Below are 71,846 nucleotides of genomic sequence, written 5' to 3' on the forward strand. Positions count from 1 at the left end.
GGCAAATTTTTAATTTTTTAAAAAATTCAAAAATAAAAATAAAAATTCAAAATTCAAAAAGTCTAGGAATTGTCATGTGACACTCCTTTAACATTGTTATTGTACCACTAACGGAAAAGGCTTGATTGCATCAAATTATCCAAAATAAGAACCAAATTGAGATAAAAAAATAATAGAGGAACCAAATCAATATTTTTCTACGAAAATGGAGACCAAAGGCATAATTTAACATTATAATTACATGTGATAATGATGGAGAGTTGAATACCTTTTTTTTTCTTAAATTGTCTTGGTATTTGATAACTTTTGGACAAGTGTACCAAGTTGTACAAGTAATAAAAAAGTGAAAAGTTCAAATATTGTTTTTTCAAGGGATTTGTGATGGTTTACATAATTATGTATATTTATTAATTTAAACTATGAATATAAACATGGATTGATTCAAATTAAGCGAGATGAAATTAGATTAAAAGCATATAAAACTACTAAATTAAAGTTATATGAAGCGAACAATACAAAGATTCATTGGGGTTGGATTTCACAAACTAAACTCAAAACAAAAATCTACACAATATATTTCTAACATAATTCAAACTTTCACACCATGAATTCACAAGTCCTAATTCCTTATACACAAGTTCTAAACTTCTATGTGAAAATATTAGTTCTTGAGTCATTGTAACACAAGGTTTGCATTAAGAGAAGGTCTTTAGAATGACTAAGATGTTATAGTCTATGTTTAAAATCAAACCTCTAAGTTGTTCAATCTTGAACTAGGTTCTAAGTCACTTTTCAATGTTTATATACTACAAAAAGCATAAATAATGAATCATGCACATGAAGAACAAGGAAATAACACAAAAGTCATAAAACGCCCACACCCACCCACCCACCACCCACAAAACGCCCAAGAAAATCACACTTTTTTTACAATCGGGACGACAAATAGTGGTGGCGTGATAAAATAATGTAGCAGTGTGGTTGTTGTGGCACCAACATAGGGAGGAAAGTTCACACTTTTTCGATGACTAGGGCAATAAATGATGGTGGCGTGACCAAATAATGTAGCAACGATGGTTGTAACATGAACCTGGGAAGGAAAACTCATACTTTTCCAATGATCAGGGCAACGAACGACGTTGGTATAACCAAATAATCCAACAACGGTGGCACAGGTTTCCACAAAAGAAGAAAACTTTGTGAAGTAGAAGGAGAAACATAAGAGTGAGTGCGAAAAATGAAAGATGACTTAAATTATGATTTCCTTAACATTCTATTTTTGACAACAGTACTTTGAATCCGTCATGGTTTTGTTTTTTGAAAAAAGAAGACGATTTTATATCTAACCGTCGTTAAAAAATACGCAAAAATTACAAAATTGTCACCACATGTTTTATGTTTTATGATGACAATGACTTTTAAAAGTATTGTTATTGTGAAATCCTATTTTTGTATTGGTGAAATCTTCACCAAAAATAATAAAATCAATATAAGTATCTTCTTTTCATGAAATGAAATTGCGTATAGAATAATCTTGTTGTGATTTCTATTAACTAATAGGTGAATGTGTTTGTTCTTTATTTAAGTTTTAAATAATCAATAAATAGAAAACTTCTAAAACCATCATTGTACCAAGATACCTTAACCAATTTAACAGCATTCTCTCTCGTTCGTTTTTCGTAGTTACAAAAGTAATAGCACCATAGTTAATACATGTTTATGAATTATTAAATGAATTCATAATAAATTAATAAATGGGTGTAAGTTCCACTTTTAAACTAATAAATGCCTCTGATTATAAAAAAAAAAAACTGTATTAAAACATATTAAAGAATATATCATTAACATTCGTTTAGTGATTATCTCAAGGAATTTTAACCATTCTTAGACAAAGTATATAGACTCAACAAGATTTATAGCTTGTGACAATTTTACCCTCATCCATAAAACATACAAGCTCAATCGATTGCGTATAAAACAAAGTAAAGACAAGCAAAGCAAGAGAAAAATAGAAAATTTACAAGTATTTTCAAAACTTCCATGGACATATATATAGCTATGAGAATATTTCCTCAACCACGACAATGAAAGCTTTGGAATTTTGTTCTTCACCGTTTTCATCATACCACCGACAATTCCATTAACGAAATAGTAACATCAATAAAAGAATCGATCTATTGAAAACTTCATAATATACAACACTAATTTCACTTAAAAAAATAGAATTAACAGAACATTAAGTATATTCCAATTACTTATAGGCCAATGATATAAAAACTGAATTTACACTCTATTTTTTGTTAAGTATAACCTACACAAAGGCTATTCTATTCTAGATAAGACTATAAACTATGAAGTTTTCCTTGCTATTTATTCATATATACAAATGAAAAAAAAAAAAAAAAAAGCTTTTCAACTTCATGTTGATTCTGAGGATCAAGAAAGGAATAAAGTGAAAAAAGAAAGAACAAGATGATGACAATATATTCCTCTAACAGAATCGATTCTTCCTTCAATATAAAACCTTAACTATTCTAGGCATGATGTGAGGGTGTAATCTTGATAACGAGGCCAGGGAAGACATCATCAGGGTCATGGATGTGAGGGTTGTTCTCAACTATGAAAGGGTCACCACACTTGTCACTTATCGTGTGAAGTGTCTCACCTTCTCCAACAACATAGATTTCCTCGCATGGCCGTGACATGAGTTGGTTGTTGTTGTTGTTGTTGTTGTCTACATGGCTCGGAAGCGTGGAGCTGTCTCTGAACATGGTTAGGAGCAAAAGGGCCACAAGAACAAAGGCACAGTACCATGAAGCTGCATCAGCCATGGCCTTTGAGCTTAATACCAGTCTCTTTCTGGTGGGGTCTGAAGCCATCACTTAGAGAGAAAGAGAAGAAAGAAATGGGGTGTGTGTGAGAGAGATGAGAGTTTGAAAACTGTGAAGTAAAAAACGAGATAGGGTTATTAGCAGTTATTTAGAATAAGAACGAGGTTGAGGAAAATAAGGAAAGTGGTGTTACGTGATTCAATCACCTTTTTTTGGAGCCAAACTACCTTCCTAAGTCTGTTTTTTGTTTTTTTTATGACTTTCTTTTCGTGTGGTTTTTTGAACATTGGAGTTTGCAAAACCAACGGAATTGTCCTAGGTGTCGCCAAATTTGGTGATGATATAGGGCAATCTTGTATCTGAGGAAAAGTCTATAAAATGACCTAGGAATCATGCCCTGTGACCACACGAGATTCATGTACATTTATTACCATAAATTAGTTTAGTTATATATTTGACGAATGATAGGTTGTAGTACTTTATCGTTAAAACAATGGGTTGTATAATATTTAGATATTAATTAATATTTACACGTAGAAAGTAATATATTTGATGAAATTTTTTTCATATATAATTTTTGTTTAAGCGGAAGGTTTCGCATAACTGTAGTCGTTGTGAATAATGTTGGTTTATCATCCCGTAAACGGAGCGTGTTTGGATAAAAGTAATGCATCATTTGATAAATTAAGTTATATATATTATTAAAATATATTTAAAACAGGAAAATCGTGTTGGATGAGTGTACATGCTCGCTGATCGAGAGAAAGGAAAATCTTTGTGTAATGACAAAGAATTGTTTTTGTGAGATGAAAATTCATGAGATGTTTGGCTAATAGAGTCCAATGAGGTTTTGTCAAGTGTGCATGTGGTTCAATAGAGTCTGGAGTTTTGCCATAAATCTTTGGTCTAGGAGAGTTTGGGGTTATGCCAAAAATATAGTTAGGAATGTTATTTTATATGTAATTGATATGAATCTAGTTATTTTTAAAGAGGAAATATTATATTGAGTGATTTTTAGGATGTAATTGAATGAGAATTCTGAACTCTGGTAATATTGGACTCACATATAAAAAGATATTGGACAATAAGATTTAATGGAAGTTTCTGCGTTCTAGAGGGGTGATGAAAAAATGATTGTGTCTTACGGTATAAGATTTTATCTTGTCATATGAGGAAGACTTTGTTCTTGATATGTGACTCTACATAATGGGAGGACATATGGCATGTGTATAACTTCTGAGTTTAATTCAATACAAGAAATTTCTAAATTTCTAAATATAAAGTCAAATGTCTATTTTATTTAGATTGTTTATGGATCTTTATCATGAGAATGAATCGAGTGGGTTGATAGAGTTAAATGTTTGACTTTGATGATTAACATGTACGTTATTGGTATATATACACCGCAAGAAAATCCTCTATTAGAAACAAAAAAATAACTAGTCAAATCAATTTAGATATCAATTTACAAAATTAAAAATTATTGGTCACTAATTAATTAGAAACTAATTTATAAATTAATTCATTTTGATGTCTAAAACCTAAATAGCTATAGTGACCAATTTTCTTTGATAGCTAAAACCATCGTAGCTAATTTTAAACATTAATTTAATGACTAATTATAATTTTGTATTCATAATATTGACTATTTTAGTAATCAATAATATTTAGTTTTGTAAATTGGTATCTAAATTAATCACTATAGTTACTAATAATTAATAGTCATTAAAATTTATCATTATTTATAAGTTTTCTTGTGGTGATATATATATATATATATATATATATATATATATATATATATATATATATATATATATATATATATATATATATAAAAGATGTTTTATGAAAATCAATTGTTTATCCTATTTTGTGGTTTCCATCTATTATGATTGGGTGGTACAAGGAGCAGGGGATAGTACTGGTTGGAGTGCATAACGGTTAAATATGTTGAGAAAGAGTGTAATTCATGCAACTATTTGCTATATATTTATATTTGTATCATTGGAATGTACAAGAGTTAAATTAACAAAAATATTTGTATGTAATGAATTTGTTGGTGACATCGGTCAATAAATTAGAATTTCGACAATGTCGATAATGTATCTGTTAGTAATTTATAATTTTTATTATCGATAAATTTGTTTATTGGTAAATTTTATAAATAAAAGAGCACCAAATTTCTTATTTTGATTTTAAAATTTTTAATTTTAAAATTTATGATTTTATATTTGTATTATTTTAATTCAAAATTGTATAATTATAAAATTATGATTTTATTATTTCAATAAAAGTTGAAAATATATCATAATTTTATATTTTATAAAATCATAGGTGATGATAGAGTGACATGACAAAATAATAATCATATCAACTTCTTAACAGTCGCATCCTCCCATTAACAGAAAAGGTTAACAGTGCAAAAATTTAATTGAAAAAACAAGATTGATTGAATACTTAATAGATCATAAAGATTTATAAGGATTCAATTGAAAGTTTTTAAATTTATCAAGAACTTAAAATATAAATAAGCCTTATTTTACTTATTATTTCTAATAATTATAATTAAATTAATTTTTATTATTATTGTAATAATAGTAATAATTTCACATTGACATACTCATATATGAGAAAATCATAATATCGCAGAGGAATGCGAAACTATTATTATTATTATTCTCAATATTCAAAATATAATTTTAATATATTATTATTACATATGTAACATATAATATATAACTTTATATATACCCATCTTACAACGCATACTTATCATTTTACTGACATATACTCGGTTTGACATATTTAAATCTCACAAAAACAAAAATCTGTGATATACTTTTAAGAACTAAAAGAGAACAGCCATATTTCACCTTACAAGAATAAAGTTGAAGTCACTAAATCATATTCTTCTTCAATGATTTTAGAACAAACTATACATATATGGATAGACTTATATATTATGATTATTAAAAAATGTAACTTTTGTTCCAATAATTAGCAATGAGGCATATAATGACTTCATACAACTACACAAGCCCCTCACTGGCCATTCCTTGTTGAATTCTCGTACCTTATTATTGTAAAAACTGTTCAAATATATATAAAACATTCTAACTTATATATTTATGCACTGAAAGTGTTAGACAAATGGTCTTCTTTCTTCATCTTCTCCTGCATAATCTAACTGTGCCTGAAGTTCTTTGTGCTCAGAAGGTTTTGGAATATTGACAATGGGAGAAGAATTTGAGGTCTTTTTGTTAGATTTGTCATCAAGAAATATCTTCAAGCAAATCCCCATAGCTATCAGTAGAAGTCCAGTCGCATGTTGTTCTGTCATTGGTTTGGTAAAAATGAGGTATGACAGTAGCAATGTCACAGCCTTTCTTGCAGTTGTTATCTGTGACAAATTTCAAGGGAGAAACAAGCTCTGTTAGGACCACATAAAAGGGTGTAATATTTAGTTAAAACACTATGGTCCTTTCCTTATCTTGCTCTCCAAATCAAATTTCAGTGTTCCAATTCAGAATTTCTTGTTACAAGATGTTTTAAGCATTGATCATTTTACACTATGGTGCTTTTCTTATCTGTTTGATCAGGTTATGGTGACATAAAAGAGTAATTAATGTTAGAGTCATATAATGGTCCCAAGTTGAAACAAACAAGGAAAACTTGTGAGACTGATATATACCATGGCTGTAGTGGCAGCTCCAAAAAGAGCAATGAGTGACAACACAGAAACCTGGCCAATAAATGTTGCCATTGCTTCAAACACTAGCACTCCATACACATACAAATGCTGCAAGAAAAAGATAAGGTGTTTGAAGTGTTATTCCAATTTTGTGACAAAAAACAGCAAAAGTCAAGTATGGAAAAAGTAGAAAGTTATTCCAATTTTGAAATGCACCTGTGAACATGAAGTCCATGCTTGGAATAACTCTCCTGTAAAAAGCATGGGAGGGATTAACAAAGGCAAACCCACCAGAGTAGAGCAGAAAAGCATCTCCATCTGAGTGTTAACACAGAACAAGACAATCATCTATTATGCTAATGTTATGCAAAATGATCATCACAAATTTTACAAATGAATGGCATATAAATTAAATCACCTGTGTGGTTTGAGGATTCAATGTGAAGATAGCTTCTTGCAGATTTCCCAAGAAGGAGTCCATGATCAAAGCACCAGATATCATGAGAACTCCAATGAGACTGAAATTGGGTGATGTTTGTGCATCTGCTAGAGTGAACATGATCAAGCCAATGACCAGAAGAACAGCAGATACATATTCATGAACTGGATATTTTCTTCTTAGACCTGGTATGAAGGAACCCATCATCATCACTGGAAGAACCTAAAGCAACAAAGTTGATTGATTCTCATTAAACATTCTAAATTAACACAGTTTAAGGTACTAAACTAAACGATAAAACACAACTCTGAATTTATTTTTTATTTCCTTGTGCCTTTTTGTCACTTGCCTTTGTGGATTTGAACATGATTTGTGCAGGGTAGTTCAGAAAAGCCAAAGATCCCTTTGTTAGGCCATGGGATCCCATAAGCACAGCTGAAAGCTTCACATAAGTTTTCCATGGATTCACCATTTGCTTGCTTGTGAAACCGTAGAGATAAATCAGAAACAAGTAAACAAATCCTTGAATAAAAGTGAAGTACCAACCATAGCTGAAACAAACCAAGTCAACTATCAACTATTTCATCATGAAAAAATACTACTCAATTAAAAAAAACACTACAAAGGTAATGAAATTTACCTAAAATGAAGCCTGTTATACACATATTCCTGAATGTCAGACATAAGAGGGAGAATAATCAATAGCAAATACTAAGTTATTTCAAGGACAACTTGTACATACCAAAAATTGCAATTATTCAGAGGCATCAAACAGAAAAGGAAAAAAAACTGCATATTTATCTGGATGATTGACTGGTGTTACCAACAGAAAATACCCAAATTTCCAATGAAATTTCCAGAAGCAATTAAAACAAAAGACAGAAATTTTTTGGAGCAAAACCATAACTAATCTTCTAGTCAGTTTACCTTGTTATGAATAAACAAAGGAACAACAAGAAAATATGAAAAACCATTGCTTATTGTGGTTTTGCAGAAAACAGGAGCTAAGTGTTTCTATGCATATATATATATTGTACCTCACAGATGCCATTAACAAGGTACCCAAAGAAGAAACCAGAGGAGCAAATGAAAAATTGCTGCCATTTGGGTCTCTGAGAGAGAGAAATTCCAAATAAAGTTCGAGCTTTCTCTGCGTTTGACATCAATGCTTCTTCTGCTACGCTCAAACACAAAGCCAATGTTCAGGGAAAGAAAGTTTGCATGTGTGAACTTTGTTTTCAACATCAGACACAGACATAGATATATGGAAGGTTATGAATGTAACTATAATTCGAATGTTTTCTCTGAACAAATGACATAATACACAAAAATAAATATTTGTTTTTAAATTTTAAAGTTAAAAATAATATCTTAATTGTGTATTTTAAAATTATCATTACAAATTTACAACGTTTAAAGTTTGTCATTAAAAAAAATTAATTGGATGAAAAATTTCAATGAAAACGACTTCAGGATGAGATGGAACCCGCCTTATACATCACGTTTTATTAATTGTCGTGTCATATATTCTTCTGCATTTATTTATATAGTAAAGTATATATATATATATATATATTATAATATTTAATTGCGAATTTTAAATATTAACAATAATTGAATTATATATATATATATATATATATATATATATACTTAAGATTACCAGAAAGTTTTTTAGAAGATGACAAAATGAAGTAATACTCAATAGAGATTTTAAAAGATTGAAAAGATCTATCTCACATTAAAAATCATGCATATTTGAATGTTAGAATTTTTCATAAATTTGACTGATTTTGTATTTCATGAAACACTTTCCCTGATGTGGGACTTTTTCTATTTACATTAATTAAAATGATAAATGAAATAAGAAAATAGTTATGCCCCAGAATTCATGATTCATAAATGATTTGATTTATATATTATTATTTTATAATAACAAGTTCCTTACTAAAATGAGAAATTTACAACAAAATATAAATAACAAAATTGTTTATTATTTTCTGGCTTATTATCTAATGTTTTATTTATTTATTTATAACTTATAATCAACACTAATTGTTAATAAAACGCATTTTGATTTAAGTAATTTTGTAAAATTGGATAATAGATAAAAATGATGAAGTCATCAAAGGATTTATAAAAATGATCCACGAGACTCTCGAGATAATATGCGTCAAGATCAGTATAATAAAAGAATTTTGATCCAGTTTTTGTTTATTATAATATTTAGGGATGGCAAAGTGTACTCACAGATATTTATATGAAAATCTTTGACAGGAAAAATATATGACGAATGCTAATGAATATCTTAATAGATACATGTAATGAAAATTTAATTACTCGTAATAAATATGGATATTATGATATTTGACTCATATATATTTATTATCAGTTAATAATTATTATTGAATTTTATTTTGAAGTATATTTTGTTTTAAATTAAAGTAATCAAAATAAAATGATTAGAAAAAGAAATATTAATTATGAAATAATAATTTAAAATTTAACTTTATATATTTCTATTTTTAACCTAGATCTAGATCTATGAAATTGAAGTTATTTTATAGAAGATTGATGTTTTAAAATTCGTATTTTAGAGCAATTCATTTATATTTATTTTTTTAAAAACAAATTTAATTACATTAGTATTCTTTTTAGTAATTTGATTAGAATTGTATTTAATTTTTTTTTTGTTATTGAGTTTATATTTTAAAGATTAGTTTTTAAATAATTTTATTTAAAATTTTAAAAAAATATATCAAAATATTTGTAGATATCTATGGTACCTATGTTTTTTTTTTTATATCTACAGATTTTTCTGTTTTTATCATTCTTAATAATATTGTTAGTTATAACAATGTATTTGTGGAAAAAGGATGTACTTAAAAGCTCAAAAATGGTAGAATTTGAGTAAACAAATTGGGGGTTCAGGGAACACAATCTTATTAAATGAAGAAGAAAATAAAAAGTTAAAAAGAATGTTGAAAGTGTTGAAAAAGAGATATTTTTCACTCAAAAACACAGATCAAATAATACACATGAACTAAAAAATTATTTAAATAGCGTAATATATTATATATATATATATATATATATATATATATATATATATATATATAATTCTTTTCAAATAGTTTGTTTTTCAATTTTTTTCTCTTTTTTTAAATGAAAAACATAAAAATTAAGAATAAGTCTAACTTATTTAAAAATGAAATATGTAATAATTTTTTTTTTCTCCAAGAAGAAGAAAACAGATATTTTTACTTTCCATTCAAATTGAAACCTCTCTCGAACGTTTCTTTCCCTCATTAAAACTCCTCTCCATTATTTCTCTTTATTAAAGAATATTTAACAAACTAACTTTTAATTAAAATACTGAAAATGATTGAACGATTAAAATGTTTAATTTTTGTAATTTAACTATTAGATAGTTTTTCAATAATTCACTTAGCTAAAATATTTTATTCATTTATTTTAAAGTAAGTGTTTTGTATAAATTTTATCAAATAACGATAGGATCATCCACTTGCATTACCCAACAAATGGAAATCTTGTATATTTGGTAAACGTCATAATCACATTATTAAAGAAAATGTAGAATTTTCAAACACGGTTGCATTTTTTGTTTTGAATAATGGCTTCACCCAACAAATATAATTTTAAAAAAAAATCATATTAAATAAAATTAATTATGTCTTCAGTTTTAGGTAAAGAATTAGAGTAAGTCAATAAAAGTTGGAGCATTTGCTATAAAATAAAACGGCTTTTTGGCAACCCTATGTATCAATCACACTTTGTTTATTCTTCAATAGAAAGTTAAAACCATAGCTTTATGGCTTGATTTAATTCTTGATAGTAGATGGTAATAATTTTTTTTGGTAATAAGTGATTCTAAAAATATATAAACGATTATATTCAATATAAGCATTAAATCAAAAAGAAAAAATTGTTTGCATCCATCGAACTTTATTTATTATTCAACATAAAATAAAGAATCATTTTTTTTTTCTTGGCACATTCTTCTTCTTTTATATAAAAAAACATAGTTTGATTTTAAGGAATTGTTTTTTATAATTCATATATTTTCTTAACTAAGACTCTAAAAAGATATTTATTATTGAGTTAAATATATTTTTGATCCCTTAAGTTCTAGTGAAAATTAGAATTAATTTTCCTTCGAAACTTTAATCTAATTTAGTTATCAAACTTTAAAAATGCGTGTATTTAGTTCTTTTAACCAAATTTTGTTAAGTTTACTTTATGTTTCAAATTTCATGATAGCATTTTGATTGTTTACACCGTTTAACATGTTTTCACTTTAATGTTAGATAAGAAATGTTTGAAACATCAAATAAATTTAACAAAATTTAGTTAAAATGATTAAATCCACACATTTTTAAGGATGTGAAACTAAATGGGTCTAAAATTTTGAAGAGTGACTAACTCTAATTTTCACAAAAGTTAAGGAACAAAAAACATAGTTAACTGTTTATAATTTAATCTTATTAAATGTAAATACCTAAAAACAAATAAAAATATATTAATCACATACAAGAACCAATATTTACCAATTTAAAAGTAGCTTTATAATGACAGATGTTGCAATTATGAGTTGTGTAATGTAATTTTTATGTTAGCTTATAAAGGATCGTTTTCCTCTCATCTTTGAAAAGCAAATGTGATCGTTAATTAGTGAGTTAAAAAGGTAATTATTAGAAAATTAAAGTTAATTGAGACTTTTAGAAATACAAGTTTGAATGTAAGACTGATATTTTATCATATTAGTTACGGTATGTTTGGTTGTGATTAATGATTTTCTTAATATGATTTAAGAATATTAATTACACAATCTTAGTTAGACATAGAAAAGCTTGTTAAGTATTAATTTTATTGGGTTTGATGAGATCATTACTTTTAGAGTAAGAGTATGAGTATGGTAACGAAGGGTAGGAAATAATGACTTTTGATGAACATTACACAAATAAATTGAATCTTCATGTGTTCAAACAAATAAAAACTGAGTATTTTTTTTTTCTAACAAACTGAATTAAATTGCATTACAATATGAATTTAATTGAATTGTTATGAACTTAACTATTTCCAAATTACACTATTTTTGAACTGAATTACATTAATTTTAACTATAACTATAACTATGACTTGTACTCTCATAAGGATTTATTCTTAATTATGATCAAGTATCATTATAATTTTTTACCTAATTCCTATTACATATTAGATAAAATATATTAAGTATACTAAAAATATTTTTTTAATAATAAAAACTTGAATATCAAATACCTATACTTTAAGATATTAAAACTTTTATCTTCCAAGAATTTAACTTTGATTTCCAATATCAAATTCTAGAATAGATAATATTAAAATTTAAAGATTAAAAATATATTTAATCTAACTAAATTTATGTAACATATTTAATTAAATATGAATTTATACTATTCCAAATTTAATGGGAGATTATAACAACACAAAATACAATATGTCAACATTTTACTAATGAAAAAAATAAGAAAAAAAAACAAGACAAGACATGCTCCAATAAACTAAACTCAAGCACTCCCTTCCTTTACCTTTTGTTCTCTCTCTCTCACACACTTATTCTTCTTTTCTTCTGTTCTTCTCTTTGTTCTCATTTTTCTTTCTCTCTCTTTAGTGCACAGTAGAACCAGATGCAACTATGAAGAGTAACATGAATGGAACTTTTGTATCTTTGTTTTGGTGCTTGAAAAATAAATGGGGTTAGCAGAGATGAAAAATAAAAGAGAGTTCAATTCTCTTTAATTGGACGACAAAACGGTCCCATTCAGCTTTTGTTAAAATTACTTCAATCTTTTAGCATACATATAATAGTATGGATAATTCATAGTAAATTTGGTAAATTATGCCTAAACCTACAAATAAGATTCAATTGTAATTTTTGGTAAATATTATAAATGATTATAGAGACTAGATTTAGACTTACTATATAAGCCAATTTTTATTTTTATTTCTCTTAATTTCTCTTGTATTTGATGTTGCTTGTTTTTTTAATACACACATTTTTATATGTACCATACATGATAACGTTATTTTCTACCCTTTATTGATGTTAAGTTTTGTGAATAAAATCAACTCCTATATAACTTTTATCTTATTTAATCGTCTAGTTTATGTTGTTTTTACATTATTTCGTATTTTAGTTGTTTTATGTTTTTTTACTTCTAATCTCTATTATGAGTGTGTGAAATAAAACAATAGGTAGCAATTCTGGTGGAGGAAAACAAACTGAAACTCAAGGAAGCATGATTGGACATGAAAGATTGACTTTTACACAAATATTCATGTTGAGGGGCACTGAGATCAAGTCCAGCACTGCAAACATCGAGAAAAGACTCACTTTTATGTATATACTGCCTTGGACCAACCTTGGAAGGTCAAAAAATGACCATTGGGCGCTAGGGTCACTCGCTGGTAGCTTGTTGGGCGAAAATGACAGACCAGAACTGCAGTATTTGAGTCGCTGGGCGAAAATATGGCTCGCCCAGCGAGTTACATGTCCGAGAACGTCGATTTTAGGCTTCGTTGGACAAGTGTGAAGCCGTTGGGCGAGAATATCGACCCCAATACGCGAATATGGTTATTTAATCATGTTTCTACGAAAGTATTAGGGGATTCCTCATTTTTTACGAATAGAAACACCTTGAGTGCTTTGGAGAGACTCTTGGAGGCTATTAGGGGTGTTGGGAAACTCTCCCTTCTCCTTCTTGAGTCTCCTTCTTCATCCATGGAAGTCTTACCCCTTTTGGATTGGAGAGTATATGCATGTTTGATGTTAGTATTATATATTTCAACAAGTACATTAGTATTAAATGACACATTACAACTCCCCTCTTCATCTTCTTCAACTTTGAAATATTTAAGTCCATCTCACTATCATCTACCTTAGACTTTGAAGTTTTTGAAGCTCTTTAATCCTAATTGAGGTTTGAGTAATAAGGGTTTTTATATTCTTGGGTAAAAAAGTATCCTTGAAATTCTCAAACATATTGTACAAAGCATTTAAAAGTATTAAAGTTTTATCTTCATCATGAATTTTCACTTTATTGTTCACAATACCATTCAAAAGTCTTTTTAAAATATGTTAGTTTCCTCATCATTGTTCTTGATTTTATCTTCTTGAATGAAAGTAATTGTTACTTAAAAAAATTTTATTTGTCAAAGATTTTGTCATTACTCAAGCTTATCCACACGTTGTTGCAATTCTCTCCTTTATGACTTCCCTTAGTACCTTATCTCCAAGACACATAATTATGAAACTTTTAGCTTTGTTGATATGTTAGTCTTCTCTTTTTGTAATAGAGAAGGTGACATGTTTGTGTCTACCTTTATGACATTAACATTTTGTCTCAAAATACTTTCATCTTGATCTTCCATAACCCCAGGTCATTATCACTAGAGAACTTCTTAGAATCAAATTTGGTGGCCATGTCTCAATTCTTGATTTCCTTTAATTTGTTTTTAATTCTCACATACAATGTCAATCGTTGAGTACAAAACAATAAAAGAAAGAATGAGAGAAAGAAAGAAGAAATAAACACTACGTTGATGAAATCAAACAAATTGAGATCATATATCGAACAAGTAAGTTTAAAAATGTAATAGAAAATTTTTTAGGACATCAAATATTATCCATAATTTAAGAGTTTGCAAGGGTGAATGCTCTGATGATATATACAATATTAGACACATGTGTTCAAGAGATGCATTCATGCTCATAAGACACACTTAACTACTAAAATATAGTCTAATTATAAGATTAGTTGATGACCATATAGTCTTAACATTACTAGACACACAATCCAATAACCGTTCTCTTGTTGAGACAATATAATTTAGAGTTAAATTTCACATAAATTATTGACATAAATAAAAATGCTTATTTGAATTTGTTGATCTTTATAAGTAAACAAGAAGTAATCATAATTGTTCCATGTTGTCAGCTTGGTTAACCAACATCAAGGTGTCCAATGAACATGATTATACCTTACTTGACATTGAGAAAATAAAATTAATTAGGTGAAAATTTTGTATATATTCCTTCGTCCAATTACCTTAAGTAGGAAGGTATATATATCCATTTGATGTAGTTCATAATTATGTGCGACTCCAACAACATATTTGTTGAGCCTTTTTTCTTGACTAAGTTGTTCCTTTAATACAAGCTCTTTTATATTGTTATATTTGTCTTTTACTAAGTTGTTCCTCCCGATATTCATTGCATGTTCCACACTTAATATTAAAGTTTGTTGTCCATCCAATTTTTTATTTATACATGATTTGTGATCATTACAAAGTAATTTATAATCTCATTCTTGATACTTAATTTTATTTTTCATATTATTAGAACATGGAAAATCTATTTCAATCCTCGTCTTAGGCTAACTAAACTCAATCTTAGACATAAGTTAACTTGAATCGACTGCCTTAATTCGTCTTGGACACACTTTAATTTTAAATTTTTAAAATTAAAAAAGGGTTCAATATAAATTCAATCCAAATCCAAGTGAATTGAACTTAAAATCCAAAATATAAATTTAAATTTGAGACAAATCTATTTAAATGGACTTTAAATAATATAAATTGGATTCACAATTTGGATTATTTTTCATCCTTAAAAAATATGTTTTAGTTTTAATTTTTCTCCACAACCCACGTTTCCTTTTGTGACAGTTTTTAACTTGCATCATTTTACATCCTAACCAAACATGATACAGTATCACTCAAATGACTCAAGTTTGTACGTGTCGGTGTCGGTTATGTCATGTAAAACCCCTGAATCAATAATCTACTGACAAAAACTTTTATTTGTCTTTCAACATTTTACTGTAGAAGTCTTTCGGAACTATACAAATAGTAATAAGATTCTTAGAAAATAAAATTCTAAACTTACTAAAAGTGCATATTTAGTGAGATAACATTTACAAATAAATAATAATAGACCAACATCTTTTATCAAAACTTATGCTTTTTTGCGTTTGAAAAGTAAAATAAGAAAAGAAATCATGCATACAATCTTTAATATATCTGCAACAATTGTCATAAAATAATACTAAATATAAGTTTGACAGATTATACAGAGAGATAGAGGGAGAAGAGAAGCCTTGTATGAACTCTTCTAAAATATACATATGTAAAACAATAAACCATCAATAAATAAACTTCCTAGTTACCTGTACCTTAACAAAAGTAGGCATGAGTTATGCCTTGAAATTCTCTATAATTACTATGCTACACTCCATTGTCCAAAATCTAAACCAGTAACTATTACCTCTTCATCAGAGTTTCCAATACAAACTAAACTCTCAACTTTTTCTTTTTGTTACCACAAATTCCTGCATTTGGTAACTATGATTCCTTTTCAGGCATGCCTGCTAGGTCCATATTTTAGGCTTCAAGATCAGAAGAACAAGTAGGCCAGTGTAGCAGCTTAAGGTTCAGAGTTCTTACAAAACTTGGCTTAGGATCCAACTTTTTGCTCCTCATAAATATCTTGGTCCACACCTTTTTATTCTGAAATGTAAAATTTACATTGTAAACTACTCTTTTGGAAGTGAAAAAGATATTTTATAGGCTGCTTGAAGAAGGATCATAGGGTTGAACTCTGAAAGGAGAAGCTATTAACCTTCTGAGTCAACAAGATCAGCAACCAAACTGTGAAATATAGCTTTCTCAATTTCAAAAGCTAGTTTTTCTTGTTCTTCCTGAAACCTACTCCACTGATCTCTCTTTTCCATGTCCTTGATGTAAGCTTGTTTATCAGCAAGCCCTTCATCAAAAGCAAATGATCCATTGATCCAATCCTCAGCTACTCTCAAAGTTTTCAACTCCTCTTCATTCTTATACTGCTTTCTACTTCCACTCAGTTCTTCACTGAAAAAATCCAACAGAAGTGTATCCAAATGGTCTTTACAACCATCTGCTGAACATCTTGCTTTCACACAATGTAGCAGTTGCTGTGCCTTTTCCTCACTCCAATCTTCTTCTCCAATGTCATCATCATCATCTTCATATTCTTCATCATAGAGAGAGTTTTCATCCAATGAGAGGCATTGATCTAAGTCTGCAAGGTCAAGTTTTGCAAGACTCTCCAATTTCTGAACTGTTTCTATGAACTTCTGCTTCCTCCCTGCACTCAAAAGTGAAAAGATTATTAGCACCATTTTCTTATGCAGAGAGGAACCATGCAGGACTTAAAAGAGACAATTGAAGTGAAAGAAGAAACATACTTTGAATATTGGCAAGGCTTTGATCAAAAGGTGAGAATTCATCTTCTCCAACCTGAAGAACAGAAACTGGACTGTTTTGTTCTTCTTCACAAGTTGCAGCTTCCTGTCAAGATTACATATTTATATCAGTAAAAAAAAATGTAATCCCAATAAACAATTTGCATGAAAATTAGCACTATTAGCTGTGATTAGCCCCTGTAGCTAGTAACACCATTTAACAAAAGAAAATATTAAATAGTCTGTTATCACTACCTGTATCCATGGTTTTCACATGCAGTAGAGTTTCTAACACTCAACAACATGTTATTATATGTGTAGAGATTCAGTAATTTAGATTATGATGATATATTTTCCATTTATTATGCATATATAACTAGCATTTGAAAAATAAAGAAGAAAATTTACAAATACGTAATTATAAAAACCATATATGCTTAATCACTATTAAAATATGAGAGAAGTAAACTGAAAAATATTATCTTAACCAGAAATTTATAAAAACCTCAGTGAACTTCTGTCCACCGACAGACAAAAGTAAAATAAAATAAGATACTGTCGAGGAACAATGTTCTTCAACTTTACTTCCTACAAGCTTCATTTTTTTTGTCCTTATTTGTAAGATTAAAAAGGGAAAGCTCCAAAATGAAAAGTAACAAAAGAAAAGACAACCAAACTTTGATGATCGAATATTTGTGACAGTAAATTATTGCTCACCGTGGCTATGGGATCCTTGCCGACAACAAGGGGTGAAAACGAAAACCTTTTACCAGCTTCAACGCTGTCGTTTTGCGGATCTTCCCACGAAGAGGTTAAAAAGTCACTCTCACTCCAACTAGAGCCAGTGCTGATACTCCAAGTGGCGGTGGTGGTGGTTGCGCCGGTGGGGTCCACCATGAAATCCAAAGGTGGTGGGGGAGGTTCAACGATGTCCCTGAACGATTTCCACCGCATGATGTCCTTGATCTTCACCGTCGTGATGCTGATATCGTTGCATCCTTGGCTTCTGCTTCTTCTTGTGGTTGTTCTTCTCCTTGACGATGAGAGTTTGCGAGAGAGGCTTCTGGGAAGGGAAAGCACGGAGGGTGATTTTCTCATTGAGGTGAAGAAAGAGATGCTTCTTATGGTGTTCATGAGGGTCTGGAAGGGTGAGTTTGACGGTGGTGATGAAGATGATTTGAGTTCCATTTCTATGAGGGTGTGCATGCTTGTTGGTTTTCTTGGAAGTGATTTGAAACCGCTTGAGGAACACGAGTTTAGGTTGTCGCTGAGGAAGTCCTTCAGCATCCTCGGCCTGCGTTCCATTGAGTTGAACCTTCTTAGTTGCTGCACCTGCGTGCTCATTTTCCAGAGTGAATGAACGCAATAATCTGTAACAGTGATAATGAAACAATGAAGAAACTGAGAAAGTGAGAATGAAGAAATGAAAATAATGGGGTTGTTGGAGAATTGAAGAGTGGAATAAGAATAGTTTATATAAAAGGGAGAGAGAGTGAGAGAAGAAGAAGAAGGAGAGAGGTAGGTTCTAGGTCGAGATCTCCATAATCATATCATACATATATATCTTATCCTATTGTCATAATAATATGGATTTACATATATATATATATCTATTACTTGAAGCAAGTGAATTCTGGAAGTGACTGTGAAGTAGCAGTGATGAGGAACTAACTATAGTGGTTGGTTGTTGTGCAATATTGAAATGAAAGCATTATTTGCATTTATGTGTGTACGATTATTGGTTGAACTTCATATGAATGCATGAATTATAAATTGTACATTTGAAAACTATATGCATAAGTGAGACAAAAGAAAAAGGAAAAGAATATAATATATATAAGCATGAAAGACAAAGAAAAAGGGTAATATATTATGAATATAATATAATATAATGTGTGGGTTGTGAAGGGGAAAGAGACAAAAGAGTGGATGAGGGATGGTTGAGTGAAGAATTGGTGGGCAATATTTTATGTTAGGAGTGAGATAGTGACAACGAGGATAAGGTTGGAAGATTAGTCTTTGGAGCTTGAAGCATGTCTTTCAGTAATTTTAGAGAACTTTTATAATCTTCTTCTTTTAGTATATTATAGGTACCTTTGTCAATGGTCAGAATATGATGGATTACTTATAGTAAGATTTTCTGTCAAGTCAATTTTTCTTTTACTTACATTTTGTTAGGATATTACGAGAATAGAAAAAAGTAAAAAATATAATTAGTTACGAGGTAAGTGTCGTGTTTAAGGGTATGCTTATAAAAAGTTAGTGAATTTAAATTTAAAGTTTGTGAATGATGTTGGGGTAGAGAAAACTAGTTGACTCCAATGGAGGGCCCGGGTTTGTTTGATAGTAAGTGGAGCACATGCAGCAATTTGGAGAAACACCTAGAAATCACTGCATCTACTATACCCTTGTCTAGACGATGTATATTAAATAGGGATACTCATATTTTGTACTTTTTGTCCACATATAGGATTTGCTTTGCAACAGGACCATGCAAAGGATCTTACTTTAATAATATACCTAGCACTTCATCACATTTCTCATATGCTTCTAACCTTACTATAACACTGTACCACAAATTATACGTATTCATATGTATGCCTTTTGATATGATTATTTATTCATTCACACTTTTCACCAACAATATAGCTTGTCTTTGTATTTTTAATTGCGTGGTTGGTAGTCTGAATTATTTTAACAAAAATTAACTTCATTAAAACGTGACTTACTTTCTTTTATTATTCTTGAGTTTTGGTTTAATGTTTAGGTTGAAGTGGTTGATAACCATCTTTTGTTTTTGTTTTTTTTTTCATTATTATGGAATTGTTATGCTCCTCCTCTTGTTGTAAGTTACTTTCATCATTTAATGAATTATTTTATCAAAATATTCTTGTTGGAAATACATTTTTGTCTTATGGTGCCAAAACGTGATTTTTGATAACATAGTGAAAATAAGATCTTGACGAGATATACTAATTGAGTGCTTTGAGGAGAAATACAATAAATAGATTCGGTAGTAATGAGTCAGGAATAAATTTGTATAAGAGTTTATATGTTTTTGAAGGAAATAACAACTACACAACCAAAATACCAGATAATGCAGCGGATTAATTTCCTAACTTACAAGAATATATGAGGATCAATAACAATAAAATGACAATAATAATCACAATTAAATAACACACCAATTTTGGCGTGGAAAACCTCAATTCAAGGGTAAAAATTACGGTCGTCTAGACCAAAGAAATCGTTCCACTATAATCAAAGGAGTGTACAAATGAGTCTTAACAAACTGTACAAACAAGTGCTAACATGCAACCAAACAACAAAACATCAAATCTTGCTAATTAAAGAACCAAGTGAGAAAAATTCCTAAAACAAAGTTACTATGCAGAACCAATATCTCAAATCTGAGACATCCGATTGACAATCCGAACGGTCATAATGAAGAATCATATGGTGCGAACCTTGTGTCAAAGTTTCAGCCTGATCCAATGATTAATGAACCCACAGTCGTCTATTTATCGAGACTGCACAGTATGAAAATCTGAAGAATTTTCTCCCCTTTCTCTCTTCTTCTTGAATGCGTTTTTTGTCATTCAATGCTCTCACACTCTACTGACTTGGAAGCTCTCTCACTTACCCTAAATGAGTCAAATGGGTCTGACAAAGTATATAGACCTTAGCATAGTTGAGGGTTCAAAGTCTGGGAGCCCAAACCCAACAGTTTTTTCAATTTAAAATTTTAAAATAAAGGATTTATGAGTTTTTTTTTGTGTGTATATTATTCAATTCCTCATTTTTATATCTAATATGGAACTCAAATTCGGTTAATCCGAATTGAAATCAGAACTTTAATCTAAATATGTAGATGAAAAAGTACAAATGTATGTACAAATGTTAGAAAAAACGGAAAAAAAGTAAAAATTGTGAGTGATCTAAAAAATTGTATTAAAAAATATTTTAGGAGATATTAAGTTGACTAATTAAGGAAACTTTTAAAAAATTGACACCTAAGACAAAACTTTTTTAAATGATAATAATAATAATATTAGATTGACAGGAGAGTAACACTTTTCATTATCATATTTATTTATGGGCCAAAAGACCACAAAATAAAACCCAATAAAATTAATTTAATTTCTTTCTAAAGGCCCACTTTTGCTTTTGATGTCCTCAAATTTTCCGTTAATTTTTGTTCTCATATTTAGTGCCTTCATGCATCATTATGCAAAAATTTAGTTTCGGAAGTAATTTTTTAGTTAGATTACTGTTGCTGACTTTGTTGTTATAAATTAGAGTAGTGCAAAAAACAAAAAGTAGAAAATTAAACTACTGGATAATAGATAAAATAAAAGAGACAAATAGTAGATGTTTGGAAGAAAAATAAGTCAAACACCGTTAGATTAATGTTTCCTTCTTCTTCTTTTTTTTATTTTTTTTTTCTCATTTTGGAGCTTCTCCCTTTTTTATTTTGCAAATTACCATACAAGGACAAATCGAAATAAAGTTGAAGAACATTGTTCCTCGAAAGTATTTTATTTTATTTTGTCTGTCGGTGGATAGTAGTGCAACACCTTTTGACTGCTCTTTTTTTTTTTTTTTAAATTTTTGGTTAAGAGAATATATTTTAGTTTTATAGTGAATACAAAAGCCTTAAAACATTAATTTATATATATATATATATATATATATATATATATTTATATGGATAATGATATTTTAACCCACTTTTTTTTACTCACTTTTAACCCATTATTTCAATCACCATTAGATCATCTATTTTGATTCTTTTTAGTGATATGATGTGATAATTTAATGGTGATTGAAGTGCTAGGTTAAAAATGAATAAAAAAAAGTGGGTTAAAGTATCATCCTATTTATATTTAGTTGACATGATATTTTCAACGAGTGATATGTATCATTGTGAAGGAAAATTATTTTTTTGATAATTGTTTGTAGTGAATTTAACAAAGTTTTCATAAATAAAATAAAAATAAAATAATATTTTATTACCTAAATAAGTAATTCGTGAAAATTTATAATAAAAATCTTTCTTAACTTACCATTTTTCCAGTGTGAAAAGGCTAGGAATATGCTCTCTCTATATTTATATCATTTATTATTTATTTATTATCTATATTTGAGTGAAATTTCATACCTGCCATCGCGAATTTAAAATTTGTTTGCATTGTGCGAGTTAAATTCAACTGCACATTTATTTTTTTTATCAAATTACAAATGCTTAGGTAATGAATGTAAGTGCAAAGCTACAAACCCTAAGCCCTCTTTATAAGATCCGCCGCATCTGAGCACAAGATCTGAGTACATAGCAAGAATTATGAAGTTCAGCAGAGTTTAGTAGCAATTTGTTGCAACTAATCGAGGTACATTCCCTAATTTCTTTATTTTTCTTTTGAAGGTTGTTCAGAAACCTTTAGAAAATATTTACTTCAAGCATTTTCTGTGTTCACTTCCAAAGAAGGTGAAAATATGTATGATTAAAGATTAGAAAACATTTTCTTTAAAAATGTCTTAAAAAGCATGCCAAAATTTGGATTTATTTTTCATTATCTATTTTCTTTGTGTGTTCCTATCAATTGAAACCATTACAGCCCCTTATCACTACTACTAAATCCCCAACCAACCATCACTCCCTCCAGAGTCGTTAATGGTTCTGTCACCAGTTTTGAAGCCATTGGTGACCATGTTTATTACTATGACATCATCCAGACAACCATAAACTCTTTTCTAGAGGCTAGTTGGTGTCAAATCACAGTTTTTTGCAATGGGGAGGTATCTGATGAGGATGGTGGTTTGAAGTAAGGAATGACACTAGGCATGCTTGACAGTGGTGAGCGACGCAAGTTAGAAAAGAGTGGTGAGACAAACAAATATCGAAATGAAAACTATTTTTAGAACATCAAAACAAGAATATTAGATATTTCCCCAGAAAAGAGTGGCGAGACAAACAAATATCGGAATGAAAACTATTTTTAGAACATCAAAACAAGAATATTAGATATTTCCCCAACCAAATGCTCCGTTAGAGTTATTTAGTTATTTGATTGGAAGTGTTCCTTTGTTTTTACATACATGGGTTTAGTTTGGTCTCCTCATTTTTTGTATTTATTTTCTTTTTTTAATAATATTTTTCATGTGATGACAAATGATTGATATATGCTGGGTGTCAATTTATCTTAGCGGTCAAGGTACACAGTATTGCCTAACATGAATTTATAAAAAAAAATGCCCACATAGTCTTTAAGTATCAATATTAAAATAGTTTCCTTGATAGTATAAGTAATCTGAGTTGATTTGTATGAAATGAAATATAGGTGAAACGTTAGTTTCTTGATTCTTTTGGTGTTCACTTTGAAAATTGTTGTTAACAAAATTTTAAGTTATGATTCTTTTGGTGTTCACTTTGAAAATTGTTATTAGCAAGATTTTAAGTTATGCTTGTGGTCGCATCTATGTTGTGTTGTGGTTATTGTGGGACACATAAAGTGATATGATGTGGTAGAGAATCACTTCAAAACAGTGTCAAGTAATGTTAAACCTTGTCTTGTTTGTAAGTTGGCTTGGATAAATTTGGAGAAGAAAAACAACTAGGTTCACTTCCATATTTTTCTTATTTTTCATTGTATCAATCAATCAAATCAATTATGATTCAACTCAATGTAGTCCTAAGTGGTTTCAATTAAATAAATTCTATTTTAACTATTAATTTTATGTATTTTTTATGAAGTTTTTTTAATATAAGACACTATGTAACTATAAAATAAACTATACAATAATCCAAAATTGGATTTTAAAGAGCGAGCTATAGTGGAGTGGAATGACCCTTGCATGCTATTCCATAGCGAAGTGGTTTAATGTAGAGGTCTGAGCAGACAGGATAGCGACACCATGGGTTGATTCTGTAAAAAACCCTTTTAATAGTGACATTTTGGGCTTTTTTTTTTTAGGATTTCAATTTCGGAACATGAAGATAATAAACGTATAAACACATTAAAAATAGTAGTCTGTACTTTAGAGAATAAGATAAAGAAAAAAAAGGAAAAATAATATAGTAATTTCATAAATATATAAATTTATATGGAATCCCATTATTTCCCCATCAAAATCAGCAATCTTATTGAGATTAATTCATATCGATATTCCTACTTATGAGAATTTAAGGGAAAGAGAGATCGACATTGTTTCTGTTTGCTGTCATTGTTGTCAGCATAATGGAACATCACAACATCTATTTTTTCAGTGTTCTTTGGCAGTCAAACTTTGGAATTGGCTTAGCGGTTTGATTCAGATTAATATTGGAATGGAATTGAGAGTAATAGTTCCAATGCAATTTACTACCTTTACTATTGTTCGTTGGAGGCTTTTGAATTGGTGGTTAAATTGTATGGGCCTGCTTAAGGAGAGGGGGTTGGAGGTTTACATATATATATAGAGAGGGTAATAGATTTGCTGACTTACTTGCCTTCTTTTCTTAGTATTTATTTTTCTAGGGACACATACCATTTACTATTTTATAGGTTTTTGGTTTTTGTTGATGGGTTTGGTTTCCCCCATCCATAATCTTGTATATGTTTTTTTTTTCCTTCTAATAATCTAATATGTTGCAGATAATTGATGTTATCTGGGGTACTATCCTAGTTAGGATAGTACATAGCATAGTGCTATTGCATACTTGCTTTTAATAAAAAAGGGGTTTGGATGTATGCTAATTTCATGAATAAAGTTAGCTATATGTATAGAAGTTTCGTTTGGTTTCAAAATTGGATCCACAAGTGAATTAAAATTTTGTTCTTTTCTAATTCACGGTATTTTGGTATGATTTTTTTGTCGTTTCCATATGACTGGCCTGCTTATACTTTACTTCAAAAGATTTCAAGTGCTATGACAACTTGAAAGGCAATGTGCAGTAAGGGAGATTATACTTATTTTTAGTTCATTATATTACTTCATAATGTAATTGAAAATTCAAGATCAAGGGTTGTAATTTAGGTAGACCAATCAAATATGTTTGAAGTTATCCTCAACGGTATAGTTTTGTCCTTACACAATCTCTGGATCCCTCTTATTCTGATGTGTATTCAATTCATTCATGTGTCATTTTGGAATCTTCTAGTAATCACCTGTTATTCCTGCCTCATTTTATTTTTTTTGCATCAACAAACACTCCATACTCACACAGGGGTTTTTACATTTTCTGTCTCCCCCTTAGTTTTTCTTAGAGTGTTCAGAATGTTGTGATGGATTTTTTTTTGCCAGGAGGAGAAAACAGCTTGATTAATGTTATAAACTTAAGAGCTTATTGCTGAAAATGCTTTATAAACAATATAGTTGATTAATGTGGTGTGTATAAATGTAAAATTTCCTTTCTTGCTCTCACTCAACATTTTTTGACCCAGATATACTTCCTGTGTTATATTCTCTAAAATGGACACAAACATGTTCCAATCAGATGATTCAAGGAAATTCTATTGTCCAATACTGGGTTTGAAAGTTTTTGTTCTAGATAGCAACTTGAGATGCCTTACAGCTGTGCCAAACATGCTTCAAACCCTTGGATATGAAGGTAAGTGGCAGTGAACGCATATTTCTAAAAGCTAAAAGTTACTTTTCTTTTATATATACATGGCTTATATACAGTTTAATTGCATTGAAATATCTTTGCAACTTCAACTTCAGATGTTCCTCAATGTCATATATTAACTTTGAAAGTCAGTATGATTATTTGTAGTGAATCAAATTATCATAACTTAATCTTTGAAGCTCAATATGATTATTTGCACGTTTTAGTTAAACATTAGTAAGGCACGTGCACAATTAGATGTTAACATTAGTTAAAAATTTGAGTTGAGGGTTATGTTAGAATTAGAAAGGTTTCTTACCATTAGTAAAACATGTGAGCTGAGGGTTATGTTAGGATTAGAAATGGTTCTTAGCATTCATAAAAATCTAAGCCGAGGGGTTAGAATTAGAAAGGGTCTTTGGTAAGAACCCTAGGGACTAAACGTGGTTTGGTGAACCAAGAGAGAATCCGTAATCCAAAGGTATTAACTGTAATCACAGAACGACGAAGAAGTTGGTGGTAAGTGCTTTCATTTGGTCGACGAAGAAGTGAGGTTAGTCATTTATTGTTTTTAAATTTCTTTCATTGAATGTTCGCTTTGCTCTTCCTTGGCTCTTTCGTTGAATGTTCAATTTGTTTAGTTTGTGAATATATTTGAAATGTAGGGCTGGAAATGGGGTTCGCGGTTGTGTTCCATCACATGGGTAGGTTTGAAAGGAATATGAGATTGAAATATGTTAGGGGTGAAATCCATGTGGTTAAGGGTATCGATCCAGATTTTTGTTCATTCTTTGAAGCATTAGGCATTCTCAAGGAGTTTAAATACGTTGGAGATGTTAAACTTTGGTGGAAGGGCCCAAAATAAAATTTGTTAAACAATCTAAGGTTGTTGAGTGATGATAAGGAGGCATTAGCGTTGGCTAAGTATGCAGATGATAGGAACGAAGAGGTTGATATATATGTTCAGCACGTTTTTTGTCAGCCTGAAGTAGTTCATTTTATTGATGGTCCTGGAATGGATGAAGAAGTGGGTTAGGCATAAGTGGGGTTGAGGCACAATTGGGGGTTGAGGCAGAAGTAAGAGGTGAGGGTGATGTGGTTGGTGAGTCAGAAGTAGGAGTTGAGGGTGATCTGGTTGGTGAGGCAAAACAGGGGTGTGAGGCACAAATGGGCAGAGAGGCACAATTGGGGGTTGAGGCAGAAGTAGGAGTTCAGGGTGATTTGGTTGGTGAGGTAGAATTGGGGAGTGAGGCACAAGTGGGAGGTGATGAGGATGGGGATGGTCAGCCAGATGTCATAGTTAAGGATGTGTCTGATAAGGATGAAGGTTTTTTTGTAGATAAACTAGATGATAGTGAAGAAAAAGGGTGGCAGATGATGATGATGATGGATTTGGGATGGACATTGAGCCACCTGTTAGAAATATTGGGTCTATTTTGGATAGGTGGAAAGCAATGAAACGAAATTCAAGCATTGTGAGGAGTAAAAAAGATGTTGGAGCTAGTTCATTTGTAAGTAATGTTGAAGTTGGACAACATGACATAAGTGATGAATAAGATACTGATGAGATGGATTCAGATGTTAATAGTGATGAGGGTGTTGGTCATGATGGGCCCAAAATTTCCAGATATAGAGCTGAAGATATGACAAAGGACTTCAAGTTCAAATTAGGAATGTGATTTTCTTCTTTGAAGGATTTTAAACAAGCATTAATGGAGCATAGTGTTTTAAATGGTAAAGAAGTTCAATTTGTTAAAAATGATCAGAAGAGAGTTAGGGTTGTCTGTAAAAAAAGGTGGTTTCTTAATGATGGCGAGCAAGGTTGGTGGTAGGGAAACCTTTCAGATTAAGACATTGGTTGGCGTCATAGGTGTGACAAGGTTTTTGGGAATAAAAATGCTAATAAGGATTGGATAGCACAAGTGTTAGTAGACAGATTTATGAATGTGGGTGTAATGACAGTAAGTCAAATTATTGACGAGATCAAGAAGACATACAATGTTGGCATAACCCCTTGGAGGGCTGGGAAAGCAAAGCAAATAGTAATGGACTGTTTGGTAGGGGATGGACAAAGACAATACAGTCGCTTACATGATTATGTAGTTGGATTGGTGAGAGTAAAGGCTGGAACATTTAAAATTAAGATAAATCGGCCTCAAGCAAGTTTTCCACCAAGGTTTGGCTGTTTCTACATGTGCTTAGAAGGTTGTAAGGCTGGTTTTTTGGTTGGGTGTAGGCCCTTTATAGGGGTTGATGGATACCACTTGAAAACAGCTTATGGTGGTCAATTTTTGGTTGCAGTGGAGATGGACCCCAATGACCAATATTATCCACTCGTATTTGTTGCTGTAGAGAATGAATGTAAGGAGACGTGGAGGTGGTTTCTTTCACTATTGCTAGAAGATGTTGGGGACGTTGAAAATCATCGTTGGGTTTTTATCTCAGATCAACAAAAGGTGAACTACTTACATGCACTGGAATTTTATACTATGATAATTAATTGATACTATATTCTTATATACAATTATTCATTTTTGTAGGGACTTATGACAGTATTTGATGAAATCTTGAATGGGGTGGATCATCGTTTCTGTTTGATGCATCTGTATAGCAATTTCAAGAAGAAATTTGGTGGTGGGGTAGTTATCAGAGACCTTATGATGGGGGCAACAAAGGCAACTTTCTACGTAGGTTGAAAAAAAAAAGATGGTGAGTTAAGAAACATTAACCCTAAAGCATATAATTGGTTAATTGGCATTCCTAGAAGTGCATGGTGTAAGCATGCATTCAACATTTATCCTATATGCGATGTTTTAAAGAATAACCTGTCTAAGTCATTCAATAGTACTATCTTATTGGCTAGGGATAAACCAATCATTATTATGATGGAATGGATTAGGTCATACACAATGAGTAGATTTGCAACACTTAGAGAAAAATTAAATGCATATTCTGGTACTGTTATGCCTAAGCCACAAGAAAGGCTTGATAGGGAAGTGGAAAAAAGTGGGAATTGGCTTCCAGTGTGGGCAGGGGGTGCTAAGTTTGAAGTAACTCAAGAGTTCACCATGGAGAAGTTTGTGGTAGATCTAAGTAAGCATAGTTGCACTTGTTATTTTTGGGATTTGGTGGGCATTCCTTGTAGACATGTTGTGGCAACAATTAACTACAAAGTAGAAAAACTTGAAGCTTATGTCCATGCGTATTATAAAAGGGCTACTTATGAGGCTTGCTATAGTCCAGAAATAACCCTAATCAATGGACAATAACTTTGGCCTAAAAGCAACCAACCTGAACTACTCCCACCCATATACAAAACACTACCTGGCAGGCCGAAAAAACTAAGAAGAAGGGAAGTTGATGAACATGTCAGTCATTCTAAACTTTCAAAGAAAAATCTTATCATGAAGAGCAACAAGTGTAAGCAGTTGGGACACAACATTAGGAGTTGTAGAAAGGGAATCAGACATAGAAAGGGAAGAACACACACTCTACCTCTTATTCAACTTGTTTTCGTTTAAACAATACAAATCTTAATCTGTAATACATACCCAATTCACAAGGACAAACATAAAGAACTCCAACTGTTAGTGGAGCTAGCAGCGCTGCAGGACCATCTAACTAAAGCTCCACTAGTAGAAGAAGATCCACACCCAGGGTTGCTGCAAACATGAACCAAGGAGAAAGACCACCAACAACACAAAGCAGAAGCATGGCGGCACAAGTCATAGGGTCTCAAGCAAGTACTGGAACTTCTGCACAACCCACGTGAAATTGAAGTAGGAATCAAACTTTTTTTGTTGGTTTTAATGGTGGACTACTTTTTTGTACCAGTGGGCATAATGATAGTGGACAACTTTTTGGATTAAAGCAATAGTATAACTTATTGTATTCAGATTTATAGACCACTTGTTTGGTGTGGAATACTTTATTCAGTGTAATCCTAGGGACCACTTTGACGTTGCATTCAAACTTTTGTTTTGTGATAATTGATTACTTTTTTGTTTTGATAATTGATGATAGAAGTGTATTTTTTTACATGACTATAGTCAAAGGAAAACTTACATGTATATTATAGCAAGAGGGAGATAAAGATGGTAGGTATATAATTGATAATGTACTAAGAAAAGGGAAAATGGAAACAACAGCTGGTGAGCAAAAGAAGAATAAAAAATCACCTCACAGGATAGCGCTTTTGGCACTAGGTCAAAAATGCTGGATTTTGTTCAGTAAAAATGAATTCATAAATTACAACACAACTGTTTGTATTTTAAAATGAATTCAATTGTAATCACATGACTCTTTTTGGTAACCACCATAGACCTCAAATCTGAAATAAGTACCATCAGCTCTCCACTTTGCAAAGCACCATTAATAACACGCACAAATCAGAAAATTCAATGCCAAAATCACACAGCTATCACCACCAGTAACACGATGCAATTAACAACACATTTGAACTTCTCATCTCATTCATTAATAACATATTACAAATACAGAACACTTCCCCACCAAAAGTTAGCTTAAACATACTTAACCATTAAAGTTTCAGACATAAGTAATCATTGCTAAAGAGTACTAAGTAAAAAACTAATTACAATTGAACTTAAACAACAACATAAACACCAAGACAATTGTTAATGTCCACAATAAAAGAAAAAAAATTGCAGGAATCTCTCAAACTTTTTCTTTTCTTGCAATTTACTCTTCAACTTCTCACTTTTCTTTATCAACTCTAATATAACTTTCTCCTTTTCCAAACACACTTAATCTTCTTCAACTCTTGTTCTACCGCTGTCTTAAAATTCAGGTTTGTTCCCTTGAAATTTAGATTCCTCTTCATTAACCCATTCAAAGAATTTACAATCAGCATTCGACTGAAAAAAAAAAAAAAACACAAAACCATTAGCACAAGAAACGAAATCAAGTTCGCCCAACAAATATGAAATTTGTCACTTACAAGCCCAATTTCTACATCTCCAAAATAATCTCCCCTTGTTTTTCACAGTTGTTGCCTTTAGGAGCAGTAATCTTTCCCCACACCCACACACTTTGGATGACATATCCGACAACGACGCACAACTTTGTGACATTTTCGAACCATTATTCCTCTGCGTATAATGAATTCCTCTGCTCCCACTTTTCATCACCCTACAACGATGTTCATACATGAATTTTGACTGGCAATGTTTCCCTCGCACCAACACGAACAACCCAATATACTCACCAAGCCTCCACAGGTTTTAGGGTTTCAGAAACAACTCAAATCTCTCTTTTAAAACGGTAATAAAATTTCAAAACCACGTGTTGGGTAAAAAAATCCTCTCAGCTAAAAACGAGATCCTGACATGGCCATCCGTTAGCCAGATGTCAATTAAAACTAACAACGTTTAAACTTGAAGACTAATTCTATCTAATTCAAAATGTAGAGGACTAAAATAGAACAAACGTTAGGTGAGGGACAAAAACCAAAAATCACCAATACTTTAGGAACGAAAAACATAATTAACCCTATTATTTATATTAAGTTTATTTTAGGAAAATTTATAATAAAAAATAAAATAAAGACAAAATAAAAAATTAATGGAGACATTAGTTTATAAAAGAGTTTAGGGTTCTTCTTGTGACTAAGATTTTTTCACCATGTAGATTATCACGAAAGTGGTGAGGGGAAAGAAATACAAAGAGATAGATTGGAAAACACATAGATTGCGATTGAAATATACATTCTCGCAATCTCTCACAGATCAAGGTTAGTATGTTATATTTATGATTTCTCTTATGATGTTTCTCCCAAATTAAGTTTATCCCAAATTAATGTAAACCTACTTACAATTTTATATATTCTTTTATGAAATTAATATAACCCTTACTTATGAAATTTAGGGATTTTGTGTTTTCCGCTGCGTATGGTAAATTTTTTAAAGTTATGAATTTATACAATGTTGTTTATTTAATTAAAGTGGTATGAGTTTGTTTGTTATGTTTTGCAGTGTGATAATTGTGATTTGTGAAGATAAATCATTTTCTAGATAGGTGAGAGGTGATAAATTTATATTATAGAAAGATTAAAGATTATGATAAAGAGTTAAAGAATTAATTTTTTTTAAAGAGGAAGGTTTGTGATAAAGATGAAAAAAAAATGCATCTACGTTAACTAAACTTGAGAAATTTCATGAGAACCAAACATTCAAGACAATGAAAAACAAATATCTAAATGTCCTAGAGTTACATATAATTAGTTTAAAAGTTCATTACAACACGATATGGGAAAAACGTCATCAAATTTGACAATAATCACCAAATCAAATTGATGAGGTACAAAATACTTATCTAGAATGGTACTCTATTGGATAATCTGTATAAAACATAAATTAGAAGGATTTCTGAGGCATGAAAGATCATTGTCCTTAAGGATTTATCCGCTGTATATGCACAAATCCCCCAGGATACAACAAGAACATCTCAAATATCCCGAGGATCTCATAATCTAGCAAGATAAACAACTCTTTACAGAGTATCAATAAATCCAGAATCTCAAACAAAGAGTACATAAAATAATAATAGAGAATAGAAAGAAGAAAGGAGAAAAAAGCCTCAAGGTGTGTCTTAGGAGGAAGCATAAAACACTTATTTATAGGTGGAGAAAGGGGTTGAGAGGACAACAACAGTCAAAACATTGATGTTGATATAAATACCAAATCAAAACAGTAGCAACAACGGTCATATTTGTTATAAGGCCCAAATTGAAATTGTTTTATCAATAATGACCAAAACAAAACTACTCTAACTATAATGGCCAAAATGCAACAAAATATTTTACAATAAACTAGATTTTACAACATATTCGTGATTTGATATCATGATATAATAATGAATGATAGTCATATTTATTTGGATTTTGATACGTGTGTTTGTTTTTAGTAGAGGAAATGAAGAGAGAAAATAAAGAGTTTTTCTTACCTAAAAAAAATTTTATATATAAAATTTAATTTGAAATCCTTAAATATTTTGTTACTGGCTATAAAGGAACATGTTAGATATAAAGTTAACCCGATCCATCATGGGTTTGGATTGGGTTGGATTGAAATTTTTTTACAAATTTCGATAGGGTTAATTTTTGATCCAACCTACTTAGAACCCGCTCACTCGGATTAAACCCCGTGGTGAGCTGAGTTGACTCACCAACCCACAAATAAAGGGTTTCACAAATATTTTTTATTATATTAGACTTTGTATTTGGGTCGGGTTAGGTTATTTTTCTAGCTAACACATTGATAATTTGTATTTTTGTGATTTTTGTTTGTATATGGAGTTTAACATTCTTTTGGGTTGTATTTGAATTATATTGAAGTATAGTTAGATTTTAATCATAATTATAATTTTGTTTTTTTGAGACCGAAAAAAATTGTATTCTTTTTAATTGAGTCAGTGAACCAACCCGTTTAATCCATCAACTCGTGGTGGACCGGGTCATGTTCAAAATTTGTTAACTCGTTAATAAGTGAGTCGGGTTAGGTTGACTCATTAAGTAGTCAACCGTAGTGCGTCGGACAAAATATTCGTTTTGACATCCCTATGACTTATTAAAAAGATAAACTTTAAGAGAAAAAAGGTGAAATGTTACCTAAGAGTAATCTTACAAATAAATAAAAGGTTAAAATATCTTTTTGGTCCCAATTTTCGTCAAGTTTTTTCAAATAAGTCCTAATTTTGGTTTTGTGTTCAAATAGGTCCTAATTTTCGTCAATTTTGTTCAATTGGGTCCTTTTATGCTAACACCGTTTAAATCATTAACGGTCATGAACAGTGACTGCCCGTGTCACTTTGTGATTTTTTTGAATTTTTTTATTTTTATTGAATATTTTTGAATTTTTTTTAAATGTATACGTGTCAACACAGTAGCGTGCCACGTGTCACTTCGTGGTTTTTTTGATTTTTTTTTTTGAATTTTTTTTGAATTTTTTTTAAAATTTTTATAAATGTTCACATGTCAACACATTAGCGTGCCACGTGTCAAAGTCAATGTTCTATATCCAATTTGGTCCCTATATTTATTATTTTTGTTCAATTTAGTCTCAATTTTTGTTTAAAATTGACCAATTTTGTCCCTGTCAAAGATGTGACCAAATTTAATTTTTATATCAAATTTATAATGATGTGAATTTTAATATATTATATAAAAATATTTAATAAAAAATGTGAATTTTAATATAAAAATTAAATTTGGTTAATGTTAACAAAAATTGGACCTAATTGAACAAAAATAACAAATATTGAGACCAAATTGAATATAGAACATTGACTTTGACACGTGACATAGTATTGGGTTGACACGTGGACATTTATAAAAATTTTTAAAAAATTTTAAAAAAAATTCAAAAAAACCACGAAGTGACACGTGGCACGCTACTGTGTTGACACATGTACATTTAAAAAATAAATTTAAAAAATTAAAAAAATATAAAAAAAATCACAAAGTGACACGTGGCAGTCACTGTTCATGACCGTTAATGATTTAAACAGAGTTAGCAAAAAAGGAGCTAATTGAACAAAATTGACGAAAATTAAGACCTATTTGAACACAAAACCAAAATTAGGACTTATTTAAAAAAACTTGACAAAATTTAGGACAAAAAAAATATTTTAACCTAAATAAAATAATCTAAAAATTTGAAAGTCAGAAAATAACATATATATTTTAACTAAATTACTCGGATAATCCCACTCTAATAAAAATATATCGTCTTTACATTTAAAAACTTTTTAATTAAATTTTAATTTTTAAAAAATGTCTCAATTAACTCTTTTAAAAAAAATAAATTACCACGCTGCCGATATGCATTATTGTGAAAGGCTAGGAACACACTTTCCTTCTCTCATCTCTATATTTATATATCATTTATTATTTATATTTATTGGTTTTTAATTGACAACGTGATATCATTTATGATTCATATTAAAAATTAGCTAAAAATTCTGGATTTGAATGGAAATTTCATACCTTTGGTTACGAATTAAAAGTTTGTTTGTATTTTTGAGTTAAAGTCAACTCCCCATTTATTTACTCCACCTTATCAAATTACAGATGTTTAGGTACTAAATGTAAGTGTAAAGCTACAAACCCTAAGCCCTCTTTTTATAAGATCCGCCGCATCGGCTCTTTTGCTTGAGCACAAGATCTGAGTATTAGCAAGAATCATCAAGCTCAGCAGAGTTTAGTAGCAATTTGTTGGAACTAATTGAGGTATGTTCCCTAATTTCTTTATTTTTCTTTTGAAGGTTGTTCAGACACCTTTAGAAGATATTTACATTAAGCATTCTCTGTGTTCAATTCCAAAGAAGCTGAAGATATGTTTGATTAAAGATTAGAAAACATTTTCTTTAAAAATGTCTTAAAAAGCATGTCAAAATTTGGATTTATTTTTCATTATCTATTTTCTTTGTGTGTTCCGATCAATTGAAACCATTAGATCCCCTTATCACTACTACTACTAAATCTCCAACCAACAATCACTCCCTCCAAAGTCGTTAATGGTTCCGTCACCAGTTTTGAAGCCATTGGTGACAATGTAATTTAATGCATTTTGAGAATGTGGTAGATCTTGTGAAGAATCAAGAATGTGATCTATCCTTATGTTAATATAGCGGGTAACAATAACAGTGGAAGTATGAATTCTTCCCTTAGGAATTTTAGTATTATGAAAGCTTTTTTAGCTGATTGTCATATGAAGAAGGCAGCTCATGTAATACAAGTTAATTGGGAACCTCCTGAGTGTGGATGGGTTAAGTGTAGTACAGATGTAGCAGCTGTGAATGATGGCTTCTTGAGAGCAGCATGTAATGGGACTTTTTGAGATTATTGTGCTGCTATAATGGGTTGTTTTTGTATTTCTCTTGGTTGGTCCATGAGTTTTGAGACCAAACTTTTTGCCATTATGAATGCTATTGAGAGTAATAGTTCTAATGCAATTTACTACCTTTACTATTGTTCCTTGGAGGCTTTTGAATAGGTGTTAAATTGTAGGGGCCTGCTTAAGGAGAGCGGGTTGAAGGTTTACATATATATAGAGAGGGTAATAGATTTGCTGACTTATTTGCCTTCTTTTCTTAGTATTGATTTTTCTAGGGACACATACCGTTTACTATTTTATAGGTTTTTGGTTTTTGTTGATGGGTTTGGTTTCCCCCATCCATAATCTTGTATATATATTTTTTTTCTTCTAATAATCTAATTTGTTGCAGATTATTGATGTTATCTGGGGTACTATCCTAGTTAGGATAGTACATAGCATAGTGCTATTGCATACTTGCTTTTAATAAAAAATGGGTTTGGATGTATGTTAATTTCATGAATAAAGTTAGCTATATGCATAGAAGTTTCGTTTGGTTTCAAAATTGGATGCACAAGTGAATTAAAATTTTGTTCTTTTTTAATTCACGGTATTTTGGTATGATTTTTTTGTCGTTTCCATAGGATTGGTATGCTTATACTTTAGTTCAAAAGATTTCAAGTGCTATGACAACTTGAAAGGCAATGTGCAGTAAGGGAGATTATACTTATTTTTAGTTCATTATATTACTTCATAATGTAATTGAAAATTCAAGATCAAGGGTTGTAATTTAGGTAGACTAATCAAATATGTTTGAAGTTATCCTCAACAGTATAGTTTTATCCTTACACAATCTCTGGATCCCTCTTATTCTGATGTGTATTCAATTCTTTCATGTGTCATTTTGGAAGTCTTCTAGTAATCACCTATTATTCCCGCCTCATTTTTTTTTTGCATCAACAAACACTCCATACTCACACAGGGGTTTTTACTATTTTCTGTCTCCCCCTTAGGTTATATTAGAGTGTTCAGAATGTTGTGATGGATTTTTTTTGCTAGGAGGAGAAAACAGCTTGATTAATGTTATAAACTTAAGAGCTTATTGCTGAAAATGCTTTATAAACAATATAGTTGATTAATGTAGTGTGTATAAATGTAAAATTTCCTTTCTTGCTCTCACTCAACATTTTTTGACCCAGATATACTTCCTGTGTTATATTCTCTAAAATGGACACAAACATGTTCCAATCAGATGATTCAAGGAAATACTATTGTCCAATACTGGGTTTGAAAGTTTTTGTTATAGATAGCAACTTGAGATGCCTTACAGCTGTGTCAAAAAACAGGCTTCAAACCCTTGGATATGAAGGTAAGTGGCAGTGAACGCATATTTCTAAAAGCTAAAAGTTATTTCTCTTTTATATATACGTAGCTTATATACAGTTTAATTGCATTGAAATATCTTTGCAACCTCAACTTCATATGTTTCTCAATGTCATATATTAACTTTGAAAGTAAGTATGATTATTTGTGGTGAATCAAATTATGATAACTTAATCTTTGAAGGTCAATATGATTATTTGTTGTGAATAAAGTGATGATAAACTAATCACATTCATAATCTCTGGTGTCAAATGTTCGTTGTTTGGTGAAATACACTCAAACCTATTGTGCTGTCAGTCAATGTGATGATTTGTTTTAAATGTTAGCAATATGATATAATCATATAATACTAAGTTGTCATAACTTAAGTTGCATATGATTCTAAGTTGTCATAACTTAAGTTGCATGATAACGTGTTGGACACAAGTTTAAAAACAGTTATTGGATCCTTTTAGTTTTTCCTATAGGATGCATGGTCTTGTCTTATGGAAGCATTGTACTTTGGACACAGTTTTTTTGGAGCCTCTTTGGAGACCAAATAGCTTATATAGATATGCTTGCTTAAGTCAGTATATCTTGTTCATTAATCATTTCCTCCTGTTTTGTTATCAAAGCTTATAATGTTTGAGGGATTAGAGATCCTCCAATATGACTTGGTTCTAACATCCACAACTACGATTGTAGTCACACAATTAATAAAGAAGATTAGCTAAAAACTAACGGTTATAAAAATACAAACACAATGAAGTAAGTAAAAGATTTCCTGAAAACTTAACTCTGGCCCTGAGTATGCATATAAATTGTTTTTAATTTTATTTTATTAGTTGAGGCCAAAACTATGAGGGTATTATTTCCTCTTCTCACTACTACTATTAGTGAAGTTGATGACCTTCACATTATATAATTATTGTTTTTGATTGGTTTGTTTTTCAAAATTTCCTACTTGCACTGCTACTTGTGACTGCTTCACTTGCTTTTGAGACATTATCCATTGTCAAGGAGAAGTGGAATGAACTTAACCTTCTTGTTGAGGTTCACTTACGTGACATGGGGATATTTTGTTGTCTTAGAAGATAAGAGTATTAAAAACCAGGCCATATTTTCGTTAAGTTCTCAAATTAACTTTGGCTTGTTTTACTTGTAACAACAAATGTCATTCATGATTTGTTGACAGGGTGCAAGTTCTCTTTGATCTGTTGGATTAGTTATGTATAGTTTGATCCAAATTGCTAAACTCTATGATCATCATACATAGATACCAATGAAAGTTATCTGTAGGACTAAACTTATTTACACTTAAATCCCACTATTTATTTGGCCCTTACCCAATGTTATGGGTAAGTTTTTCATTGAACAAATGGTTAAAAGTACTCAGTCAATAACAACATGAAATTTAAAGCTAAGTTCTGAGATTTTGTGTCAGGTCTAGCATTAGTCATAGAAAACACTAAAATCTACAATTTTATAAAATCAATGTCAATGCAAGTAACGCATTAGTCAAGGATGTTTCATGATTAGTTGGAAAATTAAAAAACAACCTAGCAACCATGCAAAGTATCAATATCAAAACTAATACTTTGGTACAAATCGTAGTAGAACTAACAATAAAAGCAATAATTTGATGACAGTATATTATCATTACTGTATGCTGTTGTTTACACTGTACAAATTCTTCTTAATGCAATCCCCTGGTTCTGGCTTTATAAAATACATACAGTCTAATCTGGATATAAGTTTTAGATGGACAAGATCAAGAACTTGCAGACTAAGAATAACCACTATTTCTAAACAGAAAACTATTTCCAAACTTGACTAAAAAAATAAAGAGAGAAACTGACAAAATAATTGGATCTTGCCTCTGAAACTCATCTAGAGCAAGGCAATTAAACTTGGTATTTGATTACATGTATTCCCTAGCCTGAGATTTACTATAACATAATTATAAGATTTTTTTACTCTTGTTAATGTTTCGCCTAAACTCCTAATGGTACTAGAAAATCCAAAGCACAACATGAGTTAGATAAAAGGAAACATTTCACACATTTTGAAAGGTTAGAGCTTGAGACTTTCCTTGTTTGTCATATCTTTTTGAGGCCCGCTGCCTTCATTGTCAAAGTTCTTGGATAGTTCTTTTTTTTTCATTGACTTGGGTAGAATTTTGTCATGTTTATCTGGTTACTTCTAAAGTTGGTAATGCAGGTTTTTCATTTTCTTGGGAAGCATTCTTGAACTCTTGCTTGTTTTCAAAAGTCCTCCCTGTCCTTCAAATGTAAAGAACCAATAAATACTCTTAGACTCAAACTTGCAACAACATAAAGAATATCAAAGAAAAATACAAGTAACTTTAATGTAGACAAACCTTTGACTTAGTAGTAGAATAAATCTTAACCATCTTTCCTTCTGTGTTTTTCTCTTCTTTTTCCTTCCATTATTTTCCCTTCAATATCATTTTACTAATTGCATCTCCAGAAAAACGTGAGTACCATAGTTAACCAGATATAGCTCATAGTCCAAGAGAGACACATGTGATTCAAATTTTGTTGTTCACAAATCTATAATGCAACTCTTGTTCCCTTGAAATTTGTTGACAAAAAGAAGATGAACATCTTCTTCAATAAGGAGTTTTGATGATCAAGGTTGTCAAACTCGAGAGTTTACGTAAACTCGTGAGAGCCCAGTAAACTCGAATCGTAAACTCGTAAGAGTTTACTTCACAAAGAAAAAAAAATAATTTATATAAATAATATCCTAATTCAAACAAGTCCATAAAATTATATAACTTAAAAGTATTTGAAATAAATAAGTGCATACAAATACTGTAAAACATAAATTCAAATATCAAATGTCTATGTTTAATCCTCTAATCCTCTAATGATATCGTCATCTCCATCATCATCTTCATCTTCATCCAGCTCCTCCCCTGATGAAACATGTGCATCCTCATTGGCATTTTTACTTCTACTCTTGATAGATGAGGATGCACTTGGATTAGTATCCACTGAATTTGATGCATTTCCAGACATAGTGATCTAACTTTTAAAAAATCTGTATTGTAAAATAATTCTGTATTTAAAAAAAATATACTAATTGTAAAATAAACGTGATGGTGACGAGAAAGAGAAAAAACCAGTACAATTAGGCGAGGCGTTGACAACGGCCAGGCGAGACAGAGGTGACACGAACGCGACGGCGATGCGACAGGAACACAACGGTGACGCGAAACGAGCGCAACGGTGAGGTGACCTGGACGCGATGGCGAAGTGAGGCAGAAACAAAAAATGATGGCGAACTGTAGTGGATGGAAACGCGATGGCGAGCGCGAGGAAGAACAACTCCAGAAGCCCCACTGAACGACAACCCTAAATCGCGAAAAATTAGGTCAGTTCTCCCCCCAAAACAACCTCGTTTTCCTTTAAATTTTTCAGCCATTCGAACTCGCTCACACGCTGCAAAATCGCGATTTTACACGAGTTTAACGATCCCACTTCCGATTCCACCGATTTTACTCCAAAAACGAGTTAGCTTCCGAGTTAACTCAGAAACCAGGTGTAGGAACGCAAACTCGTCCGAGTTAGCGAGTTAACTCGCGAGTTTGATAACAATGTTGATGATGATGATGATTCATGAAGAAGTATGGAAGACTTAATGATGATACATCGAAAAATGTTGAAGACTTATGATAATCGATTATCTATGACAGTTGTGACTTAACTTTTCATATTCTTAACCTAATTTCTAAATAGGTTTCTATAAATAAAGTGGTAGACTTCATTTGGAGATATAGAAGTTAGAGAAGTCTAAGTACTTGAGAACTCTCTGGGAGGCTTTGGAAACCTAGTTTGAGTCGAGCGATAACTTTCATCAAGTGGGATCTTGAGTGATTGAGTGTTGTAGTTGTTACTAGGTGAAACTGTTCATCCTTTGTGTGATTTAGAGGAGGTGTTCACTCCTTGTGTGATTCAAGGAAGGTGTTTCTTCATTTTTTGTGTCATTCAAGAGTGGTGTTTTCTAAACCCTAAACTTTCTTATATGTGATTGTAAGTTTGGGTTAATTTAGTGATTTGAATCAATCTCTGTATGAGAGATTAATAATTGGACATAGGGTCTTTTGATTTGAACCAGTATAAATATCTTGTGCAATTTTCTCTTCTTTACTCTCTTTACTTTATTGTGATTATTAAAATAAAGGAAATAATTTTAATTGAATTTTGATATTAAAAGGAAAAGAATTTTAAAAGCACAATTTTTATGAATAACCCTATTCATCCTCCCTCTCGGTTTTTGTCCATTCACTAAAAATTGTATTGTGCGATTTTAACAAACTCAATTACTCGACCCAAAACATAATTATTGAAGCAAAATACTTACAAATGATCCAAATAAAATTTCCAATTTATGACAAAAACAATTAACCAACACTCCTACAACATGGAAGACTAGACTAGCTAAATGATTAAATTAGTGTCCCAAAACTATAAATACTTTTACAACCAATCCCACTATACATTTTTTTTTCCAGCAATCATAACCCTTTTACCACCAATTCAAGATCTATTTTCTTATTCAGTAAAAGTGGTAGAACAGACACCCTAAATACTCTATCTGTGTCAACGACATGCTCATAGTGCCAGCAAAAGCCCTAACTAACTACAAGTTGTTGTATCATGTTGCAGCCACCCAACAAGTCTCTTGGCATCAAGAGATCACCTTCAAGTTTGTTTGGGATCCTTATCATTAATCACTTGCATGAACGCACTGTTGTCGCCAACAAATCAAGTTGATCCATTAAACTAAGTATTCCTCACTAGAATTTTCACAATTAAAGAAAGAAAGGCATATAAAAAGAAGGCTAAATAGAAAAGACTAAACTAAATACTTGTTCATGGCAAAGACAAAGACTTTGCGGTGGAACACAAGCACCCACAAGAGATACTTTTGTGATTGAACAGAAGATCCCAAAAGGGGTCCATTCAATGGCCCTCGTCTTGTTGTTCACATTTTCTGTTGCCACTTATTAGAATGAATGTCGGTGGCATCCCTGGTTTTACATACAAGGGAAAAACATCTAAGATTGCACGCCAATGCAATAGCATCAGCCACATTTTTCACAATGTCAATGATCAAAAATAGCTATATACAACAACCTATGGAAGTAACCCTTTGATCAATCTGAATCCATCTTTGTTCCTTCTATATTTGGATTATGTTCTTCCACAAGGTGATAAAAAATGAAATTAAAAAAAAAAGAAAAAAAAAACTTAGAGTTTTTAAGGTATAATATATATTTTAGAATGATTAGAAAGAAAAATCTATCACATTTATAGAATATGAGAATGAAAGAGGAGGGATATTTTGAGATGAATACAAAGAGAAGAGCATTTGATGTAAGGGGCAAAAGTGGAAGAATTGAGTAATATTAATCTCAGACTATTAATAGGTGTAGGATTAGGAAAGAGTAATATGCATGTTTCAATCATATTTTGATTTTAGGGGTTTAATAATTTATAAATTTATCATGGATTATTTGTAAGTTCTTTGACTTTATATATATTGCTATCTTTGATCCTTGACATTGTGAAAAATGTGGCTGATACTATTGCAGTTTATGTGCAACCTTAGAAGCTTTTACTTTGCTATGTAAAACCATGGATGCCACCGTTAATACTGAAAAGTGGCAAGAGAAGATGTGAACAACAAGTTGAGGGCCATTGAATGGACCACTGTTGGGATCTTTTGTTCCACCACAAAGGTTTGTCTACATTAAAGTTACTTGATTTTACTTTGTTATTTTTTATGTTGTTGCAAGTTTGAGTCTAAGAGTATTTATTTGTCCTTTAAATTTGCAGGACTGAGAGGACTTTTGGAAACAAGCAAGAGTTTAAGTATGGTTCCCAAGAAAATGAAAAATTTGCATTACGAACTAAAGAAGTAACCAGATAAATATGACAAAACTCTATCCAAGTCAGTGAAGAAAAAGAGAACTATCCAAGAACTTTAACAATTTGGGTTAAGATTAGAAGTGATGAGTCCATACATAAGTATTTGATATTTGGTTTCTCCTTTAGGTGTATTAACCTCCAATTTATTTTGTAGTCAAATATCATCCATACAATAGATGGATGTATCCTCACCGAAAACTTTTCCATCAATAGCATTTTCAGCCCTTTGGCCCCCACTAACATTGTTCATAAATTCACCAGAGTCAGATGTGTAGCGTGAAACACCATATGGTTCATTATGTAGACAGAATTGATTTTTCCCAAAAGTCGATGTCTGATCACTTGAATTTAGGAAATCATGTAAAGAGTTACGTTGAGAATGCTTATGCATGCAATCACAGATATGAACATGACGGTTTTGCAATTGATGCCTTTTCCTGCTATCATTGACAGTTTGAGACAGATGCTGCGATTTCATATTCAAATCAGATGAATTTATATTGTTGTGTTGTTGAATTGGATTGACTTGTCCCAAATATTGCTGAAACAGATAAATATAAAAATATGCATAGATCATGATTCAAGTACAACATCATAATGCTCAATCTAGTGGAGACATACTAGCAGTGTATTGAAGCATAAGTTGCAAATCAAGAAATAAAGTATAATGATTTGAGAGAGAAAGAAAGAGAGTCTACTTCTCTTAATAAGACCAACTAACTTTTAAGTATAGTCTGCATATTTTGAAACACCTTGCCGCACCAATAAGGTTTCAATCATATGACTTGGTGATCATGGATTCGATAATAGAAATAAACTTTTCTCTCTCAGACCATGGTATAAGGTAAGGCTCATCATATGTAAAAGGGAATTTGTTGAAAAGAACAAATCTGGAAATGACTTTCAATGTTCTGTGTTGCAAGTCCTGCAAATTCCCAAGCTGGTTTGTTTGATTTGGAGAAGCTTTACACAAGAAAAACAACAAGTGTTACTCTTATAGCTGACAACTACAACAAAAATGACAAATAAGTAAATAAACTCAAGTCTGAGCTTACCACTAGTTGCAGCCAATTCAGCACCTCCGAAGAACTTAATATGGGAATCATAAGTCCGGCTAAGCCTTTTCCTACCTAGCATTAATGTTTCACTTTTTTCCCCCTATTGTATGATTATCTTCTCTTATTATGAGACTTTGGAGAGTCTGCAGTCCAGTGCTCATAAATGACTGACATTCTCTAACAAATAATAAATCTCGTTAGGACAGGCTGGAATTCATGGTTCTGATACCTTGTTAAGAAGTGGACTTTAGCCTAATTCAGCCCTACAAGACTCGCTTCTAAGGTATGGTTTACATTCACTTATATACTATAAAATTGTCTTATCTCTTGTCGATGTGAGATCTTTTTACTCTTGTTTCACCATTTTTATCAAGAAGCCAAAATGTTAGATAAGTTTCAGGTTAACTTGGTGGTAAAAGTGGAAGGGACGGAGGCGAAAATATTTCCCTTCCTAATGGGTCAATTGTGGATCCCCCACATACCCCTTGCCATGAAAACTACATTTTTTGTGGATTCTCCACATCCCCCTTGCCATGAAAACTAAATTTTGTCGATAAACAAAAATTGTTCGACGAAAAAGAATTGAATGCCCCTACTTGAAACAAGAATTTGACATTGTCACTCTTTTTATGCATTGATACTGTTTCACCATATTTAGTCTTGTCCACAAATTATGGTAGGGGGTGGTAAGATAAGCCTAGCACACCTACCAAGATAGTCTATGATACCATCTTGGAAAGTGGATCTAAGCCTACTTCAACCCTACAAAACCAACTTGTATGGTGCGTTTGCAATCTTTTATATAATACGATTTGTCTATATCTCTAGTTGATGTGAGATCTCCGACAAGTGATATGTATCATTCTGAGAGGCTAGGGACACGCTTTCTCTCTCTATATTTATATCATTTATTATTTACATTTATTGTTTTTGAATTGACGTGATATCATTTATGATTCGTATTCAAAAATTAGCTAAAAATTCATTATTTGAATGGAAATTTCATAACTGCGGTTACGAATTAAAAGTTTGTTTGTATTTTTGAGTTAAAGTCAATTGCACATTTATTTACTCCACTTCATCAAATTACAAATTTTTAGGTATTAAATGCAAGTGCAAAGCTTCAAACCCTAAGTCTTCTTTATAAGATCCGCCGCATCGGCTCTTTTGCTTGAGCACAAGATCTGAGTACCTAGAAAGAATTATCAAGTTCAGCAGAGTTTAGTAGCAATTTGTTGCAACAAATTGAGGTATGTTCCCTAATTTCTTTATTTTTCTTTTGAAGGTTGTTCAGAAACCTTTAGAAAATATTTACTTTAAGCATTTTCTGTGTTAACTTCCAAAGAAGCTGAAAATATGTTTGATTAAAGATTAGAAAACATTTTCTTTAAAAATGTCTCAAACATGCCAAAATTTGGATTTATTTTTCATTATCTATTTTCTTTGTGTGTTCCCATCAATTGCAACCATTGGAGCCCCTTATCACTACTACTAAATCCCTAACCAACCATCACCCCCTCCAAAGTCATTGATGGTTCCGTCACTAGCTTTGAAGCCATTGGTGACAATGTTTATGACTATGACATCATCCAGACACCCATAAACTCTTTTCTAGAGGCTAGTTGTCAAGTCACATTTTTTGCAATGGAGAGAGGTAAATGATGAGGATGGTGGTTTAAAGTAAGGAATGACACTAGACATACTTGATGATGGTTGGGGGTGCAAGGGAGAAAACAGTGGTGTGCCAAACAAATATTGAATGAAAACTATTTTTAGAACATCAAAATAAGAATGAGATGTTTTGCTAACCGAATGCTCCGTTAGAGTTATTTAGTTCTTTGATTAGAAGTTTTCCTTTGTTTTTACATACATGGCTTTAGTTTGGTCTCCTCAAATTTTTTGTAGTCCTAAGTGGTTTTGATTAAATAAATGCTATTTTAACTATCAATTTTATGTATTTTTCATGAAGTTTTTTTAATATAAGACACATTGTAATTATAAAATAAGCTATACATTAAACCAGAATTGGATTTTAAAGAGCGAGCAATAGAGGAGTGAAATGCCCATTATTTCCTCATCAAAATCAGCAATCTTTATGGAGATGAATTCATGCCGATATTCCTGCTTACGAGATTTTAAGGAAAAGAGAGTTCAACATTGTTTGTGTTTGCTGTCATTGTTGTCAGCAGAATGAAACATCACAACATCTATTTTTTCAGTGTTCTTTAGTAGTCAAACTTTGGAATTGGCTGGGTGGTTTGATTCAGATTCATATTGATTGCTCTTGCATTGATTCAATCCTATTTATTTTTCAAGATAATTGGAGTGGTCAAGCTAGAGTTGTCTTGACTGCAGCTTTTAAAGACATAATCTGAGAAATTCGGTATAAATGTAATTTAATGCATTTTGAGAATGTGGTTGATCTTGTGAAGAATCATGAATGTGATCTATCCTTATGTTAATACAGCGGGTAACAATAACAGTGGAAGTATGAATTCTTCCATTAGGAATTTTAGTATTATGAAAGCTTTTCACCTGATTGTCATCCGGAGAAGGCAGCTCATGTAATACTAGTTAATTGGGATCGTCCTCAGTGTGGATGCGTTAAGTGTAGTACAGATGTAGCAGCTGTGAATGATGGCTTCTTGAGAGGAGCATGTAGTGGGACCTTTTGAGATTATAGTGGCTGCTATAATAGGTTGTTTTTGTTTTTCTCTTTGTTGGTCCATAGTTTTGAGGCAAAACTTTTTGCCTTTATGAATGCTAATTTACCACTTGTACTATTGCTCCTTGGATGCTTTTGAATAGGTTGTTAAATGGGCCTGCTTAAGGGGACGGGTTGAAGGTTTACATGTATAGAGAGAGGGTAATAGATGTGCTGAATTACTTACCTTCTCTTATTATTGATTTTTCTAGGGACACTTACCATTTACTATTTTATAGGTTTTTGGTCTTTGTTGATGGTTTTGGTTTCCCCTACCCATAATCATGTATATGTTTCTTTGTCTTCTAATAATATAATATGATGGAGATGATTGATGTTATCTGAGGTACTAACCTTGTTAGGATAGTACATAGCATAGTGATGCTATTGCATACTTGCTTTTAATAAAAAAGGGGTTTGGATGTATGCTAATTTCATGAATAAAGTTATCTATATGCATACAAGTGTCATTTGGTTTTAAAATTGGATCCACGAGCAAATTAATTTTTTTTTTCTTTTTTCATTCACGGTATTTTTTAAATGACTTTTTTGTTGTTTCCATAGGATTGGCCTGTTTATACTTTAGTTCAAAAAATTACAAGTGCTATGACAACTTGAGAGGCAATGTGCAGTAAGGGAGGTCATACATATTTTTAATTCATTATATTACTTCATAATGTAATTGTAAATTCAAGATCAAGGGTTGTAATTTAGGTTGACCAATCAAATATATTTGAAGTTATCCTCAACAGTATAGTTGTGGCCTTACAGAGTCTCGTGATACCTCTTATTCTGATGTGTTTTCAATTCATTCATGTGTCATTTTTGGAAGTCTTCTAGTAATCACCTGTTATTCCCGCCTGGTTTTTTTTGCATCAACAAACGCTCCAAGCTCACACAGGGGTTTCAACTATTTTCTGTCTCCCCCTCAGTTTTTATTAGAGAGTTCAGAATGTTGTGATGGATTTTTGTTGTTAGGAGGAGAAAACGGCTTGATTAATGTTATAAAATTATGAGCTTATTGCTGAAAATGCTTATAAACAATATAGTTGATTAATGTGGTGTGTATAAATGTAAAATTTCCTTTCTTGCTCTCACTCAACATTTTTTTGACCCAGATATACTTCGTTTGTTATATTCTCTAAAATGGACACAAACATGTTCCAGTCAGATGATTCAAGGAAATACTATTGTCCGGTACTGGGTTCGAAAGTTTTTGTTCAAGCTAGCAACTTGAGATGCCTTACAGCTGTGTCAAACATTCTTCAAGCCCTTGGATATGAAGGTAACTGGCAGTGAACGCATATTTCTAAATGCTAAAAGTTATTTTTCTTTTATATATACGTGGCTTATATATTGTTTAATTGCATTGAAATATCTTCGGAAACTCAACTTCAGATGTTCCCCAATGTCATATATTAACTTTGAAAGATGTTCCCCAATGTCATATATTAACTTTGAAAGCCAATATGATTATGTGTAGTGAATGAAATGATGATAACTTAATCTTTGAAAGTCAATATGATTATTTGTAAATCAAGTGATGGTAAACTAATCACATTCATAATCTCTGTGGTGACAATTATCATTGTTTGGTGAACTACACTCACACCCATTGTGCTGTCAGTCAATGTGATGCTTTGTTTTAAATGTTAGCAATATGATATAATACCAAGTTGTCATAACTTAAGTTGCATGATAACGCGTTGGATGCAAGTTTAAAACCAGTTCTTGGATCCTTTTAGTTTTTCCTATAGGATGCATGTTCCTGTCTTATGAAAGCATTGTACTTTGGACACAATTTTTTTTTAGCCTCGTGTGAGACCAAATAGCTTAAATGATACTTGATAAGATAACGTAGATGCTTGCTTAAGTCAGAATATCTTTTTCGTTAATCATTTCCTCCTGTTTTGTTATCAAAGCTTATAATGTTTGAGGGATTAGAGATCCTCCAATATGGCTTGGATCTAACATCCATAACTACGATTGTAGTCACACAATTAATAAAGAAGATTAGCAAAAAAGCTAATAGTTATAAAAAAACAAACAAAATGAAGTAAGTAAAAAAATTCTGGAAAACTTAACTCTGGCCCTGACTATGCATATAAATTGTTTATAATTTTATTAGTTGAGGCCAAAACTATGAGGGTATTATTTCCTCTTCTCACTACTGTTAATGAACTTAATGACCTTCACATTATATAATTATTGTTTTGGATTGGTTTCTTTTTTCAAAATTTCCTACTTTCTTGTACTACTAGTTGTGACTGCATCACTTGCTTCTGAGGCATTATCCATTGTCAAGGAGAAGTGGAATGAACTTAACTTGGCACTTGTTGAGGTTTACTTACCTGACATGGGGATAATTTTGCTGTCTTAGAAGATAAGAGAATTGACAAACATGCCATATTTCCTTTAAGTTCTCAAATTATTTTTGGCTTGTTTTACTTCTAACCACAAAAGTTATTCATGATTTCAATCTTGAGCTGACACTGTTTATTGCTTATGTAGTTATGACTGCTAATAATTCCATAGAGCTGTTTGGATCTGAACTGCATTTACAAAAGCCACTTAAGATTTCTGATCTAAGCAGTCTATGGAAATACACATTATGGAGGATGGAAGACAGAATGGTGATAACTGCAGATGTAGAGGGCTTTGGGAGGTTTGAGTCAGAGGAAATTATTGTAAACAACAATAGAGAATGTCGGTCATTCATGAACACCGGAGGGCAGACTCTCCAAGGTGTCATAATAAGAGAACATAATCATACAAGAGAGGGGAATAAAAGTGAATCATTAATGCTGGGTAGGAAAAGGCTCAGTAGGACTTATGATTCACATGCTGAATTGGCCGGAACCAGTGGTAAGTTTGGACTTGAGTTTCTTTATTTATTTGTCATTTTTGCTGTAGCTATCAGCTATAAGAGTAACACTTGTTTTTCTGATGTAAAGCTTCTCCAAATCAAAGAAATCAGCTTAGGAATGTGCCAGGATTTGAAATACAGAACATTGAAAGCCATTTTCAGGTTTGTTCTTTTCAATAAATCTCCTTTTAATGTTGAGCCTTATACTATGGCTTGAGAGTGAAGAGTTTATTTTTGTTATCCAATCCATGATCACCAAGTCATATGACTGAAACCTTACCATTGCATCAAGGTGTTTCAAAATATGCAGCTTGAAAGTTAGTTGTGCTTATTAACAGAAGCATAATCTCTTTCTTTCTCTTTCAAATTGTCATACTCTTTTTCTAGATTTGCAACTTATGTTTCAACACTGCTAGTTTGTCTGCACTCATTGAGGATTATGAGGTTGTATTTGAATCATGATCTATATGTATTTTTATATTTGTCCGTTTCAGCAATATTTGGAACAAGCCAATCCAATTCAACAACACAACAATATAAATTCTTCTGAATTGAATATGAAATCGCAGAATCTGTCTCAGACTGTCAATGATAGCAAGAAAATGCATCAATTGCAAAACCGTCATGTTCATATATGTGATTGCATGCATAAGCATTCTCAACGTAACCCTTTACATGATTTCCTAAATTCAAGTGATCAGACATCGGCTTTTGGAAAAAATCAATTCTGTCTACAGAATGAACCATATGGTGTTTCACGCTACACATCTGACTCTGATGAATTTATGAACAATGTTAGTGGGGACCAAAGGGCAGAAAATACTATTGATGGAAAAGTTTTCAGTGAGAATACATGCATCTATTGTGTGGATGATATTTCAGTACAAAGTGAAATGGAGTTTAATACACTTTCATCTAATGACATGTGCCACCGATTTTCGCCACCACTTCCTGTTCCTCTTCTACCATCAGAAGGAAAACATGGCATTTATGAGGTCAAAGCAGATGAAATTCTTTATCCTTCAAATGGAACTCGGGAGTTTAGTGATGAGGATGTAAATACATGCTTATCAATGTATAATAATCCCTGGTATGAATATGCATTACATTTTGTCTGGTTCCTATTATCATTTAGGCTATTCTCCATTCTTATCCTTTTCTTTTTGCTGACTTATGCAGAAAATTGCTGAGTGGTGCTGTTGCTTTAAGTTGTGGAGGGCTTTGTGGAGAGCTTCAAGAAAATAGAGTTCATATAATGATTTGTGGTCTTTTTTGTACTTTTATAGTTGTACTTTTGTCTTATCTGATTCTCATTTGAGTATGGTAGACAGTGTTTCTGGGCTTGACTAATGATTGATTGAAAAGTTTGCTTGACCATGTTAATTATCTTTAATAACAACCATGTTTTTATTATCTTGAAGCATTTGTGTGAAATGCTATTTCAATCGAGGATTTGGGTTTATGACCAGTATTTTTTATAAATGTTTACTAAAAATATTTTACTTTGTTTTACACTGATAGGATTTTATTATTCCATTCTGTCTTTCATTACTTCGTTTAGATATTAGTTTTATATTACAGTATTTATTTTGAATGTTGATGTTTATATTATTTATTTGATTATTTTAAATTTATTATGATTTTTATTACTATGCAGTGTTGATTACCATATTAATTAGGCTGATGAAAATATGGTTTAATTTAGTTGAAAAATATTTTAAGATGTAAATATACTAACAACTTTAAGAGACAATTTCATCAAACACTCTCAATTTTACAATTTAACATAACAGTTTTTAACTAAGAATTTTGAGACCTTCGTATATTATTATTTTTTTCTGCCATTTAGATTTGGAATTTGTTGTTTCTGAAAACTTGTACTTTTTGTCTTAGGTAATGATAATTTTCTGATTAATCCAAAATAACCTTTTCAGAACTGTATTTCATATTAGACAATATATAACATTTTTTTTATTAACTAGGTGTATGACAAGAACACTTTGATTATTTTTTTAATATAGCAAGATACTTCTAGATTATGTGAATGTTAGAAAAAAGTATATGGGTACCGGAAGGAGTTGCCTATTTACTTCATATTCTTATCAATAAGGATTAAATATTTTTTTATATTTAAATTATTATAAGAAAAGTTATGTTTTTTCTTAAATTAAATTATAAACTATTTCGTGTATGCATTTTATGAAATCATTTCCAGAACATCTAAAGGTGATATTATAATATATAATGAAACTTTGTTTGTTATATGGAAAACACTTCTATTGTTTATTGCAAATGATGTTTTACATGATTTTCATAAAATATAAGAATTAAGTATTTTATAATTTAATTTAAGGATGAAACAAAAATATTTATAAGCAATGAAAAACAGATAAGTCTCTCTTGCACAGCATTATATAAAAGTGCATAATACAAAATCAAGGACCAAGGGACACAAAAGAAAGACATGGTATATACAATACATGAATATCTCCATTTCATTAATGAGGTAATTGGGGAAATGTAATGTAGACAAATGTACAAACTCGGTCTTACACAACTTTGAGGATAATGCATTTGATCCTAAGCACTTAAAAATGCAAGATAATCATCAATTATAGACATGGCAGATGATCGATATCCAGAACCAAAGAGATTATAATGATTTAAATAATGATACAGCATATAAAGGTCTCTCCTCTCCTCAAAGCCTGGTTGTTTAGGCATCACCTGCAGAGATCATGCGAAACTGTTATCAGAAAAAAATTGCTTTTTTAAAGTAGAAAATTATGAAACCAACATTTCACATGCCAACCCAAAAGCAAGATGGTGTTTCTTTGAAACATGGCTATTGTATCCGGATAGAAAATAATACATATTCACTTTATTCAGGGAAAGTTCACAAAAAAACCATATAATATAACTAACTTTGATAGATGTTTGTGGACAAAACGCGATTTGGTTGGCCTGAGAAACATTGTTGGAAGCTTTTGTTTAATATAATTTGTTCTTACATCAACAAATACATATAAAAAAAGCCTCATATTGTGGTTGGTTTAATTTAAGAAGTTTACCACAGAATAAAGTTTTGATTGAACTTACAAGTGATATACACAATTAAGGCAATAAGAGACAACTTTCAGATAACCATAATTATAAGATTATGGCTGCCTATTATCAGACACTTATTACATATTTTCCAATACAAACGAACAAAAACAGAAAGAAATCTACAATGTGAGAAAATGTGGTGCAATATTATTATGAATCTTTTATACCATATGTCGGCAAACAGTATCACCTTAAAATAAGAATCATAGAATGAGCCTCCAAAGCCAGCACACCAAGACATACCGAATTCTGCTTCACTGTGTCCATCTGCAGAATAAAACAACAATAGCCACAACTGTCAGCCCTTTTTTTCTCAAAGCTAATATGATTATTATAGTCTTACATTGCACGTTTGCATTAGCCACACTATGGCCAAATTTAAAACACCTTGCTGACACCTAATAGTTCTGTGGATGCAACTTAGTTGACCTTGCTTCCAATTTCCCATCCTTAACTCAATTAGGCCAAAATGTGTTTGATAAAATATTAAATTAGGCTAAATTTTTTCACCTAGAGACATGACATTACAACTGATTTAGAAGTCTACTCTTCACCAAGTTTCACCAATTTATAATTTATTTTACTATTTTGACTGCCAATTATATTGTGAGCCACATATATCAAGTTACAATTTTTTGAATTCAAACAATACCCTCTTACTTTTCCTTTGTGCTTTTGTGTTCCTACGGTACAAGGCTTTTTGTTGTTGTATTTTTGTGAGTTAAATTATCCCTGACACGAATTTCAACTGCTAATCTGGTTCCAAACTTTAGCTGCCATACAACACCTCTTTGAAAATGCTTGACTTACAATAACATGCAGGGTCCAATATGACAGGTTCACCATTTTTGTTAGAGATAATGTTTCCACTCCAGAGGTCTCCATGTAGTAAGCACGGTTCTATCTCCACGTTGGCAAACAGGCGTCCAATGCTTTTCACTAGTCTCTGTCCTGTAGAACAAGTCAAGCAACATGTATATTGTCATTTTGAGAGTTCCAATACAAACAGAACATTATGTCAACAATACTAGTAAAGAATCAAAATTGTAATGAACAGAGATCATGAATGAACAAATGGCAAGTTTGAGTAACATGGCTAACAGTGCTTGATTTTACTTAGTTTCTTATGTAATATTTCTGCCATAAATACATTTCTTACTCGAGATTTAGATTATAGATTAAATTAATTATTAAATGTTTGGAATGCCTTAATTTCTTCCCTCAAGGTACTACATTCTTACTTCCAGTTAGACTCTCAAGTACGACATTTGATCATCGGTTACTACAAGAAGAATGGGCGAAAACAGGAAACGGTCACTAAAGGAAAGGACTCAATATATACTACCATCCACAGGAAAATAAGAGCTTCCTATTCTCCCTTTGTCAATGAACTTATGTATCCAATCTGTCTGAGTTCCAGTTGTATTGACCTGCTTGATTTTATGAAACTCTTTGGATAAGTTTACATATAAGCTCTTTTTAGGAGAAAAATTGAAAATTAGCATCTCCATTAGCTTATGCAGGGGCAAATATGTATAAGTTGTCTAAAAAAGAAGATATAACAAGGTTTGATATCGTAAATATAAGAAGAAATAGGTGGAAATATAACTATAAGAAGAATAGGTGGCTTTAAGAATAATCTCTATTAGTATGAAAAGAACAAAAAATACAAAGAAGAATTCTCAATGAATTTTTTATCCCTCACAATGCTCTCTACGGATTGTTTTCTTTTCTCTTCTCTTTAAACCATAAAGCTTCCTTCACCGCTTTTGTAGCTACCATATATTCTGCTTCTGTAGTTCACAAGACAATAGGGGAATGTAAAGTTGCATGTCAACTAATAGCACTACCTTTAAGTGTGAAAATATAATATGTCAAGAACCTTCTACAATCAAGATAACTTGCATAATCTGAATCACAAAATCCAGTAACATGTCTACCGTTTGTTCCTCTTCCATACACTAAACCCCTGTCTGTTGAACCATTCAAGTATCAGAGAATCCACTTCACAGCTTGCCAATGAGCCTTTCCTGGATTATCCATATAACAACTAAACACTCACAACATGTGCAATATCTAGTCTAGTACACACAACATATAGCAAACTCCCAACTGCATTTGAGTAAGGCACTGGAGACATGAACTCCTCATCCACTGTTACCTTGTCAACAACAAAGGCAGAATATATGGCAACTACATAAGCGGTAAGTCAAAAGGATGTTACGATGCTTTGTCAAAGCACAATCCACTTAACAAAGAACCAAATTTATCATGAGAGGACAAAGCATATTGATGTTAGGATGCATTTCATTCGTGATGTTTTGGTAGAAAATATTTCTACTTTTGATAATCCAACATATGTGATTACAAAAGTTCTTCCATCGTTAAAGTTCAAACGTTGTTTGGACTTAGTTGGAGTTACAAATGTAACTTGACATTAGAAGTCGGTGGAGCAACATAGAGGAACTATGGAAGCTATTTGACATATGGAATTCAAGCCAAGGTGGAGATTTGTAATGTATGGATTAAATCCATTTATATATATAGTCAATAGTTATAAACAATTCACTAAATTAATGGTTTGGTTGATATGAACCGTTCATAACTAGTGGCTTATGTTACTTAAATTCTAATATAAATAGACGCATAGGATTGTAACAAATCGATTCAAGTAGAGAAGAGAAAAACAATCCTTAGAGAGCATTGTGAGAGATTCTTCTTAAAGCCACCTATTCTTCTTATAGTTATATTTCTACGTCAAATATGGATTTTACCATAACAATTTATAATCTCTGCACAAACTAAACAGACTCACAAGGACAACATGTTATGTACAATTAATTAATGGGAAGAATAGTAGTATCAGAACATATTGTTGACCTTTTTCGTAAATGGTTCTGTCGCCGAACTGGTCCAATAATAACTTCAACTGGTAACCCAATCTATGCTCTCCATAAAATTGAACCCAGTCTGATGACCAGGTGTTTATTTGTGGAGTACTACAGCATAATATACATTACATTCTCAGCAATCAATTAGAAGAAACAAAAGATGATAACTGATAAATGATAACAGTAACATTTACAACAACGATGACAATTTTCATGAAGAAGGTGCATCAAACCTGCCAATGGTGTTATCTACATCAAAACCATAGCCTTTACTGGACTTTCCAGCTTTATGCATTTCGGCAAGCTTCCTCCCTAGTTCAGACTGAGAAGCACCAAATTCCAATTAAGAAGCTTACACTTTCCTAATCAGAAGCAATTTCTAGTTTCTCACCTGATAGCCTCTAGATGCACCAAATTGTATGAATTCCATGATGATGAAAGAACCACCAGTAGGTAGCGGTCCAAACTACAACTCCTAGCAGCAAGTCAATTCAAGCGCGCTCCAGCATGAAATAGATAGTATATACTAAATTGTAGCTGTCACAGACAAATGTTAAGTATTCTCACCTTATACGGCTTAGGTACACAGATAGTCCCGGTTTCATACATGGCACCTAAACCAAGAGCCTCAGCTTCAAACATGGATGGTCCAATACTCCTGATATAGAGTTTCAACTTTCAACCACATAGAACTTGTCATATATAAGAAGCAAATGAATGAAGCTTTTGCTCCAATCCAAGATGATTGAAACAACACAACACATTCAAAACCAAAATTAAATCATAAGGCAAAACTCATCAACTTAAGCACTAACCAAAAACAGAAGGTCCAATCCCTAATCTGCTATACCTGTTTGTTTTAACAAAGAAGGAACCAGCATCAGTATCATAGCGACTAGCGAGATTGATACAGCCACCACCAACAGGGCTAATTTTGGTTATCTTTGTAGCTTTCCCTTCTGAAAGAATCCACTCACGAACCGGATCCTCACTCATGCTCATGCTGAACTCTAGCAAATAACTATGAATTTAGAAACCACAGTTATCTTCATCAAATTGTATACATCTCAATTAAATTAAATTAAATAACTCAACCAAAATACATTTTTTTGCCAAAAAAAAAAATCAAAGAGATATACAACTTTCTTCAGTTTTCATACATACACTTCTCACACTTACAATAAGAACTGTAAAAAAGACAAATTCAAAAGGGAAATCACGTGTAATAGATAAAACTGTGATTTGCTACAAATGCATAGACATTCCATAAAATTGTTTTAGGCAGTGATTGAGAATGTGTTGTAGAATAAATGAAGTTAGAATGTGTTGAAGTAACAGAGAGGACGTACTTGGTGATGATTTAGTGGTTTTGGTGAGAGAAGATGGAAAACATGGAGGAAGTGAAGTGAAGCATGTTGAAGAGAACATCACTCTCATCTCTCTTCTCCTATCTACTTCCTCGTTCTCTCTTTTCTTCTTTATACCACCAATCACACGTTCTGGCCCACCCAACAAAAATAAAAATACAAATCTGGCCCAGTTTATGCCAGGAATAAAATTTAAATCCTCTATTAATTTTATTATTTTCTCTATAATCAATCAAAGTAACATAAATAATCAATTTATATCTTAAAATGTTTAGTTTATTTTTTATTTATTTTTTAAAAAATTAAAAATTTGCCACATGTCGTGTCACGTGGCCATGATAGTGCTATGTGTCACAATTATGTCATATGTCATTTTCTCATTCTCAATTTGGGCCTTGTATTTTTATTTTTGTCTCAATTTAGTCCTAATTTTTGTAAAAATTGTACAATTTTGTCTCCCTCCAAATTGAAACAAAAATTAACTTTTATATAAATGTTATACGAATATTTTTATTAAATTTGATTTTTTTATTCAAATTAATATTTTTATTATATATTTTCAACAAAACTAAGGTTATTTAAATTTGTTCCACATTCAATTTTACTTAAAATTGTTTTCAAATTTCAAATTTATTTGTTTTTTATTGTTACATAAACTAGTTAATTTTTCTTAAATTTATATAATTATTCTTTTTAGACCAACTAAAACATTTGTATAGAAATTATTAAATTTTACACATTTTAAAAATATACAATTATTTAAAATATAAATTCAAATAAAAAATAATATTAAAGTATGATGTAATAAAATATCAATATAGTTTATGATTTTTTTTGTTATTACATTATTCTCTATTAACAACTTTAAAACAATTTTAAATAAAGTTTAATGTAAAATATAAATTAAAATGAACTTAATCTTGTTAAAAATATTTACTTGAAATATCAATTTTTATAGAAATATTTATGCACATTTATACAGAAATTAAATTTGGTAAATTTGGAGAGGGACAAAATTGCACAATTTTTACAAAAATTGGGACTAAATTAAGACAAAAATTAAAATACTGATACCAAATTGAGAATAGGGAAATGACACCTAGTATAATAGTGACACATGGCACTATCACTGCTATGTGGCACGATGTCAGCTTGACACGTGACAAATTTTTTATTTTTAAATTTTTTTAAAAAATAAATAAAAATCCAAAAAATCCAAAAAATAAATAAAAAAATTCAAAAAATCCAAAAACTGACACGTGACACCTAGGGGTGGCAATGCGAGCCGGGTCAGCCCGTTTAGGCCCGACCTGCATAAGGCCCGCACAACGCGGGCTGGCCCGCCTCGCCTCGCATACTTTATGCAAGCTGAAAACACTGGCCCGCCCCGCATACTCCTTGGTCCGCGGGCCGGCCCGCTTTTTTTTAAAAAAAAAAATTAAATTATTTTTTTAACTTTTATGATAATAAAACTTTCAATGTTTAAAAATTGGGAAACTTTAAGAAGTTCACAAAATTAAGTAAAGACTTTGGGGAATTAGATGATAAATTCATAATTCAATATTTTCATCATATTCATACTATGACATACACAATGTATTCTTTAAATTTTAGCAAATTAAAAATTACATAATACTTGTCTTTTCCAGTTATACAAGAATTTGAAACGTTAATGCAAGAGTCCATAAAAGAAGTAATTAATATACACAAGTGCAAGTTTTTTTTTTTAATTTTATACGGGCTTGCGGGCCAACGGGCCAGACCCTAATTGTCATTCCTAGTGACACCCCATTTAACACCGTTACAACACTACTGACGGAAATGACTTGATTGCGTCAAATTTTCCAAAACAGTGACTAAATTAAGATAAAAAAAATTAAGGGACCAAATTGATATTTTGCTACGAAAATGGGGACCAGAGGAATAATTTAACCTTTTATTAATAACACCTCACATGGTAAAAATTCTTAAAAAGTCTAGCACAAGACCAACTTCTTAGAAAAAAATATAAATATATTTTATTTTATTATAAGTTAAAATACTCATTTGATCATCGCTTCTATACCAAAATCTCAAATAGATTGTCAGATTTTTATTAGTCTCCAATATGTTCATATTTTTAAAATGTGTAACAATTAATTCTATTCGGTTAGTATGGTAATAACACTGTTAAGTATGTGTCACTATTAGCTTATCGTTTTTTTTTTACTTTTAAATTTTTAAATATTTTTTAAAAATTTTAAAATTTTTAATTTTTTTTTAATTTTTAAAGAAAAAAAATGTTATCACGTGTCAAGTCAATATGGTGACACGTGTGAAATCATTGTCTCAACCTCAATTTGATCCATATATTTGTCATTTCAATTCCATTTCAGTCCTATTTATTTTTAAAATATTTCAATTTCATCCCCTCCAAATTAACACCAAATGTAACTTTTATATAAGTGTTATAATAATGTTTTTATTAACATTGATATTTTTATTAAATATTTTAATAATGTTAAGTTTATTTAAATTCATATTTTACATTAAAATTTATTCATATTTTGTTTTAAAATTTTAAACATATTTATTTTAAGTTGTTTTAAAATTTTAGATTTGAATTTATAAAATTGTTATTTTTAAACCAACTCTAACATTTATATAGAAATTATTGATATATAATATTATACAAATATTTGAAATACAAATTTATCAGTCTATAAATTTAAAAGTTTAATATAAAGTTTAAGGTAAAATATAAATTTAAATAAACTTAATATTGTTAAAAATATGTAATATAAATATCATTTTTTATATCATTATAACATTTGTATAAAAGTTAAATTTAGTCTTATAGGGGATGAAATAAAAAAATAAAATTGGGATTATATTGGAATCAAAATAACAAAAATATGCATCAAATGATTAGAACAACGACTTGACATGTGTCACATACTGAATTGACACATGGTAGGATACTGATCTAACACGTAGCAAAAGAATTTTTAAAAAATATTAAAATAAAAAATAAAAATAAAAAAAATGAACACATAGCACATACTTAAGGTTGTTAATAGTTAATAGTTAGAGGTATAGCTAGTAGCTAGTAGTTAGAGTTAGAGCTAAAGCTATAAGCTAGTAACTAAAGTTAAAGATAGTAGCTAATAGCTATAGTTAAAACTAGAAGTTGGTAGCCAGAGCTAGAGCTAGTAACTAGTAACTTGAGCTAATAGTTAGTAGTCAGTAGTTTGTAGCTAATAGCCAGTGACTAGTAGGTACTAGCTTGCAGCTAGTAGCTAGTGACTAGCTCTAACTACTAGCTACCAACCACTAGCTTCTAGCTCTATAGCTACTAGCTACTAGCTACTAACTACAAGCTACTAGCTACTAACTACTAGCTTGTAGTTACTAGCTCTAGCTAAAAACATCAATAAATAATAATTTGTATTGCAGTGGTAAAAAAAATGGACTTTTAGTACTATTTTATAGTATAAAAGATTTAAAACTACATACAGTAGTATATACCAGAGGTTTTAAAATCGCAAGTAATTACCAAGGATTTTATAGTTTATGATTTTCTCTATATCTTTTATTTTATTTATATCTTTAATTCTTTATTTTATTTTACACTTTTTCTAAATATTTGGAGTTTTGATATTTCACAAATATTTTAATTTTTTAGAATTATATTAGTTAATCAATGTTAATAAATAAAGTAATTTTAATAGTTTAGTTAAAATAAAAAATAACATAATTAAAATATGGTATATTATTATTTTTTTTTCTTTTACAAATTAGATTTTTATTTTATTTTTTATCTTTATCTTTTTGTAATTATTTTATTTTATCTTTTATTTTGTTATGATTTTATTTTTTTTCTATATCTTTTATTTTATTTATATTTGTATCTTTAACTCTTTAATGGTTTATTTAAAATTAAAGACAGAATAATTAAAATATAGTTTATTCTTATTTTTTTTTCTTTTGCAAATTATCTTTTATTTTATTTTTTATCTTTATCTTTTTGTAATTATTTTATTTCACCTTTTTATTTTGTACGATTTTATCTTTGTATATCTTTTATTTTATTTATATCTTTAACTCTTTATCTTATTTTACAATAAAAGATTTGATATTCCATAAATATTTTTAAAATATTTTAAAATAATATTATTCTTATCTATATTAATAAATAAACAAATTTATATAGTTTAGTTAAAATCAAACATAAAATAATTAAAATATGATTTATCATTATTACTTTTTTCTTTTGCAAATTATTTTTTTATTTTATTTTTTTGTCATTATTTTATTTTATCTTTTATTTTGTTATGATTTTATCTTTTCTCTATATCTTTTATTTTATTTATATCTTTAACTCTTTAATGGTTTAGTTAAAATTAAAGACTTAATAATTAAAATATTGTTTATTTTTATCCTTTGTTTTTTCTTTTACAAATTACCTTCTTGTTTTCTTTTTTATCTTAATTGTTTTGTAATTATTTTATTTTATTTTTTATTTTGTTACGATTTTATTTTTTTTAATGTCTTTTATTTTATTCATATTTAACTCTTTAATGGTTTAGTGAAGATTAAAGACAAAATAATTAAAATATGATTTAGTATTATATATTTTTTCTTTTGCTAATTATCTTTTCTTTTATTTTTTAACTTTATCTTTTTGTACTTATTTTATTTTAACTTTTTTATTTTGTACATTTTTATCTTTTTTGTATGTCTTTTATTTTATTTATATCTTTAACTCTTTATCTTATTTTACAATTTTTTCTATAGAGTTTGAGTATAAAAAAATTAGAATAATATTATTTTTATCGATCTTAATAAGTAAACCAATTTAAATAGTTTAGTTAAAATCAAAGATAAAATAATTAAAATATGGTTTAGTATTATTATTTTTTATTTTGCAAATATTCTTTATATTTTATTTTTTACTTATTTTTTTGTCATTATTTTATTTTATCTTGTATTTTGTTATGATTTTATCTTTTCTCTATATCTTTTATTTTATTTATATCTTTACTAGTTTTGTGAAAATTGAAGACTGAATAATTAAAATATGGTTTATTTTTATTCTTTGTTTTTTCTTTTACAAATTACCTTCTTATCTTTTTTTTTTTTATCTTAATCTTTTTGTAATTATTTTATTTTATTTTTCATTTTGTTACGATTTTATCTTTTAATTTTTATTTTATTTTTTATATTTATTTGTTTGTAATTATTTTATTTTATCTTTTATTTTGTTACAATCTTATCTTTTCTCTATATCTTTTATTTTATTTATATGTTTAACTCTTTAATAGTTTAGTTAAAATTAAAGACAAAATAATTAAAATATGGTTTATTATTATATTTTTTTTCTTTTTCAAATTATCTTTTATTTTATTTTTTATCTTTATCTTTTTGTAATTATTTTATTTTATCTTATATTATTTTTATGATTTTATCTTTTCTCTATATCTTTTATTGTATTTATATCTTTAACTCTTTAATGGTTTAGTTAAAATTAAAGAAAAAATAAATAAAATATGGTTTATTATTGTCATTTTTTTTCTTTTACAAATTACCAACTGATTTTATTTTGTATTTTTATCTTCTTGTAATTATTATATTTTATCTTTTATTTTGTTTCGATTTTATCTATTTTTTATATCTTTTATTTTATTTTTATCTTTATCTTTTTTTAATTATTTTATTTTACCTTGTTATTTTGTACGATTTTATGTTTTTTCTATATCTTTTATTTTGTTTATATCTTTAACTCTTTATCTTATTTTACAATTTTTTTTCTATAGATTCGGAGTATTTGATATTCCATAAATATTTAAATTTTTTTTAGAATAATATTATTTTTATCGATGTTAATAAATAAACCAATTTATATAGTTTAGTTATAATCAAACATAAAATAATTAAATTATTGTTTACTATTATTTTTTTTCTTTTGCAAATCACCTTTTTATTTTATTTTTTACTTTTTTTTGTCATTATTTATTTTATATTTTATTTTGTTATGATTTTATATTTTCTCTATTTCTTTTATTTGATTTATATCTTTAACTCTTTAATGGTTTAGTTAAAATTAAAAACAGAATAATTAAAATATGGTTTATTATTATCCGTTGTATTTCTTTTATTTTATTTTATTTTTTATCTTAACTTTTTTTAATTACTTTATTTTATCTTTTATTTTAATTTTTTTTTCAAATTCTTTTATTTTATTTATACCTTTAACTTTTTAATGATTTAGTTAAAATTAAAGACATAATAATTAAAATATGGTTTATTGTTATAATTTTTTTTTCTTTTACAAATTACCTTTTTATTTTATTTTTAACTTTATATTTTTGTAATTATTTTATTTTATCTTATATATTTTTATGCTTTTATCTTTACTCTATATCCTTTATTTTATTTATATCTTTAACTCGTTTAGTTAAAATTAAAGACAAAATAATTAAAATATGGTTTATTATTTTTTTTTCTTTTACAAATTACCTTTTTATTTTATTTTTTGTTTTTATCTTCTTGTAATTATGATATTTTATCTTTTATTTTGTTTCGATTTTATCTCTTTTTCTATATCTGTTATTTTATTTTTTATCTTTATTTTTTTGAAATTTTATATTTTACCTTCTCATTTTGTACATTTTATGTTTTGTCTATATCTTTTATTTTATTTATATATTTAACTCTTTATCTTATTTTACCAATTTTTTTTTCTATAGATTTGGAGTATTGGTATTCCATAAATATCTTAATTTTTTTAGAATAATATTATTTTTATCGATATTAATAAATAAACCAATTTATATAGTTTAGTTAAAATCAAACATAAAATAATTAAAATATTTTTTACTATTATCTTTTTTTCTTTTGCAAATTACCTTTTTATTTTATTTTTTACTTTTTTTGTCATTATTTATTCTTTTATTTTGTTATGATTTTATATTTATTTATATCTTTTATTTTATTTATATTTTTAACTCTTTAATGGTTTAGTTAAAATTAAAGATAAAATAATTAAAATATGGTTTATTATTATCCTTTGTTTTTCTTTTACAAATTAACTTTTTATTTTATTTTATCTTAACTTTTTTGTAATTACTTTATTTTATCTTTTATTTTTCTACGATTTTATCTTTTTTTTTTATCTTTTATTTTATTTTGTACCTTTAACCCTTAAATGGTTTAGTTAAAGTTAAATACATAATCATTAAAATATGGTTTATTGTTATTATTATTTTTCTTTTACAAATTATCTTTTTATTTTATTTTTAACTTTATATTTTTGTAATTATTTTATTTTATCTTATATTTTTTTATGATTTTATCTTTTCTCTATATCTTTTGTTTTATTTATATCTTTAACTCTTTAATGGTTTAGTTAAAATTGAAGACAAAATAATTAAAATATGGTTTATTATTATGATTTTTTTTCTTTTACAAATCACCTTTTTATTTTATTTTTTATTTTTATCTTCTTGTAATTATTGTATTTTATCTTTTATTTTGTTTCAATTTTATCTCTTTTTCTATATCTTTTATTTTATTTATATTTTTAACTCCTTAATTTATTTTACTACTTTTACTAAAGATGTGGAGTATTTGATATTTCATAAATATTTTTATTTTTTAGAATTATTTTTGGGAGACCCCTTTTTATTTTTAATATCTGTCCTAAAAGAGGGGTTGGGTTTGGCCTTTTCAAGGGCCCAAAACCAACCCACTATGGACCCCCCAAGACTCCCTCACAAATCCTCACTCTTCATTCTGTCTTTCTTGGTAGAAAAACTGTTTTCTCCCTTCCAACAAAGAGCTCTGTTAGGGCACAGAGATCCTTCCTTCTCCAAGCTAGCTAAAAGCATTCTACCTCCAAGTAAATCAAACTTTGAAGCTCCTTGGTTCTTTCTTCACGTTTTTACCATTTGGGTATGTTATTATGGTTAGGGTTTAACTTTTTACGTTTGTTTTGTCCTGTTGTTCACATTTCCAGCCCACTGTTCGAATTCTTAGAGCTGTGGTACCCCTTGGTTTCGTACCTGGTTGTGTTTACTAGCATCTAAGAAGATAAAGGAAGCTAGGGTTTCACGTTATTTCTATTTTAAAACATTAATGTTTTGTGAAATATGAGAAAAGACTGGGGAAAACGTTAGTTTTTGGTATATTTCTGAGTTAGGGGTTCAAATATTCATGAAATCATGATATTTTACGTTATTTCTCGTATTCTGGATGCGTCACACAGTCGCTGGGCGAGTGCCTTGGTCGTTGAGCGACTTTGTATTTTTCTGATATGCGCAGTTTTAGTAAAATTGACTTTTCTGACTCATTAACCATTGGATTGAGCTCAAATTTTGACATTTGGTTCATAACATGCTATCTTATGGTTTGACTGGTTGGATCGTTGATTAGATGTTTGTAGCTTGAGAAATGTGTCACGCATTACTGCAGTGATTTTGGTTTTATGATAATAAATTTTCTTAGGAATTTTGGTGTAAGAATTATGATTGTGTGTTGTGCTTGATTGTATGGAATTACAAGTACTTAAATGTTGGCACTCATTTATTTGGGATAAATACTATTTTGTGATATATGTATGTCTTGGTATGCATTTATAAAGTATGAAATTAAATGAAATCTTGTTATGTTGAGTATGAAATGGAAAACATGACTTGCTTGATTGGTGGTGGATTGGCATGAGACTTGAATGATTGAGATGGCATGTGGAAATTGTTGGTAAAAGAGTTTCAAGGGAAACTCTTGGTCATGGTGGTTAGTGTATACCTTGATATAGGAAATGTCTAGATAAAGGAAGGTATCCTGAACTCTAAAAATTATTCACGCTCATATAGAGTAGAATAATTTATGTGGTGATAGTGGCAGGAGGTCCTAGTCTTGAGACATATTGGGCCCAAGACATTAGAGGATTAACCTTGTGTGTGGTTGGGTGATAACCCCTTGCATCTAGACTCTGCAGAGTTTAGAAGCCAGCATAGGCGTATACTTCCTTTAGAATTCTATATCAAGAGTATGATCTGGATATTGAGTCATAGAGTCTTGAAATTGTTTGCTTTCACATGATTTTGGTGCCTACTGCTTTGTCTGTGCATAATATAATCTGACTATTTATTTGCTCTATAACATGATTAAAACAATTTTTGCCCTAGCTTACCCTTTCTTTGGTGTATGTTTCTTTGCTTGGTTTCTCCTTTTTGCAATGATCACCAATTTATTGGTGTGAGAAGATGTGGAAACCCCTGGAGGTACTCAGGGTGGTGGAGATGTTGTTATGTAGAGTAGTCCCCATGGTCTGGGTTGTGGCTCACAGTTGAGCCCTTTTGAAGAACTCTTAGTTTATTTTAAATTCCTTGCTCCCAGAGCAATCCTTTTGCAAAATAATAGTACTCTTGTGTTATGTTTTATGGCATCGTGGTGTGCGTAAACTTTCATTCCAAGTATATTATGGATAACTGTAATGGTTAGTACATGTATGCTTCATGTCATGTGTTCTTTTATATTATAATTATGTGATGCTTAATTTTAGTATATTACTCTATTAGAAATGGGATGTCACATTTTTATGGTATCAGAGCCTTTGTTCCTTAGAGTCTGTGGACTTGTGTGTGCTTGCCTCAGTTTTTGTGTGCCTTTTTAGTGTTGTTAGCTAAGTTCCTAGTCTAACAAGTCTAACTGATGGTTCCTTCTGTGTGTCCAGTGATATGGCACCCCCGCATGTGACTCCTCCTCCACCCCGTCAGGGCGATGGGCAAGACCTCGCAAGAGCGATTGAGGTTATGGCTGCAGCCTTGACACAACAGAGCAATGCCATGATGCAGCAACATGAGGCGTCTATACAACGCCAACATGCCTCTCTTGAGTAGCAACAGATGGTGATGCAGTAGATGGAGGTTGCGAGGTTGGCGTCTGAGGCTGCTCAGAGGCAGCATATGGAGGCCCTCCGTCAGTTGGAGGAAAACATGGTTGGTGCTCCTATGTACGATCCTCACCCCCAATCTCCACCCCATGAATGGAGCTTGGAGGATTTCTTGAAACATCAGCCAACTAAGTTTGATGGGAAGACAAGTCCTAACCTGGCAGACCAATGGATGAAAGACATGGAGCGCATCTTCGATGCTAAGAGGTGCCCAGATGAGAGCAGACTTGCTTTCACTGTCTATTTGCTCACAGGAGAGGTTGAGCACTGGTGGGCCAGCATGATGCTGGTCATGGAGGAAAAACATGAGCAGGTTAATTGGAGGCATTTAAGAGGAAGTTCCTATCAGAATACTTCCCCAATAGCATGAGATACGCCAAGGAGGTAGAATTCCTTCAGTTGACACAGGAGGACAACTTAGTAGACGAGTACGCCAAGAGGTTCAAGCACTTGGGAAGCTTCTATGCCACTGGATGAGGAGTGGCGATGCAGAAAGTTCGAGAATGGACTACGGGGGGATATCAGACTGATGGTGGCACCACTCTCCATCAAAGACTTTGCAGCTATAGTGGATAGAACTCGAGTTATAGAGAGGATGAAGGCTAAGGTGGAGTCTCAGCAAGGTCAACAACAGAATGTTGGCGGATCATCTGGGTCCCGACCATAGTCGAGGAGAGGAAGAAACCCTATGCTAGGTCGCAACCTCAGGTGGCTAGGGGTTTCCCATCTCAGCAGCCGTCAATGCCTAGATGCTATCAATGTAATAGACCACATTTGAGGAGTCCATGCCCGCAATTGGCTGGTACATGGAGATGTCATGGTTGTGGGAAGACGGGACATTTGATTAGGGATTGCCCTCCTCTAGAGGGACTACGACGAGGCCCCCGGTTCAGACTCCAATTCAGACTCGCCAGGGGAGAGGGGGTAGCAGGCCCCAAGCAGCGGGCAAAGTGTATGCTATGACCGGAGCAGAGGCGACAGGCTCAGGTAACCTAGTTGTTGGATGTTGTTTGATTGCGGGAAAATCCCGATGTGTGCTGTATGATTTTGGAGCGACACACTCTTTTGTGTCAGAGTCTTGTGTGCATGAGTTGGGTCTGCCGGTTAGTGAGCTACAATTTGATCTTGTGGTGTCTACGCCGCATCTGTGTTAGTTAGGACGTCTTCCGTGTGTGTTAGCTGTCTAGTGGAGGTAGAAGGGCGCATGTTTAAAGTAAATTTGATATGCCTACCTCTAGAAGGCTTAGACGTGATATTGGGAATGGATTGGATCTCTGCCAATCGCGTTCTCATTGACTATTGGGAGAAGAAGTTGTTGTTCTCCAACTTAGAGGAGCCTGAGTTGTATTCTTCTCAAGGTGTTTTGAAGGAGATCAAGGACGACGCGTAGTGCTTTGTGATCTTTGCTCAGTTGGAAGTTGAGAAAGAGGAGAAGATAACAGTGATCCCCGTGGTGCGGGAGTTTGAGGATGTATTCCCATGAGAGGTATCAGGCTTGTCTTTGAGAAGAGAAGTGGAGTTCTCCATAGATCTTGTACAAGGAGCGGGTCTAGTGTCGATAGCTCCTTACCGCATGGCTCCGACGGAGTTGGTGGAGTTGAAAAAACAAATAAAGGAGTTGATTGAGAAACAATTTATACGGCCTAGTGCTTCACCGTGGGGAGCTCCAGTGTTGTTGGTCAAGAAGAATGATGGTGGTTCAAGACTGTGTAAGGACTACCGTTAGTTGAACAAGCTGACCAATAAGAACAAGTACCCCTTGCTGAGAATCGACGATCTAATGGATCAACTGCATGGGGCGTCAGTGTTCTTTAAGATCGATCTACGATCGGGTTATCACCAGATCTTGGTGAAGGCAGAGGATGTCCAAAAGACTGCCTCTAGATCCAGATACGAGCATTATGAGTATGTGGTTATGCCTTTTGGTGTGACCAACGCTCAAGCCTTTTTCATGGACTACATGAACATGATCTTTAGACCGCTTTTAGATAAGTTTGTCGTGGTCTTCATAGACGACATACTCATCTGCTCCAGGACTTACGAGGAGCATGCCGAGCATCTGAGGATAGTGCTTGGAATCTTGAGGGAGAAGCAATTATTTGCCAAGTTGTCAAAGTGTGATTTATGGATGAAGGAAGTACAATTTCTAGAGCATGTGATATTGGCGCACGACATAGTAGTGGATCCAGCTAAGGTGGAAGCAGTGATAGAGTGGGAATGTCCCAAGTCAGTGACGGAGGTTAGGAGCTTTGTGGGTTGGGCTGGCTACTATATGAGGTTCATTGAGGGATTCTCCAAGATAGTGGCGCCTCTAACCCAGCTTACCAGGAAGGATCAACCTTTCGCTTGGACAAACAAGAAAGCTTCCGAGAGCTTAAGCGGAGGTTGACTAGTGCCCAGTTTTGATCATCCCTGATGTTAGTAAATCCTTTGAGGTTTACTGTGACGCTTCTCACCAGGGTTTGGGTTGCGTGTTGATGCAAGGGAGGAAGGTAGTAACATATGCTTCAAGGCAGCTTAAGGTTCATGAGAAGAACTACCCCACCCATGATCTAGAGCTAGCAGGGGTGGTGTTTGCTTCAAAAATCTGGAGGCACTACTTGTATGGCGCACATTTCCGTGTGTTCAATGACCACAAGAGCCTCAAGTATCTTTTTGACCAGAAGGAACTGAACATGAGGCAAAGGAGATGGATTGAGTTCTTGAAGGACTATGATTTTGAGCTCCTATACCACCCGAGGAAGGCAAATGTGGTAGCTGACACTTTGAGTAGGAAGACAATCCATGTGTCTCATCTCATGATTAAAGAATTGGATATGATCTGACTATTTATTTGCTCTATAACATGATTAAAACAATTTTTGCCCTAACTTACCCTTTCTTTGGTGTATGTTTCTTTGCTTGGTTTCTCCTTTTTGCAATGATCACCAATTTATTGGTGTGAGCAGATGTGGAAACCCTTTGAGGTACTCAGGGTAGTGGAGATGCTGTTGTGTAGAGTGGTCCCCATGGTCTGGGTTGTGGCTCATAGTTGAGCCCTTTTGAAGAACTCTTAGTTTGTTTTAAATTCCTTGCTCCCTGAGCAATCCTTTTGCAAAACAATAGTACTCTTGTGTTATGTTTTATGGCATCATGGTGTGTCTAAACTTTCATTCCAAGTATATTATGGATAACTGTAATGATTAGTATGCTTCATGTCATGTGCTCTTTTATATTATATTTATGTGATGCTTAATTTTAGTAGATCACTCTATTAGAGATGGGATGTCACATTTTTAGTTTTATGGATGTTAATAAATAAAGTAATTTTAATAGTTTAATTAAAATCAAAGATAAAATAATTATAATATGGTTTATTATTATTAATTTTTCTTTTACAAATTATATTTTTATTTTATTTTTTATCTTTATCTTTTTGTAATTCTTTTATTTTATCTTTTATTTTGTTATGATTTTATCTTTTTCTCTATATCTCTTATTTTATTTATATCTTTAACTCTTTAATGGTTTAGTTAAAATTAAAGACAGAATAAATAAAATAAGATTTATTATTTATTTTTCTTTTGCAAATTACATTTTTTATTTTATTTTTTATCTTTATCTTTTTGTAATTATTTTATTTTATCTTTTATTCGATCTTATTTTATTTATATCTTTAACTCGTTATTTTATTTGACTATTTCTATTCAGATTTGCAGATATTTCATAAATATTTTAAATTTTAGAATTATATTATTTTTATATATGTTAACAAAATAAAGTAATTTTAATGGTTTAGTTAAAATCAAGGATAAAATAATTAAAATATGGCTTATTTTTATCTTTCTTTTCTTTTGCAAATTACCTTTTTAGTTTATTTTTTATCTTTATCTTTTTGTAATTATTTTATTTTATATATTTTATTTTATTTATATCTTTAACTCTCTAATGGTTTAGTTAAAATTAAAGACATAATAATTAAAATATAGTTTATTATTATCTTTTTTTCATTTACAAATTATCATTTTATTTTATTTTTTATCTTTAACTTTTTGTAATTATTTTATTTTTTACAATTTTATCTTTTTTTTCTATGTCTTTTATTTTATATATTTTAAACTCTTTGTCTTATTTTACTATTTTTTTTAAAGATTTGGAGTATTTGATAAATATTTTAAGTTTTTAGAATTATATTATTTTAGTCGATGTTAACAAATAAGTCAATTTTAACGGTTTAGTTAAAATCAAATTAGAATAATTAAAATGTGATTTATTTTTCTTTTACAAATTACCTTTTGTTTATTTTTTTAATTTATATTTTTGTAATTATTTTATTTTATCTTTTATATTGTTATAGTTTTATCTTTTCTCTATATCTTTTATTTTATTTATATCTTTAACTCTTTAATGGTTTAGTTAAAATTAAAGACAGAATAATTAAAATAAAATATATTATTATTTTTTTCTTTTGCAAATTACCTTTTTTATTTTATTTTTTATCTTTATCTTTTTGTAATTATTTTATTTTATCTTTTATTTTGTTACGATCTTATTTTATTTATATCTTTAACTCGTTATTTTATTTGACTATTTTTATTAAGATTTGATATTCCATAAATATTTTAAGTTTTTAGAATTATATTATTTTTATATATGTTAACAAAATAAAGCAATTTTAATGGTTGGATAAAATAATTAAAATATCGCTTCTTTTTATCTTTCTTTTCTTTTGCAAATTACCTTTTTATTTTACTTTTTATCTTTATCTTTTTGTAATTATTTTATTTTATCTTTTCTTTATATATTTTATTTTATTCATACTTTTAACTCTTTAATGGTTTAGTTAAAATAAAAAACATAATAATTAAAATATAGTTTATTATTATCCTTTTCTTTTGTTTTACAAATTACCATTTTATTTTATTTTTTATCTTTATCTTTTTGTTATTATTT

The 71,846-nt window shown here is 30.5% G+C and overlaps 6 protein-coding genes across 14 annotated transcripts; 2 read left to right on the plus strand and 4 right to left on the minus strand.

Moving 5' to 3' along the window:
* Window positions 1-2,225: 2,225 nt before the first annotated feature.
* On the minus strand, window positions 2,226-2,900 carry LOC114167635 (uncharacterized). The gene has a single exon (XM_028052750.2). The coding sequence runs from the start codon at window positions 2,877-2,879 to the stop codon at window positions 2,535-2,537; it is 345 nt and encodes a 114-aa protein (XP_027908551.2). The 5' UTR covers window positions 2,880-2,900; the 3' UTR covers window positions 2,226-2,534.
* A 2,876-nt stretch (window positions 2,901-5,776) lies between these two features.
* On the minus strand, window positions 5,777-8,245 carry LOC114166198 (UDP-galactose/UDP-glucose transporter 2-like). Of its 2 annotated transcripts, none has more exons than XM_028050885.2 (7): window positions 8,002-8,245; window positions 7,605-7,633; window positions 7,314-7,443; window positions 6,944-7,186; window positions 6,742-6,843; window positions 6,526-6,633; window positions 5,777-6,234 (listed from the first exon to the last, which is right to left on the minus strand). In XM_028050885.2, the coding sequence occupies exons 1-7, from the start codon at window positions 8,125-8,127 to the stop codon at window positions 5,977-5,979; spliced, it is 996 nt and encodes a 331-aa protein (XP_027906686.1). In that variant the 5' UTR covers window positions 8,128-8,245; the 3' UTR covers window positions 5,777-5,976. The 2 variants fall into 2 exon arrangements, with proteins under 2 accessions (XP_027906686.1, XP_027906685.1); XM_028050884.2 differs by having other exon boundaries at window positions 7,314-7,515; window positions 8,002-8,244.
* Window positions 8,246-16,038: 7,793 nt separating this feature from the next.
* On the minus strand, window positions 16,039-18,833 carry LOC114167160 (DUF4378 domain protein). Its single transcript, XM_028052147.2, has 3 exons — window positions 17,965-18,833; window positions 17,251-17,353; window positions 16,039-17,150 (listed from the first exon to the last, which is right to left on the minus strand). Exons 1-3 carry the CDS (start codon window positions 18,589-18,591, stop codon window positions 16,642-16,644), a joined length of 1,239 nt encoding a protein of 412 aa, XP_027907948.2. The 5' UTR covers window positions 18,592-18,833; the 3' UTR covers window positions 16,039-16,641.
* Window positions 18,834-22,412: 3,579 nt separating this feature from the next.
* Window positions 22,413-50,997, plus strand: LOC114165931 (uncharacterized). Of its 5 annotated transcripts, XM_085668263.1 has the most exons (13): window positions 22,469-22,634; window positions 25,668-25,834; window positions 31,481-31,583; window positions 34,920-35,078; window positions 36,864-37,033; window positions 42,650-42,796; window positions 42,894-44,327; window positions 45,145-45,294; window positions 47,867-48,033; window positions 49,260-49,613; window positions 49,703-49,776; window positions 50,109-50,704; window positions 50,794-50,997. In XM_085668263.1, coding segments are annotated over exons 9-13 (1,164 nt in total). In that variant the 5' UTR covers window positions 22,469-22,634; window positions 25,668-25,834; window positions 31,481-31,583; window positions 34,920-35,078; window positions 36,864-37,033; window positions 42,650-42,796; window positions 42,894-44,327; window positions 45,145-45,294; window positions 47,867-47,894; the 3' UTR covers window positions 50,795-50,997. The 5 variants fall into 5 exon arrangements, with proteins under 5 accessions (XP_085524392.1, XP_085524389.1, XP_085524391.1 ...); XM_085668266.1 differs by lacking the exons at window positions 25,668-25,834; window positions 31,481-31,583; window positions 34,920-35,078 and having other exon boundaries at window positions 22,413-22,634; XM_085668265.1 differs by lacking the exons at window positions 31,481-31,583; window positions 34,920-35,078; window positions 36,864-37,033.
* On the plus strand, window positions 27,400-29,100 carry LOC114165935 (uncharacterized). The gene is made up of 4 exons (XM_085667517.1): window positions 27,400-27,506; window positions 27,702-28,287; window positions 28,372-28,506; window positions 28,651-29,100. Exons 1-4 carry the CDS (start codon window positions 27,400-27,402, stop codon window positions 29,098-29,100), a joined length of 1,278 nt encoding a protein of 425 aa, XP_085523643.1.
* Window positions 50,998-52,086: 1,089 nt separating the features above from the next.
* Window positions 52,087-57,166, minus strand: LOC114165933 (Protein kinase superfamily protein). Of its 4 annotated transcripts, none has more exons than XM_085667623.1 (9): window positions 56,963-57,166; window positions 56,464-56,623; window positions 56,181-56,271; window positions 56,005-56,079; window positions 55,847-55,935; window positions 55,603-55,721; window positions 53,533-53,673; window positions 52,913-52,979; window positions 52,087-52,341 (listed from the first exon to the last, which is right to left on the minus strand). In XM_085667623.1, exons 1-9 carry the CDS (start codon window positions 57,048-57,050, stop codon window positions 52,338-52,340), a joined length of 834 nt encoding a protein of 277 aa, XP_085523749.1. In that variant the 5' UTR covers window positions 57,051-57,166; the 3' UTR covers window positions 52,087-52,337. The 4 variants fall into 4 exon arrangements, with proteins under 4 accessions (XP_085523749.1, XP_027906367.2, XP_027906368.2 ...); XM_028050566.2 differs by having other exon boundaries at window positions 52,913-52,989; XM_028050567.2 differs by having other exon boundaries at window positions 52,913-52,989; window positions 56,464-56,634; window positions 56,963-57,099.
* Window positions 57,167-71,846: the final 14,680 nt, after the last annotated feature.

The sequence above is a fragment of the Vigna unguiculata genome, chromosome 10 (genome assembly GCF_037176805.1).
Source record: "Vigna unguiculata cultivar grain cowpea cultivar isolate G323 ecotype 2 chromosome 10, ASM3717680v1, whole genome shotgun sequence".
Taxonomy (NCBI): Eukaryota; Viridiplantae; Streptophyta; class Magnoliopsida; order Fabales; family Fabaceae; genus Vigna; species Vigna unguiculata.

What these genes read in the sequence shown, in the direction of transcription:
- LOC114165931 (XM_085668266.1), top strand. Translation starts at nt 47,895, where the DNA reads ATGGACACAAACATGTTCCAGTCAGATGATTCAAGGAAATACTATTGT. An exon ending in TGAATTGGCCGGAACCAGTG is followed by an intron (nt 49,614 to 49,702) that starts GTAAGTTTGGAC and finishes TCTGATGTAAAG; the next exon opens with CTTCTCCAAATCAAAGAAAT. An exon ending in ACATTGAAAGCCATTTTCAG is followed by an intron (nt 49,777 to 50,108) that starts GTTTGTTCTTTT and finishes TGTCCGTTTCAG; the next exon opens with CAATATTTGGAACAAGCCAA.
- LOC114165935 (XM_085667517.1), top strand. Translation starts at nt 27,400, where the DNA reads ATGGATTCAGATGTTAATAGTGATGAGGGTGTTGGTCATGATGGGCCC. An exon ending in TTCAAGTTCAAATTAGGAAT is followed by an intron (nt 27,507 to 27,701) that starts GTGATTTTCTTC and finishes TTGGCGTCATAG; the next exon opens with GTGTGACAAGGTTTTTGGGA. An exon ending in TTATGATGGGGGCAACAAAG is followed by an intron (nt 28,507 to 28,650) that starts GCAACTTTCTAC and finishes GATGTTTTAAAG; the next exon opens with AATAACCTGTCTAAGTCATT.
- LOC114167160 (XM_028052147.2), bottom strand. Translation starts at nt 18,591, where the DNA reads ATGAGCACGCAGGTGCAGCAACTAAGAAGGTTCAACTCAATGGAACGC. An exon ending in GCAAGGATCCCATAGCCACG is followed by an intron (nt 17,354 to 17,964) that starts GTGAGCAATAAT and finishes TAATCTTGACAG; the next exon opens with GAAGCTGCAACTTGTGAAGA. An exon ending in AAGCCTTGCCAATATTCAAA is followed by an intron (nt 17,151 to 17,250) that starts GTATGTTTCTTC and finishes TTTTGAGTGCAG; the next exon opens with GGAGGAAGCAGAAGTTCATA.
- LOC114167635 (XM_028052750.2), bottom strand. Translation starts at nt 2,879, where the DNA reads ATGGCTTCAGACCCCACCAGAAAGAGACTGGTATTAAGCTCAAAGGCC.
- LOC114166198 (XM_028050884.2), bottom strand. Translation starts at nt 8,127, where the DNA reads ATGTCAAACGCAGAGAAAGCTCGAACTTTATTTGGAATTTCTCTCTCT. An exon ending in TTGTTAATGGCATCTGTGAG is followed by an intron (nt 7,634 to 8,001) that starts GTACAATATATA and finishes TCTGACATTCAG; the next exon opens with GAATATGTGTATAACAGGCT. An exon ending in CATGGACTTCATGTTCACAG is followed by an intron (nt 6,634 to 6,741) that starts GTGCATTTCAAA and finishes TTTTTCTTGCAG; the next exon opens with CATTTGTATGTGTATGGAGT.
- LOC114165933 (XM_028050566.2), bottom strand. Translation starts at nt 57,050, where the DNA reads ATGAGAGTGATGTTCTCTTCAACATGCTTCACTTCACTTCCTCCATGT. An exon ending in CAGAACCATTTACGAAAAAG is followed by an intron (nt 53,674 to 55,602) that starts GTCAACAATATG and finishes CTTGTTCTACAG; the next exon opens with GACAGAGACTAGTGAAAAGC. An exon ending in ATTGGACCCTGCATGTTATT is followed by an intron (nt 52,990 to 53,532) that starts GTAAGTCAAGCA and finishes TTTATTCTGCAG; the next exon opens with ATGGACACAGTGAAGCAGAA.